A 63660-nucleotide genomic window follows, 5' to 3' on the forward strand; every position below is an offset into this window, starting at 1 on the left:
CTCTAATTCTGGCCTCTTGAGCATCCCTGAATATAATCGCTCCACCATTGGTGGCCGTGCCTTCTGTTGCCTGGGCTCTAAGCTCTGGAATTCCCTCCCTAAACCTCTCCGCCTCGCTACCTCTCTCTTTCCTCCTTTAAGGTGTTCCTTAAAACCTACCTCTTTGACCAAGCTTTTGCTCACCTGCCCTAATATCTCCTTATGTGGCTCGGTGTCAAATTTTGTCTGATGATCGCTCCTGTGAAGCACCTTGGGACGTTTTACTACGTTAAAGTTGCTATATAAATGCAAGTTGTTGTTATTGAAGCTTAGTGTTTTGGCAAGATTGAATAAGAAAAGGGAGTTACTCAGGGCAGTGTCCTAGGCCCAACCATCTTCAGCTGTTTCATCAATGACCTTCCCGCCATCATAAGGTCAGAAGTGGGGATGTTCGCTGATGATTGCACACTGTTCAGCACCATTCGAGACTCGTCAGATACTGACGCAGTCCGTGTCCATATGCAGCAAACCTGGACAACATTCAGACTTGGGCTGACAAGTGGCAAGTAACATTCGCACCACACAAGTGCCAGGCAATGACCATCTCCAACAAGCGAGACTCTAACCATCTCCCCTTGACATTCAATGGCATTACCATCACTGAATCCCCCACTATCAACATCCTGGGGGTTACCATTGATCAGAAACTGAACTGGACCAGCCATATAAATACTGTGGCTACAAGAGCAGGCCAGAGGCTGGGAATTCTGCGGCGAGTGTCTCACCTCCTGACTCACCAAAGCCTTTCTACCATCTACAAGGCACAAGTCAGGAGTATGATGGAATACTCTCCACTTGCCTGGATGAGTGCAGCTCCAACAACACTCAAGAAGCTCGACACCATACAGGATAAAGCAGCCCGCTTGATTGGCACTCCATCCACCACCTTAAACATTCACTCCCTCCACCACCGGCGCACTGTGGCTGCAGTGTGTACCATCTACAAGATGCACTGCAGCAACTCGCCAAAGCTCCTTCAACAGCACCTTCCAAACCCGCGACCTCTACCACTTAGAAGGACAAGGGCAGCAGACGCATGGGAACATCACCACCTACAAGTTCCCCTCCAAGCCACACACCATCCTGACTTGGAACTGTATCGCCGATCCTTCACTGTCGCTGGGCCAAAATCCTGGAACTCCCTTCCTAACAGCATTGTGGGTGTACCTACACCATATGGACTGCAACGGTTCAAGAAGGCGGCTCACCACCATCTTCTCAAGGGCAATTAGGGATGGGCACTAAATGCAGGCCTAGCCAGCGACGCCCACATCCCATCAATGAATAATTTTTTTTTTTTAAATAGAACCCTTGACAGAAGAAGCCCTTTCCCCCGGTCAACAGCCCACCTTGAGAGACAATTATAGTGATGATATATTGATGGGGGGGTTGCGGGAGGGAACTTATCACCGGAGACTGAAAATCTTCCTACTCAGGCCCACAAAACACTGTGGGTGTCACTGTGTGATCCCATATCCCAGTGGGAGTTGCATCTGCAGAAACGCACGAAAATGTCAGGCAGGGAAAAAACAGCTGGTCCATCAAGCCTGTCCCACACTTGTGACGGCTAGACATGACTGAGGAAAGCATGGGCCAGAGAACTGGGGCTCCAGATCTGCGACCTGCGTTACATGGCATAACACCGCAGAGCCTCACTAAATATTGCATGGGGAGATTACATAGAATTACATAGAATTTACTGGAGTACTGCGTGACGTAATGAAACTCACTACGCACTTGGTTCGAGTATAAAGCAAGGCTTTAATCAACTTGTTTCAAAACATGGAGGTCTAGTTGTCCTTCACTAGTTCCTGTTTTACAAAATGCCCCTGGAAAGCTGGGCCCACGCCCGAGTATTTATACTCCTTGGACGGCGCCACCAGCTGGCTGTCCAGTGTTATTTCATGAGTTGTTTCTTCATGATCTTGAGATTTATAACACTGCGCACAGTTTTGGTCTCCTTATCTAAGGAAAGATGTACTTGCCTTGGAGGCAGTGCAACGAAGGTTCACTAGATTGATTCCTGGGATGAGAGGGCTGTCCTATGATGAGAGATTGTGTAGAATGGGCCGATACTCTCTGGAGTTTAGAAGAATGAGAGGTGATCTCATTGAAACATACAAGATTCTGGGGGGGATTGACAGGGTAGATGCTGAGAGGTTGTTCCCCCTGGCTGGAGAGTCTAGAACCAGGGGTCACAGTCTCAGGATAAGGGGTCGGCCATTTAGGACTGAGATGAGGAGGAATTTCTTCACTCAGAGGGTTGTGAATCTTTGGAATTCTCTGCCCCAGAGGGCGGTGGAGGCTCAGTCATTGAGTATATTCAAGGCTGTAATCGATAGATTTTTGGACTCTAGGGGAATCGAGGGATATGGAGATCGGACAGGAAAGTGGAGATGAGGTCGAAGATCAGCCATGATCTCATTGAATGGCGGAGCAGGCTCGAGGGGCCGAAGGGCCGACTCCTGCTCCTATTTCTTATGTTCTTACTGCACAGAAACAGGCCATTCGGCCCAACTGGTTTATGTGCCACACGAGCCTCCTCCCACCCTACTTCATCCCACCCTATCGGCCTATTCCTTTCTCCCTCATGTGTTTATCCAGCTTCCCCTTAAATGTATTACACTATTTGCCTCAACTACTCCCTGTGGTAGTGAGCTCCACATTCTCCCCACTCTCTGGGTAAAGTAATTTCTCTTCAATCCTTATTAGTGACTATCTTATATTGATGGCCCCTAGTTCTGGCCTCCCCCACAAGTGGAAACATCTTCTCTACATCTACCCTATCGAACCCTTTCATAATTTTAAAGACCTCTATCAGGTCGCCCCCTCAGCCTTCTCTTTTCTAGAGAAAAGAGCCCCGGCCTGTTCAGTCTTCCCTGATGGTTATAACCTCTCAGTTCTGGGATCATCCTTGTCAATCGTTCTTTTGAACCTTCGCCAATGCCTCGATATCCTTTGTATAATTTGGAGAGCAGAACTGAGCGCGGCACTCCAAGTGTGGTCTAACCACAGATCTACCAGGGTATATATTTGTCACAAGGATGTGCAAACAATCTGTGTGCTTCAGCACATCCTGCCTTGCTGAGGAAGTTGTGCAATATACAAGGTTGAGGTCAGAGTTTATCCTTTATAGATATGTGGGGTTTTATGCTCGATTTGGATGACTTAGAATCATAGAATGGTGCAGCACAGGAGGAGGCCATTCAGCCCATCGAGTCTGCGCCGGCTCGTTCGAAGAACAATCCAGTTAGTCCCGCTCCCCCGCTCTTTCCCCATATCCCTGCAATTATTTCTCCTTCAAGTATTTGTCCAATTCCAGTGGATGTTGTGTATTTGGACTTTCAGAAGGCTTTCGATAAGATCCCGCATAAGAGACCAGCGTGCAAAGTTAAAGCACATGGGATTGGGGGCAAGGTTCTGACTTGGATAGAGAACTGGTTGGCAGACAGGAAGCAAAGAGTTGGAATAAAGGGGTCCTTTTCCGAGTGGCAGACAGTGACTAGTGGGGTACCACAGGGATCGGTCCTTGGACCCCAGCTATTCACAATATATATGTTAATGATCTAGACAAGAGAACTAGATGTAATATCTCCAAGTTTGCAGATGACACAAAGCTGCGTGGGCGTGTGTGCTGTGAGGAGGATGCCGAGAAACTCCAGTACGATTTGGACAGGTTGGGTGATTGGGCAGATGCATGGCAGATGCAGTATAATGTGGATAAATGCGAGGTTATCCACTTTGGTGGCAAAAACAGGAAGGCAGATTATTATCTGAACGGCAATAGATTGGGAAAAGGGGAAGTGCAACGAGACCTGGGTGTCCTTGTGCACCAGTCGCTGAAGGTAAGCATGCAGGTGCAGCAAGCAGTTAAGAAGGCAAATGGTATGTTGGCCTTCATAGCGAGAGGATTCAAGTGCAGGAGCAAGGATGTCTTGCTGCAGTTGTACAGGGCCTTGGTGAGACCACACCTTGAGTATGTGTGCAGTTTTGGTCGCCTTATCTGAGGAAGGATGTTCTTGCCATGGAGGGAGTTCAGCGAAGATTCACCAGACTGATACCTGGGATGGCAGGAATGACGTATGAGGAGAGATTGGGTCGATTGGGCTTATATTCGCTGGAGTTTAGAAGAATGAGAGGGGATCTCACTGAAACTTATAAAATACTAACAGGACTAGACAGACTAGATGCAGGAAGGATGTTCCCGATGGCGGGGGAGTCCAGAACCAGGGGTCACAGTCTAAAGATAAGGGGTAAGCCATTTAGGACAGAAATGAGGAGAAATTTCTTCACCCAGAGAGTGGTGAACCTGTGGAATTCTCTACCACACAGGGCAGTTGAGGCCAATTCATTAAATATATTCAAGAAGGAGTTAGATATACTTCTTAAGGCTAAAGGGATCAAGGGATATGGGGAGAAGGCAGGGACAGGGTACTGAATTTGGATGATCAGCCATGATCTCATTGAATGGTGGAGCAGGCTCGAGGGGCCGAATGGCCTACTCCTGCTCCTATCTTCTATGTTTCTATGTTTCTATTCCCTTTTGAAGCTACTATTGAATCTGTATCCATCACCTCATCAGGCAGCGCGTTCCAAATCCGAACCACACGTTGCGTAGAAAAGAATTTCCTGATGTCGCCTCTGCTACTTCTACTATTATCTTCCCTCTTGAGAGGAGTTTACTGGGAAGGAGAAGGGACTGTGTAAAATGGTCGCTGCTCACTTTAGCCGGCTCCCTGTCTACTGCTGTGATTGCCAAGCCTGTGATGAGAGAGTGGGGGAGTCCCGTTGACCCAATGTCTCCGGTTTTCACGTGGCCGTGGTTTTCGCTCTGGTTTATTTCAGAAGCTACAAGTTCAGAGTCGCCGAATCCAGGAAGAGAGCATGTGCTGACTTCCGTAAGGAGGAGCTTGAAGTTGGTGTATTCCGAAAGTGCGCAACCAAGGAAGGAACGCTGGTGAGACTTAATGCAAAGGTAACTTGCAATGAGGACATGGGGAAATGGAACTGAAACGATATGCTTTCTGTGCTGTCCGTACAAGCAAAACCTGTAAATTCTAGTGTCAGTCTTGGCTCAGTGGGTCGCACTCTCGCCTCAGAATCAGAAGGTTATGGGTTTGAGTACATCTCCAGGGATTTGAGCACAGAAGTCTAGGCTGACACACCCAGTGCAGTACTGAGGGAGCGCCGCACTGTCGGAGGGGCAGGACTGAGGGAGCGCCACACTGTTGGAGGGGCAGTACTGAGGGAGCGCCGCACTGTCAGAGGGGCAGTACTGAGGGAGCGCCGTACTGTCGGAGGGGCAGTACTAAGGGAGCGCCGCACTGTCGGAGGGGCAGTGCTGAGGGAGCGCCGCACTGTCGGAGGGGCAGTGCTGAGGGAGCGCCGTACTGTCGGAGGGGCAGTACTGAGGGAGCGCCGCACTGTCGGAGGGGCAGTGCTGAGGGAGCGCCGCAGTGTCGGAGGGGCAGTGCTGAGGGAGCGCCGCACTGTCGGAGGGGCAGTACTGAGGGAGCGCTGCACTGTCGGAGGGGCAGTGCTGAGGGAGTGCCGCACTGTCGGAGGGGCAGTGCTGATGGAGTGCTGCACTGTCGAAGGGGCAGTGCTGAGGGAGCGCCGCACTGCCGGAGGGGCAGCGCTGAGGGAGCGCCGCACTGTCGGAGGGGCAGTACTGAGGGAGCGCCGCACTGTCGGAGGGGCAGTACTGAGGGAGCGCCGCACTGTCGGAGGGGCAGTGCTGAGGGAGTGCCGCACTGTCGGAGGGGCAGTGCTGATGGAGTGCTGCACTGTCGAAGGGGCAGTGCTGAGGGAGCGCCGCACTGCCGGAGGGGCAGCGCTGAGGGAGCGCCGCACTGTCGGAGGGGCAGTACTGAGGGAGCGCCGCACTGTCGGAGGGGCAGTACTGAGGGAGCGCCGCACTGTCGGAGGGGCAGTGCTGAGGGAGCGCCGCACTCTCGAAGGGGCAGTGCTGAGGGAGCACCGCACTGTCGAAAGGGCAGTGCTGAGGGAGCGCCGCACTGTCGGAGGGATAGAACTGAGGGAGCGCTGCACTGTTGGAGGGGCAGTACTGGGGGAACGCCGCACTGTCGGAGGGGCAGTACTGAGGGAGCGCCGCACTGTCGGAGGGGCAGTACTGAGGGAGTGGTGCACTGTCGGAGGGGCAGTACTGAGGGAGCGCCGCACTGTCGGAGGGACATCGCTTAAACAGATGATCTGGTCATTATCCCAGTGCTGTTTGTGGGATCTTGCTGTGCGTAAATTGGCATTTCCTACGTTACAGCAGTGGCTACACTTCAAAAAGTACTTTATTGGTTGTGAAACGTCCCGAGTTGGTGGAAATGCGAGTTCTTTCAACACTCAAAGCACTTTGACAAACTTCCCCAAAACTTTTTTCCCTCTCTCTCTCTCCTCTCAGGATATGGGCCGACAACTAGCAAAGCGACAGGTTAGTAATCTCGCAGGGGGTGGTTTATTCCTCAACAGTAACCCAGTGCTGTTTAAACTGATTTCCCCCAGCTCTAAGCTGTCTGACTTTAGTCCCACTGTGTAGCAGGGCAGATCAATAACGCTTCCATTCAGCGCCACACTGGTGTGAATTTCGCCAGCGTCACATGTTACGCCACTCAACCGACCAATCACAGAACACGCCGCGAACAATTAGCGTCCAGTTGCCGGGGAGACGAGTTACAAAAAAAGTTCCATTGAAAGAAATGTAACAAACAAACATTTCTTTTCCGCGGATAGGATGAGCAATGGTCACTTATGCCTACCGAGCGCCAGTTGGAAAGTGAGTAAAAAGTTTGTCCTTTTTGTGACAAAACTTGCTTCGAAAGGACGCCCCAGGTGGGCTTTGCCCAGCAGAAAGACAGAAGCAGCCAGCTAGTCAGTGCAGCTCTCAGTCTCTTAGCATTGCCACGATTTCGTTTAGAAAAACCCAAGTTGGAGCTCAGGATGGCTTGAGTGGGATGTTTGGTCCAAAGGATTGATTTGGCAACCTTAATAGTTCTACCCTCCGTAAACTTGAGGTCATCCAATCCTCTGCCACCCGTGTCCTAACTCGCACCAAGCCCCGTTCACCCATCACCCCCTGTGCTCGCTGACCTACATTGGCTCCCACTTCAGCAACGCCTCGATTTTAAAATTCTCATCCTTGTTTTCAAATCCCTCCATGGCCTCGTCCCCCCTCCCTATCTCTGTAACCTCCTCCAGCCCTATCATTCCCGCTAGACCAATGCGCTCCACCTACTCTGGCCGTTTGAACATCCCCGATTTTTAAATGCTCCACCATTGGTGGCCGTGCCTTCGGCTGCCTGGGTCCTAAGCTCTGGAATTCCCTCCCTAAACCTCTCCACTTCTCTTTCCTCCATTAAGACGCGCCTTAAAACCTACCTCTTTGGCCAAGATTTTGGTCATCTACCCTAACATCTCCTTATGTGGCTCGGTGTCCAAGTTTTAATTTTTGATAACACTCCTGTGAAGCACCTTGGGACATTTTATTACGTTAAAGGTGCTATGTAAATATAAGTTGTTGTTATTGCCAACCTCATGAAGCTCATCAATAAGAGAGCTAGGAGCAGGAGGAGCCCCTTTAGCCTGTTCCGCCATTCAATTTGGACTTTCAGAAGGCTTTCGATAAGGTCCCGCATAAGAGATTAGCGTGTAAAGTTAAGGCACATGGGATTGGGGGCAAGGTACTGACTTGGATAAAGAACTGGTTGGCAGACAGGAAGCAAAGAGTTGGAATAAACGGGTCTTTCTCCGAGTGGCAGGCAGTGACTAGTGGGGTACTGCAGGGATCGGTGCTAGGACCCCAGCTATTCACAATATATATTAATGATCTAGACAAGGGAACTAGATGTAATACCTCCAAGTTTGCAGACGACACAAAGCTGGGTGGGCATGTGTGCTGTGAGGAGGATGCCGAGAAAATCCAATATGATTTGGACAGGTTGGGTGATTGGGCAGAAGCATGGCAGATGCAGTATAATGTGGATAAGCGCGAGGTTATCCACTTTGGTGGCAAAAACAGGAAGGCAGGTTATTATCTGAACGGCAATAGATTGGGAGAAGGGGAAGTGCAACGAGACCTGGGTGTCCTTGTGCACCAGTCGCTGAAGGTAAGCATGCAGGTGCAGCAGGCGGTTAAGAAGGCAAATGGTATGTTGGCCTTAGTAGCGAGAGGGTTCAAGTACAGGAACAAGGATGTCTTGCTGCAGTTGTACAGGGCCTTGGTGAAACCACACCTTGAGTATTGTGTGCAGTTTTGGTCGCCTTATCTGAGGAAGGATGTTCTTGCCATGGAGGGAGTGCAGCGAAGATTCACCAGACTGATACCTGGGATGGCAGGAATGACGTATGAAGAGAGATTGGGTCGATTGGGCTTATACTCGCTGGAGTTTAGAAGAATGAGAGGGGATCTCATTGAAACTTATAAAATTATAACAGGACTAGACAGACTAGATGCAGGAAGGATGTTCCCAATGGCGGGGGAGTCCAGAACCAGGGGTCACAGTCTAAGGATAAGGGGTAAGCCATTTAGGACAGAGATGAAGAGGAATTTCTTCACCCAGAGAGTGGTGAACCTGTGGAATTCTCTACCACACAAGGCAGTTGAGGCCAATTCATTAAATATATTCAAGAAGGAGTTAGATATATTTTTTAAGGCTAAAGGGATCAAGGGATATGGGGAGAAAGCAGGGACAGGGTACTGAATTTGGATGATTAGCCATGATCTCAATGAATGACGGAGCAGGCTCGAGGGGCCGAATGGCCTACTCCTGCTCCTATCTTCTATGTTTCTATGTGATGTGTACTTTCAGAATAAAAGCTCTGAAGGTACGACTACACTTTGTTACAAGGACCTTCACAGCCACCATCACAAGGGGCAGAGTAATCAGTGTCAGAATGTGGAATGACTGTCCTATCCAGGAGTCCTGGCCAAAGGGGAGAGCCTGGTATGGGACTCTACCCGGGATGTCCTGAGGACCAGAAAGACACTGGAAATGCAAGCTTCTTTCTTTTTTCCTTACTAGCTATTGTCAGATCAGTTCAGTCGGTCACACTCTTGACTTCCCAGCCAGAAAGCTTGGGTACAAAGGTCTTACTCCAGGACTTGTTCACGGAAGTGTACATTTACTGATCCCACACTGTCTCTGAGAGCCAAGCTCAACTAGAGCGCGGTTCAAAGAATTGGCATAACAGTGATGTAGCCCTATTTCCAACCCATGCTTGCTCCCTTTGTGTGTCAGTCAGTGGCTCAGTGGATCACACTCTGGCCTCTGAGTCAGAAGGTTGTGGGTTCAAGTCCCACTCCAGAGACTCCAGCACAAAAATCTAGGCTGACACTCCCAGTGCAGTGCTGAGGGAACGCTGCACTGTCGAAGGTGCCGTCTTTCGGGTGAGACGTTAAACTCACTTGGATGTAAAAGATCCCACGGACGTTATTTCGAAGAAGAGCAGAGGAGTTTTCCCCGGTGTCCTGGGGCCAATATTTATCCCTCAATCAACATAACAAAAACAGTTGATCTGGTCATTTATCACATTGCTGTTTGTGGGAGCTTGCTGTGCGCAAATTGGCTGCCGTGTTTCCTCCATTACAGCAGTGACCACACTACAAAAAGTACTTCATTGGCTGTAAAGTTCTTTGAGGACGTCCTGAGGTAGCGAAAGGCGCTGAAGAAATGCAAGTCTTTCCATTTTGAGCTCTGTTGGGAGCATGTGATCAGTAAATTGCTGCTATAATCCAAGGATCTGAAATTCCAGTCTGTCCTTCGGAGCCTATATTTTAAAAATGGCAGAGTTACTCCAGTGGGTCATTTAGGGAAAGGACAGAGTCATAAAAAAGAAAGAAAGACTTTTTTGAGGCATAAATACTGCCCAGGATACTGGGAATATCACCCCTACTCTTCTTTGAACTAGTGTCGTGGGATCTTTTACGTCCACCTGAGAGAGCCTCGGTTTAACACCTCATTCGAAAGACGGCCCCTCCGACAGTGCAGCGCTCCCTCAGTACTGCCCCTCCGACAGTGCTCCCTCAGTACTGCCCCTCCGACAGTGCGGTGTTCCCTCAGTACTGCCCCTCCGACAGTGCGGTGCTCCCTCAGTACTGCCCCCCCGACAGTGCAGCGAGAGCTCCCTCAGTACTGCCCCTCCGACACTGCGGCGCTCCGTCAGTACTGCCACACCGACAGTGCGGCGCTCCCTCAGTACTGCCCCTCCGACAGTGCGGCGCTCCCTCAGTACTGCCCCTCCGACAGTGCGGCCCTCCCTCAGTGCAGTTCTCCCTCAGTACTGCCCCTCCGACAGTGCAGCGCTCCCTCAGTACTGCCCCTCCGACAGTGCAGCGCTCCCTCAGTACTGCCCTTCTGACAGTGCAGCGCTCCCTCAGTACTGTCCCTCCGACAGTGCGGCGCTCCCTCAGTACTGCCCCTCCGACAGTGCAGCGCTCCCTCAGTACTGCCCTTCTGACAGTGCAGCGCTCCCTCAGTACTGTCCCTCCGACAGTGCGGCGCTCCCTCAGTACTGCCCCTCCGACAGTGCAGCGCTCCCTCAGTACTGCCCCTCTGACAGTGCGGCGCTCCCTCAGTACTGCCCCTCCGACAGTGCGGCGCTCCCTCAGTACTGCCCCTCCGACAGTGCGGCGCTCCCTCAGTACTGTCCCTCCGACAGTGCGGCGCTCCCTCAGTACTGCCCCTCCGACAGTGCAGCGCTCCCTCAGTACTGCACCGGGAGTGTCGGCCTAGACATTTGAGCTCAAGTCTCTGCAGTGGGACTTGAACCCACAACCTTCTGACTCAGAGGCGAGTGTGCTACCCACTGAGCCACGGTTGACACTGTCTTACAGAAAAGGAGGTCTACAGGTTTGATCCCTGGCTTTTGGTGAGTTGGTTGCCCCCGAGCCGAGCAGCGTTTCTGTGCTGGAACTGGTCTCGGTGTTCTGGAACTAGGTGGGGGGGTGAAATCCGCCGGTATTCCAGTTCCTGATTGCTATCCTGCTTCTCTCTGGATGGACTAATGCCCCATATGGCAGAAGAACCTGCCAGCACTGGCTATTGAGGCCCACACAGGAAGAGTGGCCACCTCTGCGGAGGCATCAGAAAGGGCTTGGCTCACAAGGAACTGTACCGCAGCAAGTGCCCCCTAGTCTTTAGGAAAGAAAGAGGTTTTTTTCATTCGTTTATGGGATGTGGGCATCACTGGCAAGGCCAGCATTTATTGCCCATCCTTAATCGCCCTTGAGAAGGTGGCGGTGAGCCGCCATCTTGAACTGCTGCAGTCCATGTGGTGAAGGTGCTCCCACAGTGCTGTTAGGGAGGGAGTTCCAGGATTTTGACCCAGCGACAATGAAGGATCAGCCGATATATTTCCAAGTCAGGATGGTGTGTGACTTGGAGGTGAACTTGGAGGTGGTGGTGTTCCCGTGCGCCTGCTGCCCTTGTCCTTCTAGGTGGAAGAGGTCGCGGGTTTGGGAGGTGCTGCCGAAGAAGCCTTGGCGAGTTGCTGCAGTGCATCTTGTAGATGGTACACACTGCAGCCACGGTACGCCGGTGGTGGAGGGAGTGAATGTTTAAGGTGGTGGATGGGGTGCCAATCAAGCAGGCTGCTTTGTCCTGGATGGTGTCGAGCTTCTTGAGTGTTGTTGGAGCTGCACTCATCCAGGCAAGTGGAGAGTATTCCATCACACTCCTTACTTGTGCCTTGTAGATGGTGGAAAGGCTTTGGGGAGTCAGGAGGTGAGACACTCACCGCAGAATACCTAGCCTCTGACCCGCACTTGTTGTCACAGTATTTATGTGGCTGGTCCAGTTAAGTTTCTGGTCAATGGTGACCCCCCAGGATGTTTAAGGTGTGGGATTCGGCGATGGTAATGCCATTGAATGTCAAGTTGAAGGAACAGATAATTGCAACTGGCCCCTTCAAAACCTGAACTGTCGGGTCTAAAACTATATGAGTGGCAAATGATGGCCTCCTCTGTGAAAGTCAAATTCAGCCAAACAACATAAGAACATACGAAATAGGAGCAGGAGTCGGCCATTCGGCCCCTCGAGCCATTCAATGAGATCATGGCTGATCTTCTGCCTCAACTCCATTCACCGGCCCTATCGCCATATCACTTGATGCCTTTACTAGTCAGAAATCTATCGACTTCTGTTTTGAATATACCCAATGACTGAGCCTCCACTGCCCTCTGAGGTAGAGAATTCCAAAGATTCACCACCCTCTGTGTAAAGAAATTTCTTCTCCTCTCAGTCCTGAATGGCCTACCCTTTATCCTGAGGCTGTGGCCCCTGGTTCTAGACTCCCCAGCCAAGGGAAACATTCTCCCAGCATCCACCCTATCAAGCCCTGTAATAATTTTGTATGCTTCAATGAGATCCCCTCTCATTCTTCTGAATTCAAGAGAATACAGGCCTAGTTTACTCAATCTCTTCTTATATGACAGTCCCGCCATCCCAGGAATCAATCTCATGAACCTTTGTTGCACTCCCTCTATGGCAGTATATCCTTCCTTAGGTAAGGAGACCAAAATTGTACACAGTACTCCAGGTGTGGTCTCAACAAGGCCCCATATATTTGGAGTAAGACTTCTTTATTCCTGTACTCAAATCCTCTTGTAATGAAGGCCAGCATACCATTTGCCTTCCTAATGGCTTGCTGCACCTGCACATTCACTTTCAGTGATTCATGTACAAGGACACCCAGGTCCCTTTGAGCATCTGCATTCCCCAATCTTTCACCATTTAGGAAATACTCTGCCTTTCTGTTTTTTCTACCAAAGTGGATAACTTCACATTTATCCACATTATATTCCATCTGCCATGTTCTCACCCACTCACTGAGCCTGTCGAGATCCCCTTGAAGCCTCTTCACATCCTCTTCGCAACTGACACTGCCACCTAGCTTTGTATCATCAGCAAATTTGGAAATGTTACATTTAGTCCCCTCATCCAAATCATTGATATAGATTGTGAATAGCTGGGGCCCAAGCACCGATCCTTGCGGTACCCCACTAGTCACAGCCTGCCTTCCTAAAAATGACCCGTTTATCCCTACTGTTTGTTTTCTGTCTGTTAACCAATTCTCAATCCATGCTGGTATATTACCCCCAATTCCATGTGCCCTAATTTTGTTCACCAACCTCTTGTGTGGGACCTTATCGAAGGCCTTCTGAAAATCCAGATACACCACATCTACCGGTTCCCCTTTGTCTACTCCACTAGTTACATCCTCAAAGAACTCCAATAGGTTTATCAAACAGGATTTTCCTTTCATAAATCCATGTTAACTCTGCCCAATCTTACTATTAGTTTCTAAGTAGCTAGTTATTGCATCCTTTATAATAGATTCCAGCATTTTCCCAACTATTGATGTGAGGCTAACAGGTCTGTAGTACCCCATTTTCTCTCTCCCTCCTTTCTTAAATAGCGGGGTTACATTTGCTATCCTCCAATCTGCCGGAACCATTTCAGAATCTATAGAATTTTGGAAGATGACAACCAATGCGTCCACTATTCCAATGGCCACCTCTTTCAAAACCCTAGGATGTAGGTCATCAGGTCCTTGGGATTTATCGACTTTTAGTCCCATTAATTTTGCTAGTACTGTTTTTTTACTAATAATAATTTCTTTAAGTTCCTCATTCTCGTCACACCCTTAGTTTTTTTCTCGTATTTCTGGGAGGTTTTTTGTGTCTTCTTCCGTGAAACAAAGAATTTATTTAATTTAACTGCCATTTCCTCATTCCCCATTATAAATTCTCCCGTCTCTGACTGTAAAGGACCTGCATTTACCTTCGCCAGTCTTTTCCTTTTCACATACCTATAGAAGCTTTTACAATCCGTTTTTATATTTTTCGCTAGTTTGTGCTCATATTCCATTTCCCCTTTCTTTATCAATTTCTTGGTTCCCATTTGCTGATTTCTAAAACATCCTCAGGCTGACCGCTTTTTCTGGCAACTTTATAAGCTTCCTCCTTTGACTGATGATGGGCCTTCAATAACCACAAAACTAGAAGTTATAGACTTAAACAAGTTGGCTTTTAATCACTAAGATCAGAGCTAACATCTCAACACGCCGACTGGTTCACAGGAATGAGTCATACAGATCCTGGGATCTTTATGTAAGAGAAGTCGGGGCGGAGCCAAGAGCCAAGACCTGGAACCTCCCAGGTTAGTCGGGAAAGAGGAAGTGAAACTATACACAGTGGGGGAGGGTAATATACATGAGTGCAAAACGAATACAGGATCAAGACAAACAGATTTAATTACATTCGCCCCTTCTATAGATTTAGTCCATCGGGGTGATGTTTCTTAAAAGTTGGTATAAGTGAGTCTGTCAGGAGGTTTTGCAGTTCTCAGTGATCGGCGCAAAGCCGGTTGGGGTGCCTCTAGGGGAGTGGATTCTGGTTCCTCCGCTGTCCGGGCCTCCGCAGTGTCTTCCAGGTTATCTGCAGTGTCCTCCAGGTTAAAGTTGGGTATTGATACCTCTGGGCGTCCTGTCTCTTTGTAGTGTAGGTCTTCATTGGGTAGTCTCCCATCGTTCTCTCCGCTCCCCGAGGGAGCGAGGTCTTTTATGGAAACAGTGTCCTCTCGCCCGTCAGAGTATTCGATATAGGCGTACTGAGGGTTTGCATGGAGGAGCTGTACCTTTTCCACAAGGGGGTCCATTTTATGGCCTCTCTCGTGCTTCCGCAATAGTACTGCCCCCGGAGACGTCAGCCACGCGGGTAGAGATATGCCCGAGGTGGATTTCCGGGGGAAAACGAACATCTTTTCGTGAGGGGTAGCGTTAGTGGCAGTACATAACAGAGACCTTATGGAGTGGAGCACGTCTGGGAGGACTACCTGCCAGCGGGAGGTCGGAAGGCCTTTTGACTTTAAGGCTAACGTGACAGCCTTCCAAACAGTAGCATTCTCCCTTTCCACTTGCCCATTACCCCGGGGGTTGTAGCTAGTGGTTCTGCTAGTGACTATCCCCTTCGAGAGCAAGAACTGGCGCAGCTCGTCACTCATGAATGATGTCCCCCTATCGCTGTGTATGTAGTTCAGCATGCCAAACATGCAGAATAGATTACAGAGACACTTGATGACCGTGGCACTGGTCATGTCTGGGCAGGGAATGGCGAAGGGGAAGCGGGAATATTCATCAATGATATTGAGGAAGTATACGTTACGGTCGGCAGAGGGAAGGGGTCCCTTGAAGTCCAGACTGAGGCGCTCGAATGGCCGTGTGGCGTTGATAAGGTGTGCACGGTCAGGCCTGTAGAAACGAGGCTTGCATTCCGCACAGATGCGGCAGGCTCTGGTCATTGCCCTGACCTCCTCGATGGAGTGGGGCAGATTGCGGGACTTTATAAATGGTATAGTCGGGTGACCCCTGGGTGACAGAGGTCGTTGTGGAGACCCTGTAATTTGTCCGTATGAATGCTGGCACACATTCCCCGCGATAGGGTGTCTGGGGGTTCATTAAGGGCTCCTGGCCTGTACATAATATCATAGTCGAACGTGGATAGTTCGATCCTCCACCTGAGTATTTTGTCATTCTTGATTTTCCCCCTTTGTTTGTTATTAAACATGAAAGCCACCGACCGCTGGTCGGTGAGCAGGGTGAAACGTTTGCCGGCTAGGTAGTGTCTCCAGTGCCGCACTGCCTCCACTATAGCCTGTGCCTCCTTCTCGACAGAAGGGTCCCTGAAGGGTTCGGGAGAAGAAGGCCACAGGTCTCCCAGCCTGATTGAGGGTCGCAGCTAAGGCAAAATCTGACGCATCGCTTTCGACTTGAAAGGGAATGCATTTGTCCACTGCACACACTGCAGCCCTTTCAATGTCCTGTTTGATACTGGTGAAAGCCTCCCGAGCTTCAGCTGATAGTGGGAAGGACGTTGATTTAATGAGGGGTCGGGCCTTATCAGAGTAATTGGGCACCCATTGGGCATAATACGAAAAAAATCCCAGGCACCTTTTTAAAGCTTTGGGATTGTGTGGCAGGGGCAGTTCCTTTAGGGGGCGTAATCGGTCAGGGTCCGGTCCAATTACCCCATCTTCCACCACACAGCTGAGGATACAGAGACGGGTTGTGTTGAAGACACATTTATCTTCGTTGTGGGTTAGATTCAGCTTTAGGGCAGTTTTTAAAAATCTCGCAAGATTTAGATCGTGGTCTTGCTGGTTGTGCCCGCAGATAGTGACATTGTCCAGATAGGGGTAGGTAGCTTGTAGTTTACTCTCGTCAGCCATGCGGTCCATCTCACGTTGGAAGACCGAGACCCCATTTGTTACCCCAAAGGGCACTCTGAGAAAATGGTAGAGGCGCCCGTTCGCCTCGAAGGCGGTGTATGGGCGGTCCTCCGTTCTAATGGGGAGCTGGTGATACGCGGATTTGAGGTCGATAGTCGAGAAGACTCGGTATTGCGCAATCTGGTTGACCATTTCTGATATGCAGGGTAAAGGGTAGGCGTCCAGCTGGGTATAAATATTAACAGTCTGGCTGTAGTCAATTACCATCCGTTTCTTTTCGCTATTTTTAACTATGACTACTTGGGCACGCCACGGGCTGGTACTGCATTCAATAATGCCTTCCCGCAGGAGTCTGTCCACTTCCGCCTTGATAAAGTGTCTGTCTTCCAGACTGTACCATCTACTTTTGGTCGCTATGGGCCTACAGTTCGGAGCGAGATTAGCGAATAAAGAGGGCGGGCTGATTTTTAAGGTTGATAGGCCACAGACTGTGAGTGGCGGCTGGGACCCGCCATATGCTAGCGTGACACTTTCGTGGTGGCACTGGAAGTCCAGGCCCAAGATTACATTAACACAGAGTTCTGGCATCACGAGGAGTTTAAAATCCTTGTAGTCCTTGCCTTTTACAGTCAGTGTTACCACACAGTAGCCCAAAATGTCCGAAGTGTGGGGCTTAGCAGCCATAGCAATTCTGCTCCGTGTAGGGGTTACCATTAATGAGTGTCGCCGTACCAGGCTAGGGTGGATAAAACTCTCGGTACTCCCACAGTCAATTAAACATTTCGTTAAATTCCCGTTTACCTGTATGTCCATCATGGATTTTGTCAACGGGTGTGGCCTGGATTGATCCACCGTGATCGAAGCCACTGTTGGGCCCTGGGCGGCCGTTGAGTCGGGAAAAGATGGCGGATCCCAAGATGGCGGCCCGCACGGCACGCACAAGGCGGTGACGGAGTTGGAAATCGGATTCCCCCTGCAGACTTTGCTAAAATGCCCCTTTTTCTTACATTTGAAACATGTAGCACCCTTCGCTGGGCATCGTTGTCTGGGGTGCTTGGCCTGGCCGCAGAAGTAGCATTTCGGGCCTCGAGACATTGCCGCTGTAGTAGGACTCCTGGGTGAACTTCTGTGTGGGGACTCCGGCGGCGTAGAGCTGTCTGAGACCTGGATGGGGAAGATGGCTGATTTCAAGATGGCGGCCCCCTTGGCGCGCACGAGGCGGTGAGGGCCGCATGGCCGGAAGAATAAGAGTCAGAGTTTTTCTGGGCCACGTCCAGCGATCGCGCAGTGGCCACTGCCTTTTTTAAGTCCAGGACCTCCTTCTCCAGCAGTCTCTGCCGGATATAGTTCGATTTGAGGCCCGTGATGAAGAAATCGCGGACCAATTCGTCAGAGTACGCATTGGCCGTCACGGCCTTGCAGTTACAGTCCCGGACCAGGTCCTTTAGGCCCTGTAAGAAATCGTCCATTGATTCCTCTGGTCGCTGCCTGCGTGTAGCCAGCAAATGTCTGGCGTACACTTCGTTTACCGGCCTCTGGTATTGGGCCTTCAGGATAGCGATGGCCTCCGTGTAAGAGGTGGCGTCCCGGATGAACGAATAAATCCGATGACTTACGCGAGTAGTCAGTAGACTCAGTTTATCTACCTCACTAGCGGATGAGGCCCCCGCGAAGAGTTCAAAGCATTTGAGCCAGTGTCCAAATTGATTTGATGCTTCAGCAGAATGTGGATCCAAGTCCAGATGCTCTGGTTTTAGGAGTCGATCCATCCTAGTATTCTTTAGTGATTAAAATTGATGGGCCTTCAATAACAACAAAACTAGAAGTTATAGACTTAAACAAGTTGGCTTTTAATCACTAAGATCAGAGCTAACATCTCAACACGCCGACTGGTTCACAGGAATGACTCATACAGATCCTGGGATCTTTATGTAAGAGAAGTCAGGGGCGGAGCCAAGAGCCAAGACCTGGAACCTCCCAGGTTAGTCAGTAAAGAGGAAGTGAAACTATACACAGTGGGGGAGGGTAATATACATGAGTGCAAAACGAATACAGGATCAAGACAAACAGATTTCATTACAACTGAATACTAGCTTTAATTTCTTTTGTTAGCCACGGTTGGATCACAATCATTGCAATCTTACAATACATGTTGTGAAGAGATGCAATAGAGTGAGAAGGGCTGGAAAGAAGCGTGTCTGTTTTACTTGTTCTCAGGGTGTGGGCAATGCCAACAAGGCCACCTTCAGTGCCCATCCCATTTGCCCCAAGGAGGAGGTGGTGCCTTTTGGATTCATAGCGGTTGTATTTACAAATAGGCCTCATCAGAGAACATTAAGGGCAACCGCATGGATTGGAGGTGGGACTGGAGCCACCTATAGACCAGACCGGGACGGCGGGTTCCCTTCCCTGAAGGACATTAGTCAACCAACTTGGTTTTGAACACCAATCTTTCACACTGCCAGCCAACAAATACCATCCATTTGCCATGTTGGGATCTGAACTCACAGCCTTTGGATTCCTAGTCACGTTAACATAACCACTGCACTACCGCACCCTATTACTACACTAACCATATCTGCAGTAATATTACGAGAGCACTGTAATCCACATACAGTAATAGGAACTGTATGTGGATTACAGTATATATTAATGATCTGGACGAGAGAACTAGATGTAATATCTCCAAGTTTGCAGACGACACAAAGCTGGGTGGGCGTGTGTGCTGTGAGGAGGATTCCGAGAAACTCCAGTATGATTTGGACAGGTTGGGTGATTTCGCAGAAGCATGGCAGATGCAATATAACGTGGATAAATGCAAGGTGTCAAAAACAGGAAGGCAGATTATTATCTGAATGGCAATAGATTGGGAGAAGGGGAAGTGCAACGAGACCTGGGTGTCCTTGTGCACCAGTCGCTGAAGGTAAGCATGCAGGTGCAGCAGGCGGTTAAGAAGGCAAATGGCATGTTGGCCTTCGTAGCGAGAGGATTCGAGTACAGGAGCAAGGATGTCTTGCTGCAGTTGTACAGGGCCTTGGTGAGACCACACCTTGAGTATTGTGTGCAGTTTTGGTCGCCTTATCTGAGGAAGGATGTTCTTGCCATGGAAGGAGTGCAGCGAAGATTCACCAGGCTGATACCTGGGATGGCAGGAATGACGTATGAGGAGAGATTGGGTCGATTGGACTTGTACTCGCTGGAGTTTAGAAGAATGAGAGGAGATCTCATTGAAATTTATAAAATTCTAACAGGACTAGACAGACTAGATGCAGGAAGGATGTTCCCGATGGCCGGGGAGTCCAGAACCAGGGGTCACAGTCTAAAGATAAGGGGTAAGCCATTTAGGACTGAGATGAGGAGGAATTTCTTCACCCAGAGAGTGGTGAACCTGTGGAATTCTCTACCACAGAAGGCAGTGGAGGCCAATTCATTAAATGTGTTCAAGAAGGAGTTAGATATATTTCTTAAGGCTAAAGGGATCAAGGGATATGGGGAGAAAGCAGGGACAGGGTACTGAATTTGGATGATCGGCCATAATCTCATTGAATGGCGGAGCAGGCTCAAGGGGCCGAATGGCCTACTCCTGCTCCTATCTTTTATGTTTCTATCTATGTATCTAGGAACATGAGTGGGCCATTCAGCCCCTCGACCCTGCTCCTCCATTCAGATAGATCATGGCCAATCTGCACCTCAACTCCAGTTACCTGCCTTGGCTCCATATACCTTGATGTCCATATCACTTGTCTTCCCAGCATCAGTTAACATAATTCTGGTAGCCAGCATAAAACAACATGTTCAATATTGACAAAATGTGAGAAGTAGTTAACTTAGCGCCGCTCTCCCTCCTGCTTTCTCCTCTTCTGCCTTCTCTTGTCCTGAAGGTGTTGGGGCTCTGTTCCACTGGCTCCTCTGTTCCACTGGCTCCTCTGTTCCACTGGCTCTGACAGCCCTCCTGTGCCTTGTTCAAGTGTCCATACTCAGGTGCGAGCCGAGACGTTTGATAAACCTATCAGTTCGATAGGGTAGATGTAGAGAAGATGTTTCCACTCTGTGGGGGAGATCAGAACTAGAGGTCATAGACATAAGCAAATCACTGATAAATCCAATAGGGAATTCAGGAGCAACCTCTTTACCCAGAGAGCGGTGAGAATGTGGAACTCGCTACCACAGGGAGTGGTTGAGGTGAATAGCACAGATGCATTTAAGGGGAAGCGAGATAAGCACATGAGGGAGAAATGGCCTTAAGCTGATAGGGTTAGATGAAGAGGGGTGGGCGGAGGCTCGTGTGGAGCAGGGACCAGTTGGGGTCGAATGGCCTGTAACATTCGATGCAATCTATGTAATAGACTGTGATTGCTTGCAGATTACTGGGGCCATGGAGAATCTCCCAGTTAAGCTTGATCCTGTTTTGAACTGAGATCCTCTGAGGATCACACAGATTGCTAAATTGTTTGACCTATCATAGACTCATAGAATAGCACAGCACAGAAAGATGCCATTCGGCCCATCGAGTCTGCGCCGGCTCTTTCGAAGAGGAATCCAGTCAGTCCCACTTCCCCGCTCTTTCCCCATATCCCTGCAATTTTTTCTCCAAGTATTTATCCAATTCCCTTTTGAAGGCTACTATTGAATCCATATCCACCGCCCTATCAGGCAGCGTATTCCAAATCCTCACCACTTGTTGTGTAAAAAAGTTTTTCCTCATGTCGCCTCTGGTTCGTTTGCCAATCACCTTAAATCTGTGCCCTGTGGTTATCGACCCTTCAGCCATTGGGAACAGTTTCTCTTTATTTACTCTGTCTCAACCCTTCCTGATTTTGAACACCTCTATCAAATCTCCTCTTAGCCTTCTCTGCTCCAAGGAGAACAACCCCAGTTTCTCCAGTCTATCCCCGTAACTGTAATCCCTCATCCCTGGAACCATTGTAGTAAATCTCTTCCATACACTCGCCAAAGCCTTCACGCCCTTCCTAAAGTGTGGGGCCCAGAATTGGACACAGTACACCAGCGGGGGCCTTATTTGTGTTTTCACAGAAATCACAGAAACCCCACAGTGCAGACAGAGGCCACCTCGGCCCATCGAGCCTGCACCGACACACACCCCACCCGATCCCCGCAACCCCCACACCAACACACATCCCACCCTATCCCCGCAACCCCACGTATTTAATCCCCCTAACACTATGGGTCAATTTATCATAGCCAATCAACCTAACCTGCACACCTTTTTATAAAGGTTTAGCATAACTTCCTGGCTTTTTATTTAAAAATTACTTAAATTGATAGTTTATTTGGTTTTTTAAAATTCCTATTTTCTCCCTCTCCTGAAGATGCTGATTGATAGTGAGGTATAAGCTCCCCAGGTGACAGGAGCTTGCCAGTACCTCATTCGACTGCCATCCGAAAATGGTTGTTCCCATCATAGAGGACATCGTAACATAAGAACGTAACAATTAGGAGCAGGAACAAGTAATTTGGCCCTTCAAACCTGCTCCACCATTCAATAAGATCATGGCTGATCTTCGACCTCAACTCCACTTTAGCGCCCGATCTCCATATCCCTTGATTCCCCTAGAGTCCAAAAATCTATCGATCTCCAGCCTTGAATATACTCAACGACTGAGCATTCACAGCCCTCTGGGGTAGAGAATTCCAAAGATTCACAACCCTCTGGGTGAAGAAATTCCTCCTCATCTCAGTCCTAAATGGACAACCCCTTATCCCGAGACTGTGACCTTTGGTTCTAGACTCTCCAGCGAGGGGGAAACAACCTCTCAGCATCTACCCTGTCAAACACCCTCAGAATTTTACACGTTTACATAGAAACATAGAAACATAGAAGATAGGAGCAGGAGTCGGCCATTCGGCCCCTCGAGCCTGCTCCGCCATTCAATGAGATCATGGCTGATCATCCAAATTCATTACACTGTCCCTGCCTTCTCTCCATATCCCTTGATCCCTTTAGCCTTAAGAAATATACCCAACTCCTTCTTGAATATATTTAATGAATTGGCCTCAACTGCCTTCTGTGGTAGAGAATTCCACAGGTTCACCACTCTCTGGGTGAAGAAATTCCTCCTCATCTCTGTCCTAAATGGCTTACCCCTTATCCTTAGACTGTGACCCCTGGTTCTGGACTCCCCGACCATCGGGAACATCCTTCCTGCATCTAGTCCATGTAGCCCTGTTAGAATTTTATAAGTTTCAATGAGATCCCCTCTCATTCTTCTAAACTCCAGCGAGAATAAGCCCAATCGACCCAATCTCTCCTCATATATCATTCCTGCCATCCCAGGTATCAGTCTGGTGAATCTTCGATGAGATCACCTCTCATTCTTCCAAACTCCAGAGAGTGTAGGCCTGATCTACTCATCACTCCTGATAGGACAGCCCTCTCGTCCCAGGAATCCATCGTAACCGATTCTCGCCCCAACACCCGCAGTCCCTTTCCAGCAACAGTCACTGGAGAGAATAATGAGCAGGAACCTTGGCTGATAGTTTTTCTTTCCCTCCTCGAGCTCCAGGGGTTGCTGCGGCCAGTTGTACTGCCACCCCAGCTGAGAGTAGCGGCTCAGCACAGACTGAGGGTGCCAGCCCTGGCCTCTGGGCCCGAGTTCAGCACTTAAGGTTTAGGATGGCACCTCCGTTGATCTGTTTCTGCCCTGTAAATACGCTGCAGGATGCATCTTACCCTCTTAACACGGGTCAATATTATGAGGCAAAATGGAGAAGTGGATGTCAAAACGTATTCTTTATGTTAATCACTCATTTATTTTCACAGGCATTTTCTTTATTCTTTTCGCACTGGTGGATCTTTCATATGTCACGATCGGTAAGTTTTCAACAAAAAAATCTTGGAATTATGTACAGGTGGATTTACATTTTGTGCCTTGTGTTTCAAACGTGTGCTCCTTAACTTAGATCCCGAGTCATCCTACATAATCCAAAGCCATTGAAAGACAAAACATTCGCAGATCAGCCATTAGCTGGAATACAGGACAACGTTGGGATGAAGTATACCATTTCCTCCCAGTCCCCAGCACAGACATCGAGATACAATTTGGTTTATTGCGAATGACTATTTTACAGTAATACGACTGGTGAATGTATTTATCACAACAGTAGAATAACTTACGTAGGATTACAGGGGATATCCGGCACAGAAACAGGCCGTTCGGCCCAACCAGTCCACGCCGGTGTTTATGCTCCACTCGTGCCTCCTCCCGTCCTTCCTCATCTAACTCGACCAGCATCACCCTCTATTCCCTTCTCCCTCGTGTGTTTATCCAGCTTCCCCTGAAATCCATCGATACTATTCGCCTCAACCCTTCCCTGTGGCAGCGAGTTCCACATTCTCACCACTCTCTGGGTAAAGAAGTTTCTCCTGAATTCCCTATTGGATTTCTTGGAGACGATCTTATATTGATGGCCTCCAGTTATGCTCTTCCCCACAAGTGGAAACACTCTCTCTGAATCCACTCTATCGAAACCTTTCATAATTTGAAAGACCTCTGTTAGGTCACCCCGCGGCCTTCTCTTTTCAAAAGAAGAGAGACCTGGTTGCAGAACTGCAGCAACATAGCAACAGCTGGATTCAGCTTAATATTAACAGAATTCAGTTATAGAATCATACAGCACAGAGGAGGCCATTCGGCCCATCGTGTGCCTGTGCTGGTCTCTGAAAGAGCTCTCCAATTAGTGACCTTCCCCCTACTCTCCCCACAGCCCTGCAAATTTCTCCCCTTCAAGTGTTTATCCAATTCCCTTTTGAAAGTTACTATTGAATCTGCTTCCACTGCCCTTTCAGGCAGCGCGTTCCAGATCACAACAACATGCTGCGTAAAAAAATTCTGGTTCTTTTGCCAAGTACCTTAATTCTGTGTCCTCTGGTTAACGACCCTCCTGCCACTGGGAACAGTTTCTCCTCATTTACTCTGTCAAAATCCCTCATGATTTTGAACGCCTCTATTAAACCTCCCCTTAACCTTCTCTGTTCTAAGGAGAACAACCCCAGCTTCTCCAGTCTCTCCACATAACACGTTGAGAATTACAGGATCACAGCCTTAGTTGGGTTCAACTTAACGTTGAATAACAGTAATATTCAATTTTGAGGATTGCAGTATGTCCTCGGCAAAGTTAGCCTGTTGCAGTTTACTGGGTAGCAGCAACATGCTTCTATTTAACTCTTAGCATAAAGGCATTTAACGTCTTTCATTAGATATATTAAACATAGCAGATAGGAGCAGGAGTAGGCCATTCGGCCCCTCGAGCCTGCTCCGCCATTCAATGCGATCATGGCTGATCATCCAAACTCAGTACCCTGTCCCTGCCTTCTCCCCATATCCCTTGATCCCTTTAGCCTTAAGAAATATATCTAACTCCTTCTTGAATATATTTAATGAATTGGCCTCTACTGCCTTCTGTGGTAGAGAATTCCACAGGTTCACCACTCTCTGGGTGAAGAAATTCCTCCTCATCTCAGTCCTAAATGGCTTACCCCTTATCCTTAGACTGTGACCCCTGGTTCTGGACTCCCCGGCCATCGGGAACATTCTTCCTGCATCTAGTCTGTCCAGTCCTGTTAGAATTTTATAAGTTTCAATGAGATCCCCTCTCAGTCTCTAAACTCCAGCGAGTATAAGCCCAATCGACCCAATCTCTCCTCATACGTCATTCCTGCCATCCCAGGTATCAGTCTGGTGAATCTTCGCTGCACTCCCTCCATGGCAAGTACATCCTTCCTTAGATAAGGTGACCAAAACTGCACACAATACTCAAGGTATGGTCTCACCAAGGCCCTGTACAACTGCAGCAAGACATCCTTGTTCTTGTACTCGAACCCTCTCACTATGAAGGCCAACATACCATTTGCCTTCTTAACCGCCTGCTGCACCTGCATGCTTACCTTCAGCGACTGGTGCACAAGGACACCCTGGTCTCGTTGCACTTCCCCTTTTCCCAATCTATTGCCGTTCAGATAATAACCTGTCTTCCTGTTTTTGCCACCGAAGTGAATATCCACGTTATACTGCATTTGCCATGCATCTGCCCAATCACCTAACCTGTCCAAATCGTACTGGAGTTTCTCTGCATCCTCCTCACAGCACACACGCCCACCCAGCTTTGTGTTGTCTGCAAACTTGGAGATATTACATCTAGTTCCCTTGTCTAGATCATTTATATATATATTGTGAATAGCTGGGGTCCTAGCACCGATCCCTGCGGTACCCCACTAGTTACTGCCTGCCACTTGGAAAAAGACCCGTTTATTCCAAATCTTTGCTTCCTGTCTGCCAACCAGTTCTCTATCCAAGACAGTACCTTACCCCCAATCCCATGTGCTTTAACTTTACACGCTAATCTCTTATGCGGGACCTTATCGAAAGCCTTCTGAAAGTCCAAATACACCACATCCACTGGCTCTCCCTTATCTATTCTACCAGTTACATCCTCAAAAAATTCCAATAGATTAGTCAAGCATGATTTACCTTTTGTAAATCCATGTTGACTTTGTCCGATCCTGTCACTGTTTTCCAAGTGCTCTGCTATTACATCTTTTATAATGGACTCTAGCATTTTCCCCACTACCGATGTCAGGCTTACTGGTCTATAATTCCCTGTTTTCTCTCTACCACCTTTTTTGTATAGTGGGGTAACATTAGCTACCCTCCAATCCATGGGAACTGTTCCAGAGTCTATAGAATTTTGGAAGATGACCAGCAATGCATCTACTATTTCTCGGGCCACTTCCTTAAGTACCCTAGGATGTTGATTATCAGGCCCTGGGGATTTATCGGCCTTCAATCCTGTCAATTTCCCTAACACCATTTCCCTACAAATACTGATTTCTTTCAGTTCCTCCCTCTCATTAGACCCTATGTTCCCCGACATCTCTGGGAGGTTATTTTTGTCCTCCTTTGTGAAGACAGAACCAAAATATGTATTTAATTGGTCAGCCATTTCTTTGTTCCCCATTATAAATTCCCCTGATTCTGACTGCAAGGGACCTACGCTTGACTTCACCAACCTTTTTCTCTTCACATATCTATAGAAGCTTTTACAGTCAGTTTTTATGTTCCCTGAAAGCTTACTCTCATAATCTATTTTCCCCCTCTTAATTAATCCCATTGTCCTCCTTTGCTGAATCCTAAACTGCTCCCAATCCTCAGGTTTGCTGCTTTTTCAAACCTATTGAGAGAATATGTGGTGCACTGGTTCCATCTCTGACATACTTCTTCACTGTGTCTTCTGTCATCTTCCTTTCTGGTTTTTTGTTCCGTCTTCTCCTGATTTCCAGCTTAACGCTTTGCGCACACTTAATCTGTTGCACTACACTTGGCGAGCATCTTGGAAACCCCTGTTTCTCAGCTACCTGTTGAAAGACTCTGGTTCAATCTTTTACATTCAACCTAAGTTTTCTTCACATTTCTCCGAGCTTTGTGCTCACATACTATCGTGTAACATTGTAAAATACTTCTTAAAAACAAAGTCAAAAGCTTTAATATAATCAGAACACAAGAACATAAGAAATAGGAGCAGGAGTCGGCCATTCGTCCCCTCGAGCCTGCTCCGCCATTCAATAAGATCATGGCTGATCTTTGACCTCAACTCCACTTTCCCGCCTGATCTCCATATCCCTTGATTCCCCTAGAGTCCAAAAATTTATCGATCTCAGCTTTGCACATACTCAGCGACTGAGCATCCACAGCTCCCTGGGGCAGAGAATTCCAAAGATTCACCTCCCTCTGAGTGAAGAAATTCCTCCTCATCTCAGTCTTCAATGGCCGACCCCTTATCCTGAGACGGTGCCCCTGGTTCTAGACTCCCCAGCCAGGGGGAAACAATCTCTCAGCATCTACCCTGTCAATCCCCCTCAGATCCCCATCAGGATAAAAGTATACTTCAGGCAGTCTGGCTGATCCACCGCACTTCACCAAGGTTAACCGTCCAAGTAAAATGTTGCAAGCATATTTTTGCTGAATTAAAAGTTGTTTTAAAGAATAAAATAAGGATTTAAATGGGGTAGAAGAGCAAAGAAATCTGGGAATACAAATACACAAATCACTAAAAGTAGAAACGCAGGTTAATAAGGCCATTAAAAAGCAAACCAGGCACTAGGGTTTATTTCTAGAGGGACAGAATTGTAAAGTAGTGAAGTTATGCTAAACCTGTATCGAAGCTTGGTTAGACCACACTTGGAGCACTGCGTACAGTTCTGGTCGCCGTATTATAAAAAGGATATCAAGACACTGGAGAGGGTGTAGAGAAGATTTACAAGGATGGTACCAGAAATGCGAGGGTATACATATCAGGAAAGGATGAACAGGCTGGGTCTCAAGGCTAATAGAGGTCTTAAAAATTATGAAAGGTTTTGATAAAGTGAATAAAAAGAGAGTGTTTCCACTTGTGGGGAAGAGCATAACTAGAGGCCATCAATATAAGAGTCACCAAGAAATCCAATAGGGAATTCAGGAGAAACTTCTTTACCCAGAGAGTGGTGAGAATGTGGAACTCGCTACCACAGGGAGTGGTTGAAGCGAATAGTATCGATGTATTTAAGGGGGAAGCTAGATAAGCATATGAGGGAGAAGGGAATAGAGGATTATGCTGATAGAGTTAGATGAGGAAAGACGGGAGGAGGCTTGAGTGGAGCATAAACGCCGGCGGGCTTACCTCCGACCTGCACTTACCTAGCGCGCTGGCCGTTGAGCTGTGGGCCCGCGTGGGATTTCGATCCTGGGCCTCCTCCAACTGCCGGCGAGCAGTGCTTGCGTATCCCGGGGGCGCAGTTAGTTCAATGCGTCCCCTGGGATCACGTGGGCCATGGAGAGCCAATGGTAGCAGGGAAATGCCCATTCATAAAATTGACAGGAAGAGCTGTCAAATCTATGAATACAATTCAGCCCCAAAACATCACTAAAACTTCAAATAATTTTTTTTTTAATCACATTTTTAAAATAACTATAAATTACATAAAATAACTATTTTAAACAATAATTTAAATTTTTGAAAAAATTAATTACATTTTCTAACGGGGCTAAAAATAAACTTACCTTTCTTTAAAGTATTTTAACAAGGCAAGTGGTGAATTAATTACAATTAAAACATTTTTTCCACAGGTTTATTATAGAGTAGATATAAAAGTGTAACTCCTGGAGACATACCCTCCCGGAGAAACCTGGAAAAAAAATGTAAGTTCCAGGCATACGCGCTGCCTCTCCGGCGCACGCGTTCCACCTCTGAACCCCTTCCTTTAAGGGAACGGTAGTTCCGGTTTCCCACGCAGTGCATGCACGAAACCGGCACTTCTGTTGGGCCTACAAGTGAGTACCCCGTGCGTACTCACCCATGGTGACCCGAATTTCTGGGCCATTGAGTGTGAGTCTTAATCTAAAAATCAAGCATTCAGCGAGAAAGTCACCCTTCCTTCAGAACCAAGGCTGTTACAGGTTGGGCTTTCCCCCAGCACTTCAAATGACCCATAATAGGGCTCACTAGTGAATCTGTGGGATGTCCACTCGGTCCTCCAGTCCTGTCTGAAAGGCAGAAAATAATGTGTCGGCAGACCCACATATATACAGGCTAAAGCTACTGAGTTGGATTTATTTGCAGGTTAGCTGCTATACAGAAGCCACAAATCATACCGAGATACTCAACGATACAATACTGAAAAAAAACAATGAAATTACAATCAGTCCGTGAGTTAATGTGTAACAACGCTCCCTGATTATTATTTTTTTAATTCCTACCGTCGGAAATGTTAGCAAAACAGTTCGTGTGCATAAACCAAATTAATAAAATAGTCATTACAGCTGGGTTAGTCCCATTGTGACGTATGTTTTTTAAAATTCTGTCTTTCAGCTGTTATCTTTCTGCATTCTTGCCCCAAAGGACATATGATCCCCATTTATAATATCGTTTCTGGGTTCTTAAATCTTTCAATAATATTGGTGGAGTTTTTCGGAGCATCATATTGCAAATCATGTCTGAAGTACTGGAGCACACTCTGCAAGATATTTGAGGGTGTCTGGCTTGCTGCAGGTAATTTGAAGTATCTTCATATTGCGGGATTAAAAAAACACCTCGGTTCCCATTTTGTCTAATCGCAGCGGTTGGCAATGCTTCTGTTATTGCCATTTACACCTCCTCTAGAATCTAGACCCATCTACTGTTTCTTTGGTTGTCCCATTACCATCCCCTCTTGCCTCGCACCACCATCCCCTTGATCATTTAATCTCTCCTGCCTTCCACCCTATCACAGACCTTTCCCTTTGGCTCTTTCCTTCCCTCCCCGCCCCCCCCCCACCATTTCCCTGCCTCTGTACTCGCTTATAACCTGTTCCATCTCTAGCTTTTTTCCAGTTCTGACGAAAGGTCATCGACCTGAAACGTTAACTCTGTTTCTCTCTCCGCAGATGCTGCCCGACCCGCTGAGTATTTCCAGTATTTTCTATTTTTACTTTTCAATTTTGAACAACCGCAGTATTTTGCCTCCATATTCTGGTCGCCGTATTATAAAAAAACAGGCACTGGAGAAGGTGCAAAAAAGATCTGCAAGGATGATACCAGAAATACGAGGGTAGACCTATCAGGAAAGGATGAACAGGCTGGGTCTCTTTTCTCTTGAAAAGAGAAGGCCGAGGGGTGACCTAATAGAGGTCTTTAAAATTATGAAAGGTCTTTGATAGAGTGGATACAGAGAGAGTGTTTCCACTTGTGGGGAAGAGCAAAACTAGAGGCCATCAATATAAGATAGTCACTAAGAAACCCAATAGGGAATTCAGGAGAAACTTCTTTACCCAGAGAGTGGTGAGAATGTGGAACTCGCTACCACAGGGAGTGGTTGAAGCGAATAGTATCGATGTATTTAAGGGGAGGCTGGATAAGCGTATGAGGGAGAAGGGAATAGAGGGTTACACTGATAGAGTTAGATGAGGAAAGACGGGAGGAGGCTCGTGTGGAGCATAAACGCCGGCATGGACTGGTTGGGCCGAATGGCCTGTTTCTGTGTCATATGTCCTGTGGTTGGCACTGGTGCATTAACACAGTGTGTAATCAGGGAATTGGTTGGAACACTGGGTTAACATCGTGCCCCTTTGCCTTCGGGATTGTGTTTGAATCCAGCTCAGGCCAATGGGATGCAAGTTTCCCCCCTCTGTTGCCTATAAAGTTCTAATAGGAACAGCAGTAGGCAATCCAGCCTCTCGGGCCTGTTCCGCCATTCAGTGAGATCATGGCTGACCTGTGGCTTAACTCCATCTACCCGCCTTGGTTCCGTAACCCTGAATACCCTGACCCAACAAAAATCTATCAATCTCAGTTTTGACATTTTCAACTGAACCCCCAGACTTGACAGCTTTTTTGGGGGGAGAGTTTTCCAGATTTCCACCGCCCTTTGTGTGAAGAAGTGCTTTTTGACATCACCCCTGAACGGCCTGGCTCTAATATTAAGGTCATGTGGAGGTCCAAAGAGACTAATGTACGTACAGGAAACTCTTTTTTATCCGGCACCCATGGGACCGGCGTGGTGCCGGTTTATCAAAAAGTCCGGATTATAGAGAGGTATAGTAAAAGGTACAAGAGCTCCGTACACAGCAACAAATCCAGGCTTCCCTGTTGCTTAGCAACAGGTGCAGGAACTCCGACCACAAGATCCAAGCGTCCCTGTTGCTTAGCAACAGGTGCAGGAATTCCGACCACACGATCCAAGCGTCCCTGTTGCTTAGCAACAGGTGCAGGAACTCCGACCACAAGATCCAAGCGTCCCTGTTGCTTAGCAACAGGTGCAGGAACCCGACCACAAGATCCAAGCGTCCCTGTTGCTTAGCAACAGGTGCAGGAACCCGACCACACGATCCAAGCGTCCCTGTTGCTTAGCAACAGGTGCAGGAACCCGGCCACAGATCCAGGAACAGGCCACTAATATGAAGTAAAACTTACCTGAACCTACTCCTGAATTTTGCCGGTTAACAGAGATTTCCGGTTATTTAGGTGCCGGTAAATCGAGAGTTTCCTGTAGATTGTTAAAATGTCATGGACAGGTACAGAAAATAATCAGCAAGGCTAATAGAATGCTGGCCTTTATATTGAGAGGACCTGAATAGTGGGAGACTCTCCTATTCCCCAACAGGAGGGTATTCCATTCCCGAATGCTGACATCTTTCACATTGTTGAGCACAAAATAAATTCATAGTAAAAAGAAAAAAAGCCAAACTGTGCCAACAAGCGTTGTTGTTGCTGTTTCAATGAACAACATGTTAACGGCCCAGAACTTCGGGTCCCCACGGGTGAGTACGCGCTGGGCACTCACGCGTAGGCCCAACGAAAGTGATGGTCTCGTGCATGCACTGCGCATGCGCGGGAAACCGGAACTTCCGTTCCCTTAAAGGAAGGGGTTCACAGGTCGAACGCGTGCGCCGGAGAGGCAGCGCGTGCACCTGGAACTTCCGAGTTTTTTTGCAGGTTTCTCCGGGAGGGTAAGTCTCCAACAGCTACGCTTATAAAAAGCAATCGCAAGGCCTGCTTTTAACAAGGCAAGTGGTGAATTAAGTTAAATTAAAACATTTTCTCCACAGGTTTATTATTTTTACATACTTTAAAGAAAGGTAAGTTTATTTTTAGCCCCGTTAGAAACTGTAATTAATTTTTTCAAAATTTTAATTATTGTTTAAAATAGTTATTTTATGTAATTTATAGTTATTTTAAAAATGTGATTAAAAAAAAAAAATTATTTGAGGTTTTAGTGATGTTTTGGGGCTTATAGTATTTATAGGTTTGACAGCTCTTCCTGTCAAACTTATGAATGAAGCATTCCCTGCTCCCATTGGCTCTCCATGGCCCACGTGATCCCAGGGGACGCTTCGAACTAACTGCGCCCCTAGGATACGCGAGCACTGCGCGCCGGCAGTTGGAGGAGGCCCAGGATCGGAATCCCACGCGGGCCCACAGCTCAACAGCCGGCGCACTAGGTAAGTGCAGGTCGGAGGCTTGCACCCGCGGGAAGCCCCCGACCCAAATTTCTGGGCCATTATAATTTTAATTCCTGGCAAGATACTGTGTACACACCCGTAGGGACCTCGCCAGTGCTGGGTTCAGGCAGGCCAAGCGCGTGCGCTGAAAACCGGCACTTCCGATCTGTCGAGAATGTTCTGGACAGATCGAACGCCTGCCCTGGAGAAGGGCCTCTGCGGGGGGAGAGTTCCGCTTTCTGGAGACCCTCCACTCGCAGAAAACCCTTAGAAATCTTACGCCTGATAAAAGCAGGTGTAAGGCCTGCTTTTTACCAGCAGAAGAGTTTAAGAAAAGTTTAAAAATAATTTTTTTCCACTCATTTTTAATTTAAAAATACTTTAGCTAAGTTTATTTTTAGCCTCGTAAAAAACTTCAATTTATTTTTCAAAAAATTAAATTTTTGTTTAAAATATTTAATTTAATGTCATTTTAAAAACATGATTAAAAAAAATGTATTTATTGTTTTTTCAGTCATCTCCATTCATACTTTTGACAGGTCGAAGCTGTCAAAAGTATGAAGGGGGATTCCCTTCTCCCATTGGTCCCCCATGGCCCACCTGATCCCGGGGACGCTTGCGAACCGCCTGCGCCCCTGGGATACCTGGGCCCTGCGCATTTCGTCGTGGAGAGGCCGAGGAGCGGAAACGGCCGGACCTCGGGAGCCCTCAGGTAAGGGCGTAGATTTTTTCCAAACGGGTGGCCTCCGCGCGCAGGAAGCCTCCGATCGGAAAATACGGGTTACCGTAGATTAAAAAAAAATTATTTGACTGCTTTCGCTTGCTAGGAGTTGGGGGAGGGGAGTTAAGAAAAAAGAAGTCAAGAATCATCCAAACAGAGGGCGAAAAGTGGGTTTGTTTCCCCGCTATAAAAACATAGAAGATAGGAGCAGGAGTAGGCCATTCGGCCCCTCGAGCCTGCTCTGCCATTTAATGAGATCATGGCTGATCATCCAAATTCAGTACACTGTCCCTGCCTTCTCCCCATATCCCTTGATCCCTTTAGCCTTAAGAAATATATCCAACTCCTTCTTGAATATATTTAATGAATTGGCCTCAACTGCCTTCTGTGGTAGAGAATTCCACAGGTTCACCACTCTCTGGGTGAAGAAATTCCTCCTCATCTCTGTCCTAAATGGCTCACCCTTTATCCTTAGACTGTGACCCCTGGTTCTGGACTCCCCCGCCATCGGGAACATCCTTCCTGCATCTAGTCTGTCTAGTCCTGTTAGAATTTTATAAATTTCAATGAGATCTCCTCTCATTCTTCTAAACTCCAGCGAGTATAAGCCCAATCGACCCAATCTCTCCTCATACGTCATTCCTGCCATCCCAGGTATCAGTCTGGTGAATCTTCGCTGCACTCCCTCCATGGCAAGAACATCCTTCCTCAGATAAGGTGACCAAAACTGCACACAGCACTCAAGGTGTGGTCTCACCAAGGCCCTGTACAACTGCAGCAAGACATCCTTGTTCCTGTACTCGAATCCTCTCGCCATGAAGGCCAACACACCATTTGCCTTCTTAACCACCTGCTGCACCTGCATGCTTACCATCAGCGACTGGTGTACAAGGACACCCAGGTCTCGTTGCACTTCCCCTTTTCCCAATCTATTGCTGTTCAGATAATAATCTGCCTTCCTGTTCATGTGGGCAAGGTAGTGGGCCACAAGGGTGGACATGTTGGGCGACCGATAGTGGAGGGGGGGGGGGGTGTCAGGTGATGAAGCCTCTCCAGCAAGACGTCCGACCGCAGTTGGCAACCGTATTTGCACAACAAGTGTGCAAGTACGGTTAAACACTTTCACTGTCCTGCATGGGCGACGGGTAGCCCTTTAATGGGGAAAACCATTGTAATGTCCCAGCAGTATCACGGAATAAGGAGCGTGCAACACACATCTAGCAAATTATCTGACGTAATAAAACTCACTACGCACTTGGTTGGAGCATAAAGCAAGGCTTTAATCAACTTATTTCAGAACGTGGAGGTCTAGTTGTACTTCACTAGTTCCTTGTCTTACAAAATGTCCCTTAGCAAGCTGGGCCCACGCCCGAGTATTTATACTCCTTGGACGGCGCCACCAGCTGGCCGTCCAGCATTATTTCATGAGTAGTTTCTTTATGAGGATGAGATTTATAACATTATCGATACCATTTTCAATTTAAAAATAATTACTTGGAGTTCCCAGTTGTGCTTTATAAAGGTTTCTTTTTTCTTTTTGGCGCAGGTTGTTACTGGACGTATGACATCTATCCGCCAGACTATGTCAATGAAAGCTCCCCCGAATACTGCCACAAAGAATTTTATACTTTTGCCATTGTGACTGTCAGTGTTTCCTGTTTTGTCTATTTAAACATACTGTGTTTCGAACTATATGTAAAGTGCCTGGTGGGGGCACAGCCCGAGGCGGTGGAGGAGAAACCCGCTTCGGCAGCGGATGTGGTTGTACCCGAGATCGTGCCAGCTCTCGCTGAGATAGCCCGAGCGTCCAATCAGGCCGCCGCTGCCAGCCCTCAGAAAAGAGACGCCGGGAAGCGGAACTCACGAAAGCTGGAAATCAGGAGGAGGCCTTTCTGATTGATATTCCCAGCGCGTCCCCCTGTTTAAATGCCAGAAGATTTCTCATCATTCCGTCTTCTTGAGACGACCTTTGCACCCACCGACTGCAGTGGCAGAAATATAAATCGGATTCCGCTCAGTCACTCCTGCCGCTACCTCTGAGTTTGAAAGCATTTTTATTCTAACAACACCTTCGCTCGGGAATTAAATGTTGCAGTACCATCGTACAAAGGGCTCGCTGCGCTCCTATCAATTGTTCCACACTGCTGTTTTAATCGAAGGTCTAGCCGCCATACTGTACTGGAAATGGTTTATTCACCCACATTACAACAAAGGACTTTGGTACAAATGGCAAATCAATAAAGCGACAGTCTAAATCCCAGGTTTATATATATATATTTTGAAAATGCCTCTTTAGTAAACATTTTGAAGGAATAAAACAGTGTCCCACACACGCAGGTGCCCAAAAGCTGCTCATTGTGAGAATGACGCTGCATTTATACAGCGCCTTCTCATGCCTCTCAGAGTGTCCTGGAGTGCTTGATGTCGGAGAGATTCTTTAAAATGCAGTGACTGTTGTTATGTAGGCAAGCACAGCAGCCATTTAGGAACATAAGAAATAGGAGCTGGAGTCGGCCATTCGGCCCCTCGAGCCTGCTCCGCCATTCACTAAGATCACGGCTGATCATCGACCTCAACTCCACTTTCCCGCCCGATCTCCATATCCCTCGATTCCCCTAGAGTCCAAAAATCTATCGATCTCAGCCTTGAATATACTCAAAGACTCAGCATTCACAGCCCTCTGGGGCAGAGAATTCCAAAGATTCACAACCCTGAGTGAAGAAATTCCTCCTCATCTCAGTCTTCAATGGCCGACCCCTTATCCTGAGACTATGCCCCCTAGTTCTAGACTCTCCAGCCAGGGGGAAGCAACCTCTCAGCATCTACCCTGTCAATCCCCCCTCAGAATCTTATATGTTTCAATGAGATCACCTCTCATTCTTCTAAACTCCAGAGAGTATAGGCCCGATCTACTCAGCCTCTCCTCATAGGACAGCTCTCTCATCCCAGGAATCAATCTTGCGATCCTACAGCCAGATCCCACAAACAGCAATTTCTTCTTGGGCAGTCCCTCGGAACCGAGGATGACTTGCTTCCACATTAAAAATGAGTTCTCAGGTGACTGATGAGTCCAATGCGGGACCTACAGTCTCTGTCACAGGTGGGGCAGACGGTGGTTGAAGGGGCGGGTGGGTGGGGTGCTTGGGTTGACATGCGCTCCTTGTGCTGCCTGCGCTTGGCTTCCACTTGCTCCCGGTGAAGAGACTCGAGGTGTTCGGCGCCTTCCCGGATGCTTCTCCTCCACTTTGAGCGGTCTTGGGCCAGGGATTCCCAGGTGTCGGTGGGGGATGTTGCACTTTTTCAAGGAGGCTTTGAGGGTGTCCTTGAAGTGTTTCCTCTGCCCACCTGGGGCTCTATTGCCATGCCGGAGCTCCAAGTAGAGTGCTTGTTTTGGGAGTCTCGTATCGGGCATGCGGACAATGTGACCCATCCATCGGAGCTGATTGAGCGTGGTCAAAGCTTCGATGCTGGGGATGCTGGCCTGAGCGAGAACACTGACGTTGATGCACCTATCCTGCCAATGGATTTGCAAGATCTTGCGGAGTCAGCGTTGGTGGTACCTCTCCAGTGCTTTGAGATGCCTGCTGTACATGGTCCATGTCTCTGAGGCATACAGCAGGGCGGGTATCACTACTGCTCTGTAGACCATGAGCTTAGTGCTGGGTTTGAGGTCCTGGTCTTCAAACACTCTCTTCCTCAGGCGACCGAAGGCTGCACTGGCACACTGAAGGCGGTGTTGGACTTCGTCGTCGACAAACAGCAATGGCATGATGACGAGTCACTCTGCTTTCTTGGTGGTTTGGTTAAGGGGCCAGAATACCGCAAGGAGACCGCGCTCTTAATTGTGCCAAGTGATCTTCAACATCCACCTGAATAAGCGGAACAGGCGGACTGTTTAACTGTCTCATTGAAGGATTGCATCACCTACACAAGGAACAGGAGCGGCAATGCAACCAAATTAGCCCCCGTGCAATGGACCGGGAATCCACTGATTACAAGATTACAGTAAATGTAAAACATTTACACAGAGTGCAGGAGAAACTTCTTCACACAGAGAGTGGTGAAGCTGTGGATTTCACTTCCAGGGTTAATGGTTGAGGCAGGAACAAACAGAAAGTGAACATGCAGGTCCAGCAAGCAATTAGGAAAGCAAGAAAAAGGGAATCCTTTCTATATGCACATAAATAGTAAACGGGTAGTAAGAGGAGGGGTTGGGCTGATTAGGGACCAAAATGGAGACCTGCGCATGGAGGCAGAGGGCAATGGCTGAGGTACTAAATGACTACTTTGCATCTGTCTGTAACAAGGAAGAAGATGCTGCCAAAGTCACAGTGAAAGAGGAGGCAGTGGAGATACTGGATGGGATAAAAATTGATAAATAAGAGGTACTAGAAAGGCTGGCTGTACTTAAAGTAGTTAAGTCACCAGGACCGGATGGGATGCATCCGAGGATGTCGAGGGAAGTAAAGGTGGAAATTGCGGAGGTACTGGCCATAATCTTCCAATACTCCATAGATACGGGGTGGTGCCAGAGGACTGGAGAATTGCAAATGTTACACCCTTGTTCAACAAAGGGTGTAAGGATAAACCCAGCAACTACAGGCCAGTCAGTTTAACCTCGGTAGTGGGGAAGCTTTCAGAAACGATAATTCCGGACAAAATTAACAGTCGCTTGGACAAGTGTGGATTAATTAAGGAAAGCCAGCACGGATTTGTTAAAGACAAATCGTGTTTAACCAACTTGATTGAGTTTTTTGATGAGGTAACAGAGAGGGTTGATGAGGGCAATGTGGTTGACGTGGTGTACATGGACTTCCAAAAGGCGTTTGATAAAGTGCCACATAACAGGCTTGTCAGCAAATTTGAAACCCATGGAATAAAAGGGACAGTGACAGCATGGATACGAAATTGGCTAAGTGACAGGAAACAGAGAGTAGTGGTGAACGGTTGTTTTTCGGTCTGGAGGATGGTACACAGTGGTGTTCCCCAGGGGTCGGTTATAGGACCACAGCTTTTCTTGATATATAGTAATGATTGGACTTGGGTGTACAGGGCACAATTTCACAATTTCACAATTTGCAGATGACACTAAACTTGGAGTATAGTGAACAGTGAGGAGGATAGTGATAGACTTCAGGAAGACATGGACAGGCTGGGGAAATGGGCAGACAGGTGGCAGATGAAATTTAATGCAGAAACGTGTGAAGTGATACATTTTGGTAGGAAGAACGAGGAGATGCAATATAAACTAAAGGGTACAATCCTAAAGTGGGTGCAGGAACAGAGAGACCTGTGCACAAATCGTTGAAGGTGGCAAGGCAGGTTGAGAAAGTGGTTAAACGGTTAAAAAAGCATACAGGATACTGGGCTTCATAAATAGAGGCATAGAGTACAAATGCAAGGAAGTTATGATGAACCTTTATATAACACTGGTTCAGCCTCAACTTTGTATTGTGTCCAAATCTGGGCACCGCACTTTAGGAAGGATGTGAAGGCCTTAGAGAGAATGCTGAAAAGATTTACAAGAATGGTTCCAGGGATGAGGGACTTCAGTTATTTGGATAGACTGGAGAAGCTTGAGAGGAGATTTGATACAAGGGGTCTAGACAGAGTAGATAGAGAGAAACTGTTCCCTTTTGCGGAAGGTTCGAGAACCAGAAGATACAGATTTAAGGTGATTGGCAGAAGAACCAAAGGCGACATGAAGAACTTTTTTACGCAGCGAGTGGTTAGGATCTGGAATGCACTTCCTGAATGGTTGGTGGGGGCAGTTTCAATCGTGGCTTTCAAAAGGGAATTGGTAAGTACCTGAAGGAAAAAAATTTGCAAGGCTACGGGGAAAGGGCGGGGGAGTGGGACTAGGTGAAGTGCTCTTGCAGAGAGCCGGCATGGGCTCGATGGGCTGAATGGCCTCCTACTGTGCTGTAACTATTCTACGCTTCTATGAAATTATTTATTGGCCTTTATTACAAAGGGATTGCAGTATAAGAGTGAAGAAGTCTTACTACAATTATATAGAGCATTGGTGAGACCACACTTGGAGTATTGTGTACAGATTTAGTCTCCTTACCTAAGGAAGGATACACTTGCCCTAGAGGGAATGCAACGAAGGTTCACCAGACTGGTTCCTGGGAAGAGGGGGATTGTCCTATGAGGAGAGATTGAGTAGACTAGGTCTATATTCCCCAGAGTTTAGAAGAATGAGAGGTGATCTAATTGAAACATATAAAATTCTTACAGGGCTTGTCAGGGTAGATGCAGGGAGGATGTTTCCCCCTGGCTGGGGAGTCTAGAACCAGGGGTCACAGTCTCAGAATAAGGGGTCGGCCATTTAGGACTGAGATGATGAGAAATTTCTTCACTCAGAGGGTGGTGAATCTTTGGAATTCTCTGCCCCAGAGGGCTTTGGAGGCTCCGTCGTTGAGTATATTCAAGGCTGAGGTCGATAGATTTTTGGACTCTAGTAAAATCAACGGATATGGAGATCAGGCGGGAAATTGAGTTGAGGTCGAAGATCAGCCGTCATCTTATTGAATGGCGGAGCAGGCTCGAGGGGCCGAATGGCCCACTCCTGCTCCTATTTCTTATGTTCTTTTGTTAACTCGTTAATTCTTATGTTAATTCTTGAGCATCCCTGATTATAATCGCTCCACCATTGGTGTCCGTGCCTTCTGTTGCCTGGGCCCTAAGCTCTGGAATTCCCTGCCTAAACCTCTCCGCCTCGCTACCACTCTCACCTCCTTTAAGACGCTCCTTATAACCTACCTCTTTGACCAAGCTTTTGGTCACCTGCCCTAATTTCTCCTTATGTGGCTCGGTGTCAAATTCTTTTGTCTTAAAATACTTCTGTGAAGCACCTTGGGGACGTTTTACTACGTTAAAGGTGCTATATAAATGCAAGTTGTTGTTGCGTGAAAAAACTTCCCCTCAACTCTCCTCTAATCCTTCTTAAATCTCTGCCCCCTGGTTATTGACCCCTCTGCGAAGGGAAATAGGTCCTTCCTATCCACTCTATCTGGGCCCCTCATCATTTTATACACCTCAATTAAATCTCCCCTCAGCCTCCTCTGTTCCAAAGAAAACAACCTCAGCCTCTCCGATCTTTCCTCACAGCTAAAATAGGAGATGCGCTAGTATTTGGGTACTATTTAGCTACCTGATATTCCTTACATAACGTCTATTATGTATATGGTGGTTGATTAAGCTGACAGTGTGATCCCTGGTGCCTGAAGCGTTGTTGCACAAGATTAATCAAGGACCAAGATTCCATGCAAACATGTGGCTGGAGTTTGATAGGAACAGGAGGTGGCCATTCAGCCCCTCGAACCTGTTCTGCCATTCAATTAAATCATACAAGATTCTGCGGGGGATTGACAGGGTAGATGCTGAGAGGTTGTTGCTCCCTGGCTTGAGTGTCTGGAACTAGGGGGGCACAGTCTCGGGATAAGGGGTCGGCCATTTAAAACTGAGATGAGGAGGAATTTCTTCACTCAGAGGGTGGTGAATCTTTGGAATTCTCTGCCCCAGAGGGCTGTGGAGGCTGAGTTGTTGAGTATATTCAAGGTTGAGAGACAGATTTTTGGACTCTAGGGGAATTAAGGGATATGGGGATCGGGCAGGAAATTGGAGTTGAGGTAGAAGATCAGGCATGATTTTATTGAATGGCGGAGCAGGCTCGAGGGGCTGTTTGGCCGACTCCGGCTCCTGATTCTTATGTTCTTACTTGGATAGCTCCTGTAAGGAGCCGGCACAGGCATGATGGGCCGAATGGTGTCCTTCTGTGCTGTCTGATTCTATACACTAACAAGCCTCTGCACAAAAGAAATCTAACCTCTCCCTTCATTCTCCTGGTGATAATAAATCGATATCTTCCAGTTATTGACTCACTAACCACTAGAAATAGTTCTTGCTGATATACTTTATCTGAAGCTCTACCAATTTTGAACCCCTCTAGTGGATCTCTGAAACTTCTGTCTTCTAATAAACATAGAAGATAGGAGCAGGAGTAGGCCATTCGGTCCCTCGAGCCTGTTCTGTCATTTATTGAATGTCGGAGCAGGCTCGAGGGGCCGAATGGCCTACTCCTGCTCTTATTTCTTATGTTCTTCTGGCTAATCTGTACCTCAACTCCATAAATATAACATCCTGAACATGTCATTTCAAGTTAAACCCATCAAGCGATGGGGTACAGTAGCATGGTGTTAATGTTGCTGGACGAGTAATTCAATAGGGCTGGACTAAGGATCCGGAGACTGTGAGTTCAAATCCCACCACGACAGCTGGGGAATTTAAATTCAGTTAATTAAATAAAATCTGGAAGGAAAATGGTAGTGGTGACCACGAAACTACAGGAAACTTTCGATTTACCGGCACCTAAATAACCGGAAATCTCGGTTAACTGGCAAAATTCAGGAATAGGTTCAGGTAACTTTTATTACTTGCCTTCCTCCATTTGTTGCTGTGCAAGGGTGTGGCTGCAGCTGTTGCTAAGCTACAGAGACGCTTGGAACTTGTGGCCATTGTTCTGAACCTGTTGCTAAGCAACAGGGTTTGTTACTTTATACGGAGCTCTCAGCTCCGTATCTTTTACTATAGCTTTCGGTTATCCGGAATTTTTGATGAACCGGCACCACGTTGGTCCCGTCCGTGCCGGATAAAAAAAAGTTTCCTGTACCAGATTGTCATAAAAACCGATCTGGTTCACTGATGTCCTTTATGGAAGGAAATCTGCCGTCCTTACCCGGTCTGGCCGATATGTGACTCCTGATCCACAGCAATGTGATTGACTCTTAACTGCCCTCTGAAATGGCCGAGCAAGTCACTCAGTTGTACCAAACCGCAAAAAGAATTATCACGGGACTGCAGCGGTTCAAGAAGGCGGCTCATCACCACCTTCCCAAGGGCAATTTGGGATGGGCAATAAATGCCGGCCTTGCCAGCGATGCCCACATCTCGTGAGCGAAGTAAAAAAAAAAGCGAGAACTGAGCTGTGGACGAGGTTGACCATCCCATTTAGATACCTTCTATTGCATTATTCCAACACCAGCTTCAAGGGAGGGCAGCAACGAAAATCTAACTTGCCTTCCTGGCTAGCGCTGTCTTTCCAAAGTGGGCCGCTGTTCATTGCTGCACGGCCCGTGCTTGGCCCCCCAGAAGATGTCCCAAGGATCTGTGTCCCCACCTCCCGGAAACTGCCTCAGCCTGAAGGGCAGCCCGGATCTCTTTTAACAGATGCGAGCACACAATAATCTGGTCCCTGACCTCCCAACGCACCAGGATGCTGCATAGAGACCACATTATCTGCCCCCACATCTGAAATCTCTGGTAGTTAGCAACTTGAAAACCCACTTTTAGTCATTTATCAACCAGCAGTGGCATGTCCAGGTATTTAACCATTCAAGTATCGCACCCCGCTGATGTCACAATCTAATTTGCATGCAAACTCCTGATTGGCCTGATGCACAAGTGAAATGAAAAATGACAGGGAAAGACTACATAAAGTTGTCCTTCCACAGACGGCAGGTGAATAATAGTCTCGAAAAAAGCGACAGAGGTCAGGATGATGAAGACTTCGTACAAACAAAGTGAGTAGATCCTTATTGAACTCAATTTTTCGATCACAGGCATTAAGGAGAAGAAATAAAGGAATTCAAAAATCTACAATAGATTTTTAAAACTTGTTAGTGCCTCTTTCTAGGGATCGCATTGGCCAACAGGAAACACGTGACCTGTCCTGTTGAGTCAGTTCGCTTGTCAATAGTCATATGAACAGGTTGTGGGTGGTGCCGTGGGTTTTGAGTGATGTGATTGGTCCATAGGAAGAATGTGACTAAAACATGTCATCTACCCATGGTGCCCATGTGACTCTGACAAGGAATGACAACCACAAAGGGCATCGGTTTCAACTGTGTAGCAACTAAAATCTCCAAAAATGTGTAACATAGAATGTAAATTTGTAAATTAGACAGCTCCTGAGCTTGAACAAAGTGGACATCCACAGGTCCTGGCCAAGGTGGACAACCACAGGTCCAGGTCAAGATGGACATCCACAGGTCCAGGTCAAGATGGACATCCACAGGTCCTGGCCAAGGTGGACATCCACAGGTCCAGGTCAAGATGGACATCCACAGGTCCAGGTCAAGGTGGACATCCACAGGTCCAGGTCAAGGTGGACATCCACAGTTCCAGGTCAAGGTGAACATCCACAGGTCCTGGCCAAGGTGGACATCCACAGGTCCTGGCCAAGGTGGACATCTACAGGTCCAGGTCAAGGTGGACATCTACAGGTCCAGGTCAAGGTGGACATTCACAGGTCCAGGTCAAGGTGGACATCCACAGGTCCAGGTCAAGGTGGACATCCACAGGTCAAGGTCAAGGTGGACATTCACAGGTCCAGGTCAAGGTGGACATTCACAGGTCAAGGTCAAGGTGGACAGCCACAGGTCCTGGCCAAGGTGGACATCCACAGGTCCAGGTCAAGGTGGACATCCACAGGTCCAGGTCAAGGTGGACATCCACAGGTCCAGGTCAAGGTGGACATCCACAGGTCCTGGCCAAGGTGGACATCCACAGGTCAAGGTCAAGGTGGACATTCACAGGTCAAGGTCAAGGTGGACAGCCACAGGTCCTGGCCAAGGTGGACATCCACAGGTCCAGGTCAAGGTGGACATTCACAGGTCCAGGTCAAGGTGAACATCCACAGGTCCAGGTCAAGGTGGACATCCACAGGTCCTGGCCAAGGTGGACATCCACAGGTCCAGGTCAAGGTGGACATCCACAGGTCCAGGCCATGGTGGACATCCACAGGTCCAGGTCAAGGTGGACACCCACAGGTCCAGGTCAAGGTGGACATCCACAGGTCCAGGTCAAGGTGGACATCCACAGGTCCAGGTCAAGGTGGACATCCACAGGTCCTGGTCAAGATGGACATCCACAGGTCCAGGTCAAGATGCTCATCCACAGGTCAAGGTGGACATTCACAGGTCCTGGTCAAGGTGGACATCCACAGGCCCAGGTCAAGGTGGATATCCACAGGTCCTGGTCAAGGTGGACATCCACAGGTCCTGGTCAAGGTGGACATCCACAGGCCCAGGTCAAGGTGGACATCCACAGGTCCAGGTCAAGTTGGACATCCACAGGCCATGGCCAAGGTGGACATTCACAGGCCTGGGTCAAGGTGGATATCCACAGGTCCAGGCCATGGTGGACATCCACAGGTCAAGGTGGACATCCACAGGTCCAGGTCAAGGTGGACATCCACAGGTCAAGGTCAAGGTGGACATCCACAGGTCCAGGTCAAGGTGGACGTCCACAGGTCAAGGTGGACATACACAGGTCCAGGTCAAGGTGGGCATCTGCAGATCCAGGCCAAGGTGGACATCCACAGGTCAAGGTCAAGGTGGACATCTACAGATCCAGGCCAAGATGGACATCCACAGGTCAAGGTGGACATCTACAGATCCAGGCCAAGGTGGACATCCACAGGTCAAGGTCAAGGTGGACATCTACAGATCCAGGCCAAGGTGGACATCCACAGGTCAAGGTCAAAGTGGACATCTACAGGTCCTGGCCAAGGTGGACATCCACAGGTCCAGGCCAAAGTGGACATCCACAGGTCCAGGCCAAAGTGGACATCCACAGGTCAAGGTCAAGGTGGACATCCACAGGTTCAGGCCAAGGTGGACATCCACAGGTCCAGGCCACGGTGGACATCCACAGATCCAGGCCAAGGTGGACATCCACAGGTCCAGGCCAAAGTGGACATCCACAGGTCAAGGTCAAGGTGGACATCCACAGGTCCAGGTCAAGGTGGACATCCACAGGTCCAGGTCAAGGTGGACATCCACAGGTCCTGGCCAAGGTGGACATCCACAGGTCAAGGTCAAGGTGGACATTCACAGGTCAAGGTCAAGGTGGACAGCCACAGGTCCTGGCCAAGGTGGACATCCACAGGTCCAGGTCAAGGTGGACATTCACAGGTCCAGGTCAAGGTGAACATCCACAGGTCCAGGTCAAGGTGGACATCCACAGGTCCTGGCCAAGGTGGACATCCACAGGTCCAGGTCAAGGTGGACATCCACAGGTCCAGGCCATGGTGGACATCCACAGGTCCAGGTCAAGGTGGACACCCACAGGTCCAGGTCAAGCTGACATCCACAGGTCCAGGTCAAGGTGGACATCCACAGGTCCAGGTCAAGGTGGACATCCACAGGTCCTGGTCAAGATGGACATCCACAGGTCCAGGTCAAGATGCTCATCCACAGGTCAAGGTGGACATTCACAGGTCCTGGCCAAGGTGGACATCCACAGGCCCAGGTCAAGGTGGATATCCACAGGTCCTGGTCAAGGTGGACATCCACAGGTCCTGGTCAAGGTGGACATCCACAGGCCCAGGTCAAGGTGGACATCCACAGGTCCAGGTCAAGTTGGACATCCACAGGCCATGGCCAAGGTGGACATCCACAGGCCCGGGTCAAGGTGGATATCCACAGGTCCAGGCCATGGTGGACATCCACAGGTCAAGGTGGACATCCACAGGTCCAGGTCAAGGTGGACATCCACAGGTCAAGGTCAAGGTGGACATCCACAGGTCCAGGTCAAGGTGGACGTCCACAGGTCAAGGTGGACATACACAGGTCCAGGTCAAGGTGGACATCTGCAGATCCAGGCCAAGGTGGACATCCACAGGTCAAGGTCAAGGTGGACATCTACAGATCCAGGCCAAGATGGACATCCACAGGTCAAGGTGGACATCTACAGATCCAGGCCAAGGTGGACATCCACAGGTCAAGGTCAAGGTGGACATCTACAGATCCAGGCCAAGGTGGACATCCACAGGTCAAGGTCAAGGTGGACATCTACAGGTCCTGGCCAAGGTGGACATCCACAGGTCCAGGCCAAAGTGGACATCCACAGGTCCAGGCCAAAGTGGACATCCACAGGTCAAGGTCAAGGTGGACATCCACAGGTTCAGGCCAAGGTGGACATCCACAGGTCCAGGCCACGGTGGACATCCACAGATCCAGGCCAAGGTGGACATCCACAGGTCCAGGCCAAAGTGGACATCCACAGGTCAAGGTCAAGGTGGACATCCACAGGTTCAGGCCAAGGTGGACATCCACAGGCCAAGGTCAAGGTGGGCATCCACAGGTTCAGGCCAAGGTGGACATCTACAGATCCAGGCCAAGGTGGACATCCACAGATCCAGGCCAAGGTGGACATCCATAGGTCCAGGCCAAAGTGGACATCCACAGGTCAAGGTCAAGGTGGGCATCCACAGGTTCAGGCCAAGGTGGACATCCACAGGTCCAGGCCATGGTGTAGATCCACAGGTCCAGGTCATGATGAACATGCACAGGTCTAAGCCAAACATAGAAACATAGAAGATAGGAGCAGGAGTAGGCCATTCGGCCCCTCGAGCCTACTCCACCATTCAATGAGATCATGGCTGATCATCCAAACTCAGTACACTGTCCCTGCTTTCTCCCCATATCCCTTGATCCCTTTGGCCTCAAGAAATATATCTAAACTCCTCCTTGAATATATTTAATGAATTGGCCTCAACTGCCTTCTGTGGTAGAGAATTCCACAGGTTCACCACTATTGGGGTGAAGAAATTCCTCCTCATCTCAGTCCTAAATGGCTTACCCCTTATCCTTAGACTGTGGCCCCTGGTTCTGGACTCCCCCGCCATCAGGAACATCCTTCCTGCATCTAGTCTGTCTAGTCCTGTTAGAATTTTATAAGTTTCAATGAGATCTCCTCTCATTCTTCTGAACTCCAGCGAGCATAAGCCCAGTCGACCCAATCTCTCTTCATACGTCATTCCTGCCATCCCAGGTATCAGTCTGGTGAATCTTCGCTGCACTCCCTCCATGGCAGAACATCCTTCCTCAGATAAGGTGACCAAAACTGCACACAATACTCAAGGTGTGGTCTCACCAAGGCCCTGTACAACTGCAGCAAGGCATCCTTGTTCCTGTACACGAACCCTCTCACTTAATCCTTCCATTGCTGCTTTGTTCATTCTGAGAAGCCACTTGGGACAGTTACTACAGTGAAGGCAGTGATACCCGCCCTCCTGTATGCCTCAGAAACATGGACCATGTACAGCAGGCACCTCAAAGCACTGGAGAGGTACCACCAATGCTGCCTCCGCAAGATCCTGCAAATCCATTGGCAGGATAGGCGCACCAACGTCAGTGTTCTCGCTCAGGCCAACATCCCCCCCATCGAAGCTTTGACCGCGCTCGATCAGCTTCGATGGACGGGTCACATCGTCCACATGCCCGATACGAGACTCCCAAAGCAAGCGCTCTACTCGGAGTTCCGGCACGGCAAGGGAGCCCCAGGTGGGCAGAGGAAACACTTCAAGGACACCCTCAAAGCCTCCTTGGAAAAAGTGCAACATCCCCCACCGACACCTGGGAATCCCTGGCCCAGGACTGCACAAACTGGAGGAGAAGCATCCGGGAAGGCGCCGAACACCTCGAGTCTCTTCGCCGGGAGCAAGCGGAAGCCAAGCGCAGGCAGCGCAAGGAGCGCAAGCAGTGTCAACCCAAGCACCCCACCCACCCGCCCCTTCAACCACCATCTACCCTACCTGTGACAGAGACTGTAGGTCCCGCATTGGACTCATCAGTCACCTGAGAACTCATTTTTAGTGTGGAAGCAAGTCATCCTCGGTTCCGAGGGACTGCCTAAGAAGATTATATAAATGTGAGTTGTTGTTCATTTATTTTGTTTCAATTATTTCAAGCCAAACACTAAAGGAGGACATCTGATATTTGTTAAAACTTTGATTTCCACAGAATTCCTGAAATTCCTGACAACGTTGGTAGATATTGTCTACATCACCATTGGTGAGTAACAGAACAACACAAAAACACGACAAATGTGAAACCAGAATGTTGTTAATTATTAACTATGAACCCCATTTGAAACCTCTGCACCGTCCCAGAACAAGATTAAAGCACAGTGCCTTCATTCTTTTGGATGCCAGGCAAGGGGATGGAGACGTTTCGATAGTTTTTCCCTGAACTTAAATTTATGCTTTGTTTATAATATAACAGCCATTTTATGTAAGAACATAAGAATTAGGAGCAGGAGTCGGTCATACGGCCCCTCGAGCCTGCTCCGCCATTCAATAAGATCATGGCTGATCATCGACCTCAACTCCACTTTCCTGCCCGATCCCCAAATCCCCTGATACCCCTAGAGTCCAAAAATCTATCGATCTCAGCCTTGAATATACTCAAAGACTCAGCCTCCACAGCCCTCTGGGGCAGAGAATTCCAAAGATTCACAACCCTCTGAGTGAAGAAATTTCTCCTCATCTCAGTCCTAAATGGCCGGCCCCTTATCCTGAGACCCCCTGGTTCTAGACTCTCCAGCCAGGGGAAACATCCTCTCAGCATCTACCCTGTCAATCCCCTTCAGAATCTTGTATGTTTCAATGAGATCACCTCTCATTCTCCTCAACTCCAGAGAGTATCGGCCCAATCTACTCAAGCTGTCCTCATAGGACAGCACTCTCATCCCAGGAATCAGTCTGTGTAGCATCTTTAACTGAGAAAAACACCCCAAGGTGTGTCATAGAGGCATAATTAGATAAGAAATGGACACCCAGCCAAAGAAGGAGATATTAGGAGCGATGACCAAAAGCTTGGCCAATTAGATGGGTTTTAAGGAGCGTCTTAAAGGAGGAGAGGGAGGCGAAGGAATTCCTGAGCTTGGGCCCTAGAAGGCAGAATGGTGGGGTGAAGAGAGGGTGGATGCACAAAAGGCCAGAGTCAGAGGAACGGAGAGTTGGAGGTGGCGGTAGTTTGGTAATTGTAGGGCTGGAGGAGGCTATAGACATAGGGAGGGGTGAGCCCATGAAATGATTTAAACACACGAATGAAATGTTTTAAATTGGAGGCATTGGGTGACTGGGAGGCAATGTTGTTCAGTGAGGACAGGGGTGAGGGGTGAGCTGGACTCGGTGCAGGGTGGGATACGGGCAGCAGAGTATTAGATGAGCTAAAGTTTACAGAGAGTAGAGGATGGAAGGCCGGCCAGGAGAGCATTGGAATAGTCACATGGGCGAGGCTTTCAACAGAAGATGGGTTGAGGCAGGAACAGAGGTGGGCGATGTCACAAAGGCGGAAGTAGGCAGTCTTTGTGATGGAGAGGATTTAGAAACATAGAAACATAGAAGATAGGAGCAGGAGTAGGCCATTCGGCCCCTCGAGCCTGCTCCGTCTTTCAATGAGATCATGGCTGATCATCCAAACTAAGTACCCTGTCCCTGCCTTCTCCCCATATCCCTTGATCCCTTTAGCCTTAAAAAATATATCTAACTCGTTCTTGAATATATTTAATGAATTGGCCTCCATGCCTTCTATGGCAGAGAATTCCACAGGTTCACCACTCTCTGGTGAAGAAATTCCTCCTCATCTCTGTCCTAAATGGCTTACCCCTTATCCTTAGACTGTGACCCCTGGTTCTGGACTCCCCCACCATCGGGACCATCCTTCCTGCATCTAGTCTGTCTAGTCCTGTTAGAATTTTATGTTTCAATGAGATCCCTTCTCATTCTTCTAAACTCCAGCGAGTATAAGCCCAATCGACCCAATCTCTCCTCATACGTCATTCCTGCCATCCCAGGTATCAGTCTGGTGAATCTTCGCTGCACTCCCTCCATGGCAAGAACATCCTTCCTCAGATAAGGCGACCAAAACTGCACACAATACTTAAGGTATGGTCTCACCAAGGCCCTGTACAACTGCAGCAAGACATCCTTGTTCCTGTACGCAAACCCTCTCGCTACGAAGGCCAACATACCATTTGCCTTCTTAACCGTCTGCTGCACCTGCATGCTTACCTTCAGCGACTGGTGCACAAGGACACCCAGGTCTCGTTGCACTTCCCCTTCTCCCAATCTATTGCCGTTCAGCTAATAATCTGCCTTCCTGTTTTTGCCACCAAAGTGGATAACCTCGCATTTATCCACATTATACTGCATCTGCCATGCATCTGCCCAATCACCCAACCTGTCCAAATCATCCTGGAGTTTCTCTGCATCCTCATCACTGCACACACGCCCACCCAGCTTTGTGTCGACTGCAAACTTGGAGATATTACATCTAGTTCCCTCGTATATGGGGTTAGAACTCAGCTCAGGATCACCGTGACGGCACACAGTCTGATTCAGCATGAGAAAATGGCCTGGTGAGGGGGGGTGGAATTGGTGGCAAGGGTACGGCTGTTTTGACAGGGTCACTCAGTGCAGAGGCTGAGGGAGGAATGGAGGGAGGCTTAGGGCAGAGGTGGACAAAGCAGAGGTGAGAGAAGTGCAATGAGTTGAGGTGCTTGGAGGAGAAAGTACCTGAGGAATGGGGGGGGTGGCGGCAGTGGGAGACCAAGGTGCGATTTGATAATGGCCACACCGCCACCATAGCGGTTTGGGTGAGGCAGGTGGTGAAAACTATAGCCAGGCGGGGGGAGGCTTCAGTAAGGGACAAAGTGCTGCCACCAATGAGCCAGGTTTCAGTCAAGGCCAGGATGTCAATGCAATCACCTGCAATAAGTTCAGGAAAGGCAAGGGCCTTGTTTGAGAGTGAGCGGACATGTCAGAGGGAAATGAGGAGGTGGCATAGATTGTTGGTCCACTGGCAGAATCCGAGACAGTGGGGCGAGTGGGATGGGAAGGAGGTTGGTGAGATTAGCGGGAAGGTCAGTCGGAGAGAGGAGGATGGGCTACTTTGGGCTTCCCCTCATATGGAGGCTGCCTCGATGGGCCTTTCGGAGTATGCCAAGGAAGGCCACGGAACCTGAACTGCGGCAGGAGAGTAAGGAGGCGGAGGAGCAGTGATGGGTTGGGGGTAAAATTACCAAAAAATATATCATTACCAAATCATAGAATTTTTCAATCCATTTGTATAAAATAAGCTGTGCTGCTGCCATTCTGACCATTATGTCTTGCAGGTACCATGTATCGTGGCTCTTGTACCAAGGAACAGTTGCTTCCTTACTATCTGATCGTCTCTGGGAGCTGTGACCTCGCTTGTGCAATGATTTCACTTATTCCACAGACTCCAGATGGTTGGGACAGAGCGAAAGGATGGCGTTCATTCAGTCTATCTCTCTCGTTTGTTGATCAGTGGAAATCTTTTCCAGAACAAATCAACTTTGGCTTGTTTGCAGCAGGTACCTCGATGCACATTGCCTTTTCATAGAATCATTGACATTTACGGCACAGGAGGAGGCCATTCGGCCCATCGTGTCCGTGCCGGCCGACAAAGTGCGATCCAGCCTAATCCCACTCTCCAGCTCTTGGTCCGTAGCCCTGTCGGTTATGGCACTTCAAGTGCATATCCAAGTGCATTTTAAATGTGATGAGGGTTTCTGCCTCTACCACCCTTTCAGGCAGTGAGTTCCAGACCCCCAACACCCTCTGGGTGAACAAAGTTCCCCTCAACTCCCCTTTAATCCTTCTACCAATTTGTTTTTTTCATTTGTTCATGGTACCTGGGCGTCGCTGGCAAGGCCAGCATTTATTGCCCATCCATAGTTGTCCTTGAGAAGGTGGTGGTGAGCCGCCTTCTTGAACCGCTGCAGTCCGTGTGGTGAAGGTGCTCCCGCAGTGCTGTTAGGGAGGGAGTTCCAGGATTTTGACCAGTGTAAATGGCCCCATCTCGTTTTTCTCCCTCTCTCTCACAGGGCAGCTGTTGATCATTCTGCCATTTCCACTTCATCTAGAGCCATCTTTTGTTTATTAACTTGTCCCATCACCACCTCCTTTTGCCTTGAACCATCGGGCCAGAAATTCGGGTCGGAGGCTTCCCGCGGGCGCAAGCCCCTGACCTGCACTTACCAAGCGCGCCTGCCGTTGAGCTGTGGGCCCGCGTGGGATTTCGATTCTGGGCCTCCTCCAACTGCCGGTGTGCAGTGCTTGCGTATCCCAGGGGCGCAGTTAGTTCGATGCGTCCCCTGGGATCACATGGGGACGCATGAGGAGAGAGGTAAAAAGTAATCAGTGTGTGACGTCACCAGGGAGCAGGTAAGTGATTGGTTGGTGAGTATTTCTCTCTTTTCAATACAAGCTTGACTTCTGTGGTGTTAAATTTCTAGGGTCTCTGGTGTAGTGGGGACAGTTGGTAAATAAAGCGCCCTAGAGTATACCTGTAACTGGGGTATTGAATAAATTTTTTAATTAATTAAAGGAGTAAGTCATGGCAGGAGAGCTCAGACCCGTGTTCTGCTCCTCTTGCTCCATGTGGGAAATCAGGGACGCTGCCAGTGTCCCTGACGACCATGTGTGCGGGAAATGCATCCAGCTGCAGCTACTTGCAGACCGCATTGCGGCGCTCGAGCTGCGGGTGGATGAATTTTGGAGCATGCGCGATGCTGAGAGGCTCGTGGATAGCACGTTTAGCGAGTTGTTCACGCCTCAGGGTAGGGCAGCACAGGGGGTGACCATCAGGCGGAGCAACAAAGGCAGGCAGGTAGTGCAGGGAACCCCTGCGGACATCCCCCTTTCAAACAAGTATACCGCTTTGGATACTGTTGAGGGGGATGACTCACCAGGGGAAGGCAGCAGCAGCCAACTTCCTGGCACTGGGGGTGCTCCTGCTGCCCAGTAAGGGGGGAAAAAGAGTGGGAGAGCAATAGTGGTAGGGGATTCTATAGTAAGGGGAACAGATAGGCGTTTCTGTGGCCGTAGACGTGAATCCAGGATGGTTTGTTGCCTCCCTGGTGCCAGGGTCAAGGATGTCACTGAGCGGCTGCAGGGCATTCTGGAGGGTGAACAGCCAGTGGTCGTGGTCCACATTGGTACCAACGACATAGGTAAAAAGAGGGATGAGGTCCTGCATCAAGAATTTAGGGAGCTAGGTAACAGATTAAAGAGCAGGACCTCAAAGGTTGTAATCTCTGGATTACTCCCAGTGCCACGTGCTAGTAAGTATAGGAATGGGAGGATAGAGCAGATGAATGCGTGGCTAAAGAGTTGGTGTAGGGGGGAGGGTTTTACTTTCCTGGATCACTGGGCCTGCTTCTGGGAAAGGTGGGACTTGTACAAGTCGGACGGGTTGCACCTGAACCAGAGCGGGACAAATATCCTTGCGGGGAGGTTTGCTAGCACTGTTGGGGGGGGTTTAAACTAACTTGGCAGGGGGATGGGATACAGAGGGGAGCTGAAATAGGGGGGGATGTGCTGCCAATTATAGAGAAAAAAACAAGTCAGCTTGGTAGACAGGGCAAATATATAAGGGCAAGGCTGGATGGCATCTATTTTAATGCAAGGAGTCTTGCAAATAAGGTGGATGAACTGAAGGTGTTGATAAACACATGGGAGTATGATATTGTTGCTATCACGGAGACATGGTTGAGGGAAGGGCAAGACTGGCAGCTCAATATTCCGGGGTACAGAATCTTCAGGCGAGACAGAGGGGGAGGTATAAGAGGAGGGGGTGTCGCAATATTAATTAAGGAGTCAATTACTGCAGTAAGGAGGGATGATATATTAGCAGGGTCCTCTAATGAGGCCATATGGGTGGAGCTTAAAAACAAAAAGGGGGCAAGCACTTTGCTGGGAGTGTACTATAGGCCTCCAAACAGTCAGGGGGAGATAGAGGAACAGGTATGTAGGCAAATCTCAGAGAAATGTGCAAATAATAGGGTAATAATAATGGGGGATTTCAACTTCCCCAATATTAACTGGGATAGTCAGAGTGTGAAAGGCTCAGAGGGTGTAGAATTCTTAAAGTGCATCCAGGAGAGCTTTTTGAGCCAGCATGTAGAAAGTCCTACAAGAGAGGGGGCGGTACTGGACCTAATTCTAGGGAATGTGGCCGGCCAAGTGGAAAAAGTGCTAGTAGGTGAGCACTTTGGTGATAGTGACCATAATATGGTAAGATTTAAGGTGGTCATGGAAAAGGACAGGGATGGGCCGGAAATAAAGGTTCTAAATTGGGGGAAGGCCGATTTTAATAGGATAAGGCAGGATCTGGCCAAAATGGACTGGGATCAGCTACTTGTAGGAAAATCCGCATCGGAGCAATGGGAGGCTTTCAGAAGGGAGATTGAGATCATACAATGGCAACATGTTCCCGTAAAGGTCAAGGGTGGTTCCAAAAACCACAGGGAACCTTGGATGTCAGGGGATATACGAGAATGGATTAGGAAAAAAAGGAGGGCTTTTGGTAGATACAAAAGGCTAAAGACGGAGGAAGCCCTAGAGGAGTACAAAAAGTGCAGGGGGATACTTAAAAAAGAAATTAGGAGATCAAGGAGGGGCCATGAAATAACACTGGCGAGCAAAATAAAGGAAAATCCGAAGATGTTTTATAAGTATATTAAGGGTAAGAGGATAACTAGGGGAAAAATAGGGCCCATTAGGGACAAAAGTGGCAATCTGTGTGTGGAGCCGGAAGATGTAGGAGGGGTTCTAAATGAATTTTTTGCATCTGTTTTCACTATGGAGAAGGACAATGTAGACATAGAAATAGGGCGGGGGGACTGTGATATGCTCGAACATATTAACATCGAGAGGGAGGAGGTATTGGCGGTTTTAGCTGGCCTAAAAATGGATAAATCCCCAGGCCCGGATGAAATGTATCCCAGGCTGCTGTGTGAGGCAAAGGAGGAGATTGCGGGGGCTCTAACACATATATTCAGGACCTCTCTGGCCACAGGGGATGTGCCAGAGGACTGGAGAACCGCTAATGTAGTACCATTATTCAAGAAGGGTAGTAGGGAAAAACCGAGGAACTACAGGCCAGTGAGCCTAACATCAGTGGTAGGAAAATTATTGGAAAAAATCCTGAGGGACAAAATTTGTCTCCACTTGGAGAGGCAAGGATTAATCAGGGATAGTCAACATGGCTTTGTCAAGGGAAGATCACGCCTGACTAATTTGATTGAATTTTTTGAGGGGGTGACTAGGTGTGTGGATGAGGGTAACGCAGTGGATGTGGTATACATGGATTTCAGTAAGGCCTTCGATAAAGTCCCGCACAGGAGACTGGTCAAGAAGGTAAGAGCCCATGGAATCCAGGGTGCCTTGGCACATTGGATACAAAACTGGCTTAGTGGCAGAAGGCAGAGGGTGATGGTCGAAGGTTGTTTTTGTGACTGGAAGCCTGTGGCCAGTGGGGTACCACAGGGATCGGTGCTGGGTCCCTTGCTGTTTGTGGTCTACATTAATGACTTGGATATGAATGTAAAGGGTATGATCAGTAAGTTCGCGGATGATACAAAAATTGGTAGGGTGGTAAATAGCGAGGAGGGTAGCCTCAGTCTGCAGGACGATATAGATGGGTTGGTCAGATGGGCGGAACAGTGGCAAATGGAATTTAACCCGGAAAAGTGTGAGGTGATGCACTTTGGGGGGACTAACAAGGCAAAGGAATACACAATGAATGGAAAGACCCTAGGCAAGATGGAGGATCAGAGGGATCTGGGTGTGCAAGTACACAGATCCCTGAAGGCGGCGGAACAGGTGGATAAGGTGGTAAAAAAGGCATATGGGATACTTGCCTTCATTAGCTGAGGCATTGAATATAAGAGCAAGGAGGTTATGATGGAGCTGTATAAAACACTGGTTAGGCCACAGCTGGAATACTGTGTGCAGTTCTGGTCGCCACACTACAGGAAGGATGTGATCGCGTTAGAGAGGGTGCAGAGGAGGTTCACCAGGATGTTACCAGGGCTGGAGCGCTTCAGCTATGAAGAGAGACTGGGCAGATTGGGTTTGTTTTCCTTGGAGCAGAGGAGGCTGAGGGGGACATGATTGAGGTGTACAAAATTATGAGGGGCATAGATAGGATGGATGCTGAGGAGCTTTTTCCCTTAGTAGAGGGGTCAATAACTAGGGGGCATAGATGCAAGGTAAAGGGCGGGAGGTTTAGAGGGGATTTGAGAAAGAACTTTTTCACCCAGAGGGTGGTTGGAGTCTGGAACTCACTGCCTGAAAGGGTTGTGGAGGCAGAAACCCTCACAACATTTAAGAAGCATTTGGATGTGCACTTGAAATGCCATAGCATACAAGGCTACGGGCCAAATGCTGGAATATGGGATTAGATTAGACAGGGCTTGATGGCCGGCGCGGACACGATGGGCCGAAGGGCCTCTATCCGTGCTGTATTACTCTATGGGCCATGGGGAGCCAATCGGAGCAGGGAACCTCCATTCATCGATTTGACAGGAAGACCTTTCAAATCTATGAATAGAGATCGGCCCCAAAACCTACGTAAAATTTCAAATAATTTTTTTTAAAACATCATGGCCTAGAAATTCAGTATAGCCACTTTTGGGGCGCTAAAGTCGGGCGGCCGCTAAAGTTTGCGCCCGGCACAAAGTCGCGCCACCTTTGCCGATATTCAGTCGCATCGCCCCAAGAGGTTGCTGCTGCGCTAAACCAGGCGATGCACGACTATCTTTAGGCGCTAAGCCGGCGGTGCAGAGCGATACCCCCGAGGCCGGGCGCAGCGCCGGTGTGGCGAGTTGTTGATTGACGGCAGACACTCTGGCGCCGGTCAGCTTAAAGGGGGAGGGTGGATTTGTTTGCCTGCCACGCCCTGCACACGGTAGCCCTCAACCTAGGCCTGACCACTTCAGCTTCATCTGCACAACACCCAGGGCTATGGAGAAGGCCAGGGAGAGAGCGCAGCACTTCAGTGACGGTGACCTGAGGGTGCTGGTTGGCGGAGTGGCGCGCAGGCGCCATGTTCTGTTCCCAGAAGGTGGCAAGAGGCCGCTGCCCAGCGCCTACCGGAAAGCCTGGAGGGAGGTCTCCAACAGGGTGTCTTCCAACAGCGTGGTTGCCAGGACTCCTGTGCAATGCCGGAAAAAGTTCAACGACCTCACTCGGGTTGTCAGGGTGAGTACCCTTTCCAGTGTCCTCCTCATCCCTGCATGTGCACCTCACTTTATGGGCAAAGGGACCTGAAAGCCCTAATGGCCAGCCCTCATCCAGCAGCTATGGGACTGGCATGAAAATCACTTGCACATTCGGCACTTTACACACTGTACAAGCTATTCGACCATGGGAGGCAGTGCAGACAAGGTCAGGGCTTCACACTGTACTTAGAGGCCATCCTTTCTCTTGCAGGCCAAGGTGGCGCACAACCGGCGGAAATGAACTGAGACCGGGGGAGGCCGTCCTGACGTCAAGGAGCTCTCCGACCTCGACCAGCGTGTGGAGCGCATTATGGCAGGCCGGCTGATTGGCCCCGTCGCCAGTGGAGATGCCGACCCTGTTCTGGGCACCAATGGTAAGGGCATCACCTTTTTGACCTCTCTCGTTCCACTTGCGCCTCAGATCAGCATCCTTTGCCACTGTCCAACCAATGCAGTGAATGGCAGCACTCATGCCTCCCTCGCTGCCGCCCTGTCCTCACTCTAAAGCTACTCTTGTGCCTTCCTGCTTTCAGATGGTGAATCGCCAGGTGAGGAGGCGGGCCCTCAAGCTGCCACTGTCAGCGCTTCCGAATTAGAGGAAGAGGAAGAGGAAGCCGGCCCATCAGTGCCACCCTCAGCCACGCCAGCCCATGGCGATGAAGGGGACATGTCTTCCCTGGAGGGGAGCCGGGGGGAAGGGTCGGAGGAGAGTGAAGCTCCGGGGCCCAGCGGCCTGCAGCAACGCGGGAGGGGTGGGGAAGCTCGGCGGACTTCTCCCCAGAGGGTTAGTGTGGCCTCCAGTCCTGCGACGGTCAGCGCAAAGGAGGTGCGGCTCCTGGAGGAAATGGCCGTCCAGGCTGAGCGCAGGCACAATGAGCTCATGGCTGCAGTGGCAAGGATGCCTGACTCCATTGGGTCTTTGTCAAGGAGTTTGCAGCAATTTGGAGCAGCACAGGCCAGGAGTCTACAGGACTTCGCGGCAGCACAGGCGGCTTCGAGCCAAGTGCTCAGTCGTGCTGTTCATTCACTGGCTGTTGTCATGCAGACACAGACCAGGGCCACACGGGCACTAACTGCTGCCACCCTCGCTGGATCAGCCAGGCATCGCCAGGGCACTCGCTGCGCAGCAGCAGCCCAGCAGTCTGTTCTTCAGCTGTTTGCTGCGCATGCTGCAGTGCTGGCCCGTGCGAGTGCCAATGTATCAGGCGACCAGCGAGCACCTGCGATCTGCCAGGTTGCCACCATTCCTGCAGCCGACACTGCCACTCCGCCATTGCAGCTGCCACGAGCCGCTGGACAGACTGCTGCCGCCCAAGCAGAGTTGCAGCAGTCAGCAGCCGGCCCCTCGAGGGCCAGAGCTGGTGCAGGCCGACCTCCAAGGGCATCTGCCGTCTCGCCATCTGACCCTCAGCAGCCTTCCCCCAGCCTTGCTGCAGCCACTGGGCTCCCATTGAGGAGGAGCTGCAGGGCGGGCAGGGGCCAGGCAAGGATGCGAAAGGCATCGCCCTCGCAGGGCAAAAAGTAGAAGGTCTGCACAAATGGTTTGTGGTTTTTGTAAGGCCGAGACTGGTGTCTTTCTTTGTTTTTGTAAGGCCGAGACTGGTGTCTTTTTTAGTTTTTGTAAGGCCGAGACTGTTAGTTTTGTGTTTTTGGAGGGGGCTTCTCCACATGAGGTTGTAATGTGGGAAGGGCAGAGGTTTGCAATAAATTAATGTTCTTAAATTGCACTGTGCATGTTTTTTTTGTCAAGTCCTGGTTGCCCTGCTCGGCTGAGGGCTTGTGGAGCGGCTACATTCATCTGCTGACATTGGCACAAGCCATTCCCTGAGAGGGGGCCTAGAACCGACGTTCAATAAGCCGGCGACGGGCGGCCCTTGCACTTTCTGCCTCCCTCCTGTGCTGGTCCTCCTCCTCCTCCTCCTCCTCCTCCTCCTGTGGTCCTCCAATCTCTGGTGGCAGTGGCTGAGTCCTGCGGATAGCCAGGTTGTGCAGCATGCAGCAAACGACCACGAAATGGGAGACTCGCTCCGGCGAATATTGTAGGGCTCCACCGGAACGATCCAGACAGCGGAACCGTTGCTTCAGGACGCCGATTGTTTGCTCTATGATGTTCCTGGTCACTTGATGGCTATCGTTGTATCCCTCTTCAGCAGGGGTGCTGGGCGCACGGAGCGGGGTCATCAGCCAGGTACACAAAGGATAGCCTTTGCCCCGATAAGCCATCCTCGTGGGTGAGGCTGGGCCTGGAACATGTCTGCCACAGAAGTCTGGCGCAGAATGAAGGCATCGTGGTTGCTGCCTGGAAAGCGGGCATTGACAGCTAGGATGAGCTGCCTGTGGTCACACACCAGCTGGACGTTGAGCGAATGGTAGCCCTTCCGGTTGCGGTAATCCTCGGAATTCTCCAGAGGTGCCCGCAAAGCCACATGCGTGCAGTCAATGGCGCCCTGCACCATGGGGAAGCCCGCGAATGCTGCAAAGCCCATTGCACGCTGTTGCTGCTTGGCAAGGGCCATGGAGAAGGTGATGAACTGACGTCTCCTTTTGAAAAGGGCATTGGTCACCTGGCGGATGCAGCAATGCACGGCGAACTGGGAGATGTTGGGAATGTCCCCAGTAGCGGATTGGAAGGAGCCGGTGGCATAGAAGTTGAGAGCCACCGTCACCTTCACTGCCACCGACAGAGACGTCCTGCTCCTCAGCTGTGGCTGCAGATCACCGCCAAGCAGGTGGCAGATCTCTGTGACCACCTCCCTTCGGAATCGCAGCCTCCGAACACACTGCTCATCAGACATGTTGAGATAGGAGAACTGCTGGCGGTATACCCTGGGTGGGTAAGGCCTCCTTTCCCGAGGCCTGTTGCCCCCTCTCCGTCTAGCCAGGGCTGCCACTCTCTCACGGCGTCTGTGAGCCCTTTGGATGCAATGGAGAAAGCCAGCGTTTGCACCCATTGCGGCCACCATAATATGTTAGCAAACAATGATATGTCAATGAAGGCAAAGACAAGTGGAAAGCTGTGGCCTGAAGCCACAAGTACCTGTCCGAGTGTTGAGCCAAAGCAGAAAGCTCTCTACCTTGGTCTCTCTGCAAAGATCCGTCTCTCAAGAAGGAGTGCTGCGAAATGGCAGCCTTTTGTACTGCAGGAGGAGTGCCCTTTAATTTGCGCCCCCCGCGCCCCGCATTGACTCAGCACCGTTCCACTCTACCAGTCGCTAGGGGCGCCAGGCGCACAATGGGGCGTCGCGACTGAATTTCCGGTTTGGGGCGCACAAAGGGCGTTGCACGAGGGAATGACGTCAGGATCTGCGCGCGCAGCTGAGCCGCGCAAAGACTTTGCGCCGCCGCTAAATCGTGAGTGAAGTTGGGGAGAAGCGCAGATCACGCTGCGCCCGGCCGCTAGCCGCCTAGTGCCCGACATCTACTCCTCCTAAGGCGCTAACGGCTGGCGCAACCAACTGAATTTCTAGGCCCATATTTTTAAAATAACTATAAATTACATAAATTAGCTATTTTAAACAAAAATTTAAATTTTTGAAAAAATTAATTAAAGTTTTTAATGGGGCTAAAAATAAACTTACCTTTCTTTAAAGTATTTTAAAATGATAAACCTGTGGAAAAAATGTTTAAATTTTACTTAATTAACCTCCTTGTTAAAAGCAGGCCTTGCGCCTGCTTTTTTCATGCGCAGCTGCTAGGGACTTACCCGCACGGAGAAACCTGCAAAAAAATCGGAAGTTCCAGGTCTACGCGCTGCCTCTCCGGCGCACGCGTTTGACCTCCGAACCCCTTCCTTCAAGGGAACGGAAGTTCCGGTTTCCAGCGCATGGGCAGTGCATGTGCGAAACCGGCACTTCCGTTGGCCTACGCGTGAGTACACCGCGCGTACTCACCCGTGGAGACCCGAATTTCTGGCCCATCGTCTCTTTTGTCTCTGAATCTCTCCTACCTTCCATCCGATCACAGACCTTCCCTTTTGTTCTTTCCTCCCCTCACCACTTTCCCTGCCCTGTACACTTGCTTAAAAACCTGTTCCATCTCCAGCTGTTTCCAGTTCTGATGAAGGGTCATTGTTAGATTCAAATTTCGGAGTAAAACCAGATGGAGAGACGGAACTGCTGACAAAGTTAAAGTTTATTAGAAAATGGCCGGAAGGCCTTGTGCACAAGGGAGAGGAAGGAGCCTCCTTAGACTCGCACCTAGCTCTCTACCGAAATACAGCATACAAGCATTTTATATACCTTTAAATAAGCGACGCCCATTGGTTACAAAAGTGGGTGTACACATACAGACAACGTCACTACAGTTACTCTCTTATTGGTTGGGTGATTAGTCACTCAATGTTGGGAGCCGCCTTGAAGTGTTCTTTGACATTAAACATAACACCTAGTTTCTAGACATCTAGCTTCTGTGAGCAAGGTCGCTTAATTCTTGAGATAATAAACAATGTCAGCTTTTGGTTGTGAGCAGACATTACAAAGGGAGATAAGGTGTTTGAGGCAGAGATAGAAATGGCCGACTCCCTATGAAGTTCAGTTTCCCTTATCTCTCAGAAAGCCAGCTGCATTAAACACTGCTTCTGTAACACTGATAACAACAAAGACCGAGACCAAGGGGTCGATTTTCATTAAGCTGTCAGGAAGGAGGCGGGGCTACAACTTTTGGGTTTTAGTCCCGCCTACATCGACGTCCGGCCAATCCACACGATTTTCCCTTGATTGACCTTGTTGAGCCCGGCCAGCGGGCTCAGCAGGCCAATTAAGGGCTACCCGGCAACAGGTGACATCACAGACTGAAATTTCATCTGTCAAGAGGTCTTGACAGATGAAATATCAGTGTTTCACAGCTGTTTGAAGCTGTCAAACACTGACAGTCTGACTTCTAACCTGAGTCCTTCTACACAGACTCAGTTAGAACTCTCACCGGCACTAAAAGCTGAAGGCTGTCACTTTTGACAGATCGCAGCCATTCAGCTTTCAGTGCCGGCTGAGTGATGGGCTCCTGACGCCTACAGGAAGAAAGGCTGTTAAGGTAAGTACAGGTAATTTAAACTTCTTTACACACTTTAGACACACCAAACACACTTACCTTTGCACTCATGCACCCATCACTCACCTGAACACCGACATCGTGACCCCTCCAAGTCCTTCAGCCCGACAGCCCGCCTGCTCTAATCTGGCGTGGTTTGGAGCCGTCGGGAATCCCACACGACACCCCTCAAAATAGGGATTAGGCTAAAAACTGCCTGTTAACAGGCAGTTAATTGGCACTAATCCCCTTCCCACCTCGGGTCGGCGGGTCCCAGTGCGGGGCGGGTACCCGCCTCCTCTGAAACTTACGTGGAGGCGGGTTTTGGGCGGGATGGTGTCGGGACCCCCGAATTCGGGATTTTTGCCCCCCCGCACGCCTAAAAGCCCGCCTCACGGCACACTGAAAATCTAGGCCCAAGAGTCTAGTAAATATGCTGTGGTCCGCTATTTCTACAGTACTTAGTTAAAAAGGGTTAATGATGGTCAAGTATCCCATCATGCTTTGCAGCTACCTAAATGCTACATGTACATTTTATATATATATATTTCCTAATACGTGAAGCGAAACATCCTTTGAATATGATTTCTAGTACTACAGCCCTCCTACAGCTTTGGTTAGTATATTTAAAGACTAGAGGATTCAGGCTTAGGTTCACAGGCCTACTTTTGCAATCCAACAGTCATCGACCTGAAACGTTATCTCTGTTTCTCTCTCCACACAGATGCTGCCTGACCTGCTGAGTATTTCCAGCATTTTCTGTTCTAATGTAAGGAGGGAACGGCCCAGTTGGAACCCCAGAAGTGTAGCTAGCTTATCTTCATGGAACTCCATGTAGGCGCGCTTTGAAACAATCTTTAAGCGATTCTTTTTCTTCTATCTTTTGATACAGGGAATGTGCTCATCTACTCCATCTACGAGCCAAATTATGAAAGCAACGATTCGCCTGAATACTGCGACAGATCCCTGTATCTATTTGCTGTCTACACCAATCTTATTTCTTACGTCACTTCCCTAATCAGAATATTCAGCAATTACTGGTGGGATTACAACATGAGAGAGATGCTGTTGAGAGGCAACAGGAGGAACATGCGGTCCTAACTGGTTGTAGTTCGCACTTGCTAAATCCTGAAGTCTTTGTAACGTGAATGGTGCACAATGCATTTGAAAACAGATGGAAACCTGTTGGCTTCTCCACAGTGACACAAAGAAAATCCGACTAAGTCCATACTTGTCTTTATTTGTGCTTTTGATCTTGTTTCATTCACTATCTACAACTCTACTTCCCATCTCCTGCGTTTAATATTAATCGGAATAATGTTACAAGAATCTAGTCTAATTCGTAAGAAAATCCTTTTGCAGATGCAGGTTATGTAATTGCAATTACGTAATACCACCCATAATTTAGCATTATTCTGATTAGAACATGAATATTATTCATTGTACTTTCAAGGTTTCTTCGCAAACAATAAATCTCATTAAAATTCTGGATCGCTTTAATTTTTGGTACAGTATTTACAAACTGAAATATATGCACAGTAATTTAAACAGTACAGCATAAAAATTTGCCTCATGTGTTGGCGTTATAGGCAACGCCGTCTGTGGCTCAGTGGGCAGCACTCTTGCCTCCTGAGTCAGAAGGTTGTAAGTTCAAGTCCCACTCCAGGGACTTGAGCACAATAAATCTAGACTAACACTCCAGTTGCAGCACTGAGGGAATGCTGCACTGTCGGAGGTGCCGTCTTTCGGATGAGACGTTTCAAAGAAGAGCAGGGGAGTTCTCCCCGGT

The 63660-nt window shown here is 48.9% G+C and overlaps 1 protein-coding gene across 1 annotated transcript; it reads left to right on the forward strand.

Moving 5' to 3' along the window:
- The first annotated feature begins 6753 nt into the window (after nt 1-6753).
- On the forward strand, nt 6754-35235 carry LOC147091041 (uncharacterized). Its single transcript, XM_085977491.1, has 4 exons — nt 6754-6826; nt 23056-23106; nt 29136-29315; nt 34510-35235. Exons 1-4 carry the CDS (start codon nt 6802-6804, stop codon nt 34857-34859), a joined length of 606 nt encoding a protein of 201 aa, XP_085833617.1. The 5' UTR covers nt 6754-6801; the 3' UTR covers nt 34860-35235.
- Nucleotides 35236-63660: the final 28425 nt, after the last annotated feature.

The sequence above is a fragment of the Somniosus microcephalus genome, unplaced genomic scaffold, assembly GCF_052327205.1.
Source record: "Somniosus microcephalus isolate GS21.2 unplaced genomic scaffold, FLI_Smic_1.0 unresolved_chr4, whole genome shotgun sequence".
Taxonomy (NCBI): Eukaryota; Metazoa; Chordata; class Chondrichthyes; order Squaliformes; family Somniosidae; genus Somniosus; species Somniosus microcephalus.

Excerpts from the sequence above, each read along its gene's own strand:
- LOC147091041 (XM_085977491.1), top strand. The coding sequence starts at position 6,802 with ATGCCTACCGAGCGCCAGTTGGAAA. Across the intron at positions 6,827-23,055 it reads TACCGAGCGCCAGTTGGAAA|GCATTTTCTTTATTCTTTTC; the intron begins GTGAGTAAAAAG and ends TTATTTTCACAG. Across the intron at positions 23,107-29,135 it reads TCTTTCATATGTCACGATCG|CTGTTATCTTTCTGCATTCT; the intron begins GTAAGTTTTCAA and ends TCTGTCTTTCAG.